Source organism: Lolium rigidum, chromosome 4, assembly GCF_022539505.1.
Source record: "Lolium rigidum isolate FL_2022 chromosome 4, APGP_CSIRO_Lrig_0.1, whole genome shotgun sequence".
Taxonomy (NCBI): Eukaryota; Viridiplantae; Streptophyta; class Magnoliopsida; order Poales; family Poaceae; genus Lolium; species Lolium rigidum.
In genome coordinates, this window is record NC_061511.1 from 88,810,279 (window position 1) to 88,882,367 (window position 72,089).

A 72,089-nucleotide genomic window follows, 5' to 3' on the forward strand; every position below is an offset into this window, starting at 1 on the left:
TTTATCATAATCATGGCAAATCTCGCTCCAGCGAGTGAGTTGAGCCCGCACAAAGTTATGGATGCGGGGAGCATCTCCGAAAACCTCCAATAATTCGGGAAGAGTTTTGGAACCTCGTTTCGCGGAAATAGATTCCTATAGACAAGGGTTAATGTCGCCGTGCAAAAACCGAGAAAATCGCGCACTTGGCAAGCACGATCTTGGAACCTAACAATTTGTTGGGTTCGTCTCGAGAGTGGCCCAGAACAAACACCCATGATTAAGGGAAAGATTGACAAGGAGATTTGTCCTCTCATTCACTCTCTGATCTTCGGCAGCAGAATCAAGAACTGAGCATGTTAAAGCAACAGGGCAAGAAATTGGAAGAAAGGCACAGCAAAATAAAGAGAAGGCGCCTTGAGGTTGCAAAAACGTACCTAACATATCTGTGCTAGCTTCCAGCATTAGCTCAAGCATACTATTTTCTCGGGTTGTGGCTCCTTCGCTTCTAAGACAGCAGCATCCTTGGCAGCCATAGCTTCTTGGGCTTGTTGAAAAGCAAGTTGTTCTCGTTCAGATGCTTTTCGAGATTGTTCCATCATGGCCAAAGTTTGTTTCTTCATAGATTGAAGTTGTTGTCGAAGTTCTTGCAAATCTTCCGACAAATGTCCGCTTGATGAACTCTCGAGGAGATTATGGTCGACTAGTACTTTCTTCGAGAAGGAAGATGCAGGTGAAGCAGCGGCAGAACAAGGAGGGGTCGAGTAATTATCAAATATTAACTGGAAAAGAAAGGCCCAGGATCAATGAAAAGCACGAAGGGAAATTTCATTACTTGCTAGAAAATTTACACAGACATTACAAAAGAAAGTTCTACAGGGGGACTAAGAGGATAATTGTCGCCAAGGCTAAAATGGCGACAAGAGCAAAAGAAACAGAAAAAGAAACAAGGAGGCATGCAACTAGACCTCCGGCCTCGATGAGCTAGGAGTCGAAGATGGCTTGATCCCGAGATATGCCAGGATCTTCTTCGTGTTGGGCTTGGCCGCCTTAATCGTTGACTTCCATCTCGACCGTTCTATTTGATCGGTGTCGCCAACCTTCATCCAGATCAAGAGTCCGTTGGCCGTCAGCAACCGTGAGCAACAGTATTTTCGACACAGCCACCTTCATATTTTCATGACGCATCTTCAGTCCAAGGTCTTCCGATGAATTGAAAAGCTTGGCAAGGGCAAGGAAAGTCGAAGGTTCCTCTTTCTTCGGGAAGAAGTAGGGGAACAACACCGACAAACCTGCACTGGCATTGGCCACGCCTTCACGAATTTCGCGCCCATGAAACTCCAGAAGAGAAAGTGCGTCAAGGAGAGGGTCATCGACGGGATTCTCCAGATCAAAATCTTGGTTTGTTTGGGCTGCCGCACGAGACAAAACATTAGTCGAAAACCAAGAAACAGGAAGTACAATAAAATAGAAGGGATTGATGATATTACTCAGCGTACGTCGACTTTGCGACTTCAAACGCTTGATGATCCCTTGCTCACGTGCAGCTTGTGCAGCTTTCGCTCGTCTAAGGCAGATTCAAGCATCTTTGAGCCTTTTCTGCAGTTCCTCGACACTAGCAGCCTTTGCTTTGGCATCATCAGCCTCAGCTTTAGCTTCGCTAGCGGCAAGTTCGGCTTTCTTGCGAGCCGCCTCACTGTGCTCTAGTTTGTGAGCAAGCGCTTCGGCACGCTTGTTGGCCTCTGCAAGTTTCTCTATCAAGATAAAAAAAGGGAAAGAAAGGTCAAAAAATTGCGACAAACAAAAAGGAGCAAAATTCAGGAAGACCAGTAAATATAAAAGTTATTACCTTCGGCTCTGCTGGCATACTCGCGGTACCCAATAAATTGGGACCCGATGCGGATAAGATCCTTGATCATAGGCTGTCAAAAAGGAAGAACGAAGGGGAAAACATCGGCATTAAAAAAAAAAGAGTAAGGGTCTACAAAAGCAAAATAGAAGAAATATAGACATCGACAAACTTACATCATCCAAGAGCTGCGACGAAGAGCTGCTCAATTGAGGAGGAGGCTCAACGATCATTTCAACCCTTGCCCTTTTTGGCGAAGGGACAAGGGGGCTCGAAGGAGGAGTAGATGTATCAACATTTTGTTGAGGAGGCGACGATTCTTCTCCTTCAACGGGCTTCTCCGAAATAACTAAAGTGTGTGACGTGCTCGTCCGAGGAGCTACGTCACGAGTTGGTACTTCTTCCTCGTCATCACTGCGAGTAAGGATCAATAGCATAAAAAGCAAAGACAAGAAAAAAAAACTTCGACTACAGAAAAAAGAGAAAATCAAGGTAACTTACGAGCTGACGAGGGATGCAACATAAGGATCATAAGTCGCCTTCGGATGAGAAGGAACAACTTCCTCGGCTTTGGATGTGCCGGAATCTTCGACATCGTTCCTCTTCCTTTTCCTTTGGGGGGAACAGCGGGAGGAGGAGATTGGACTCGACGTAGTGTCCTCGGAAGATCCCGCAGATTTTCGAGAATCCACGGGATCATTCACAAAGGATGGAGCTTCTTGATTATCGTCAGTAACAATGCCCATTTCTTCGACTTCTCCATCCTCAGGAAGAGGAGGAAGGGAAGCCATAGTAGGATGATCCTGCAGGAAAATAACGGCAAAGGGAAAAATAGAGGAATATCAATACAATGAGATGCATAGAAAATTCAGAACAAAATAAAAATTCGAGAAGGCAAAATACCTCGGGGAGTGGATTGGTGGAGCTGTATGGCTCCACGCGACAAGAGGAAGGAATAGGATCCTTCTTGCTCAGCGAGGTGATTCTTCGAATAAGTTTCTCCAAGTCCTTCACAGAAAGATCACTGGAGAGCCTATTGGCGTCATTGACACCAGAATACGTCCAAAGGGGATTTTTGCGAGCTCTGAAGAGGCTGCACTCTAATCCTAAGAAAATAGGCAGTGATTTGGACACCAGATAACTCTTTGCCTCGAGTATTTTGGAGCTGATGAATTCGAGACATAAGAGCTTCTGTCGCCTTTTTCTCTTCTTCGGAAGCTTCAGCGTCCCAGGAGTAGCGGCGTTGAATTTTTGCGTTTCCGTCGAAAGGAACTATGTTGTGTTCCACGGAATTGGCACTTTCTTCGTGTATATAGAGCCACCTTTTGCGCCATCCTTGGACGCAGTCGGGAAATTTGACGTCGAAATAATCGACATCGGTTCGGACACAGATAACTACACCACCTATGTTGTAGGTGGCGTTGTGAGCGCCATTGCGGCGAAGGCAGAAAATGCGCTTCCAAAGAGCCCAATTAGGAGAGACTCCAAGAAAGCATTCGCAAAGTGTGATAAAAATAGAAATGTGAAGGATGGAATTGGGGGTCAGCTGGTGCAGCTGAATCCCATAGACAAAGAGAAGACCGCGGAGGAAATCATGGATTGGGGTAGAAAGGCCGCGGATGAGATGATCAACGAAACTAACCCGGTACTCCATTGGAGGCTTGGGGTAGCTTTCTTCGCTGGGAAAACGGATGGCGTCTTCCTTCTTCATCAGGCCAAGCCTCTTCAACACATTGACATCTTGATTGGAGATTTTGGATCTCTCCCACTCAAAATCCTCAGCGGCCATCTTGGATTCCGGAGTGCTGTGGCGGGTGAGTCGCGTACGCGGTGGCATCAACAGCACTGGGAAAGAAGTGTTCGTGCGTGCGGAAGATCAGAAAGAGTTGGGCGCAGGGAAGTTTTTGCAGAGGGGAGCAGATGTGCGGCGCAAGCGAAGGAGTGGACGGAGGTTGAAGAAAGGTTTATATAGGCTTCGGGAGAAGTAATGAACCGTCGGATGAAGAAATCGTGTGGTGAAAAGAGATCCGAGAGATATGAGGGTAAAAAGGTATTTTTACGGAGATGGAATGGAATAGGCGTTACTGAACGTGCGCCAGGAAAAGCGGAGGACATGTGTCCCCCACTTGCACGACGTGTCAACGTGGTGGGAACGATGGACCCACAAGACAGAAAAATCTCGACCATTAATAGAGCTGAAGAGAATTTGACAAGGGAAAATATGTCGACAAGAAAAATAAAAGGAGAATGGCGACAGGATAAGTTATTTGCATACTTCGGGAGCCTTTGGTCAGAAACAAGTTTTTGCCCAAATGCTCGGGGGCTACTTCGATAAAAGTAAAGTTTCGACTATGGCAAATATAGAAATTGTGGGAGCCTACAACCAAGCACAAGTTCTTGGTTGTAGCCTCGAGAGCTACTCCCATCGGGAGCGCTGTTCGCGCACCCGATAGATAAAAAAAGAAGAGAAAGAATATCGGGAGATAATGGCAATATAGTGACAAGGTGGACTAAAATGTTGAGCCTACAACCAAGCACAAGTTCTTGGCTGTAGCCTCGGGGGCTACTCCCATCGGGAACGCTGTTCGCGTGCCCGATGAAATATAAAAAGAAAAAGAAAGAAAGATAGAAAAGTAAGAGAGTATATTTCGAGTTATAATTAACTCTACATATACTCCCATCGGGAGATTAATATAAGTCATATTTGACTCGATAAAATGTGCCATTCCAACAGCCGGAAAAGCACTCGACAATATATTCTCGTAACGCCAAAGTTGCGATCAATTTCTGAATGCCGCAAATTTGCGAAGGTAAGACCCCGGATCCATTCTGCTTGGGCGTGGCATCGCCGAAGACTGCGCTCTCGCTACTTTTATCCGTATCAACGGATACGAAGAAAAATCCTAACGGACGCGTTAGGTACTCAATAAATTTGACTGGGACTCGACAGAATGGTAAGACCTTAAGCGGCACTCGTCGAAGTTTGCACCAGTATCCCGAGATCATGTCCAGGGACGTGATCTTGAAGTAGGTTTTTGCGGATTGCCACTAGAGCAGTTAACTAGTACCTGATCCGTCAGATGAACTAGCCTCAACTACCAATATCCCTGTACAATATAGAAATTTATATAAAGAAATATAGAAAAGTTTAAATTGTTGAATAAGAATAAGCAGTAGAGATTTTCCCTGATTCTACGATTCAAGCAAAATCTCGGGGGCTACTGACATAGGCATCCCAAATGGGCCTGCCAAAGATAGTACCCGGGGTTTAACGAAGGCCTACTACCCGAAGAATAAGAAGGTTCGAGAGCCCAAGATATATTAAGGAAAGTAGAATTGTAATAGGAAGTGTTGTTTGTAAATCGGCGGGATGAGTTAGAAACCGTCCGGACTCACGTAACTTGTACAAAACGAAACCCTCGGCTCCATCTCTTATATAAAGGGGGAGTCGAGGGACGAGGAGATCATCGAATCATTGTCTGCAAACCCTAGTTTTCATAATCGTCGAGTACTTTTCGGCTGAAACCTTCGAGATCTACTTGCCCTCTACTTCTAACTAAACCCTAGCCTACAATCCATAGGCATTGACAAGTTAATCCCTTGTCATCCACCTCCGGATGAAGACCCTTGAACGTCGAGCAGTAGTTGTCCAACTCCGTTACGGCATAGCCGAAGTACTCGGGCAGCGAGGGCTGAGGCTGGCTCAGATAGGGCTGCTTCATCTTCATCTTCTACCACCCTCCCACCTCGATGAGAGGCTCCCCGACTTCCGCCTCCTGCACAATAAAAGAAATGTTATGTGTATCAAGTAGTAATATGAGGGGAAATAAATGCAAGATGTTCCATGTATATATATACCTTGTGTTTCCTGTAGCGCTCAGTGTTGCGGCTTCCCGCACTGTATGTTCCTCCGCTGCCACGGTTTGCCTTGTTGCGCGCGCTCTTGGCGTTGAAGTCGGTGCCTTCGCCAACCCACCTCACTATCAACGCCTCAAATGCGTCTTCCTTATTTTCGCACCACAGGGGCATAACCTGAAAAATAAAAACTCATTTAAAGAACACATACTTGTGACGCCCCAAAACCGGTACCATGAGGATCCCAGCGAATCCGCCGAAATCCGCACGATATCGATTTTAGGAGACGCACCACCAAGCGCCTCGTACACGCCGAAGCATGCACGCGATGCGGGTGGAATCAATCACGAGAGGTAACATTACAACAAGGTTACAATAGAGCCCACAAGAAACAGATATATTACAAGAACGACTCCAACGAGTCAAGATACAAATAGATACATACAAAGATCCAAATCATACAGAAGATCAAATACATCCGAGTACGGACAAGATACAAATTTGGACTAAGAGTCCTGAAGATAACCAGTGGCGTCCATAACCCTGCCCAGGCCAAGCCGGAAGGGTAACCTTGCTAGCGTCGTCTTCATCGAACATATCTTCATACCTGCCCGGTTATGTCCCGTAGAAGCGACAATAAGTACGGGTTCGTACTTAACAAGACTTCAAGACGTATAAGCATTCGTCAACCGGTCGTCCTTTGTACTTGAGGCACGCAGGGGACTTAGAGGACGCAAGAGGAACGTCATAGGCAATATGGTGGGGTTAAGCGGCAGCGCGCAAGCACTAAAAACCTATAGAGACACTCTACAACATTCGTCTAATCAGAGAAGGTGAGAGAGCGCATAAACTAACAGTTCTATACTCTGCAAACATAACACAGCCGATGCGTTCCCCTCTCACAAGGAAGTACTTACAAAGGCACTCACACGGTTGTCAAGTTTTAACCATTTATTATTAGAGTTGTGCTAACTTACTACACCAGTTATTATGATTGAAACAGCAGGTGTAAGTTGTCTATGGTCGAGTCATACAGCTCCAAGTCGTCCATAACCGCGGACGCGGCTTATCGATAAGATTTAACCCTGCAGGGGTGCCCAAATGTGCCCACACGCACGATCAACCCACTTGCGACAGGTGGATATCACGACTCGCACTCTCCTTCACGACAACAATGTCCAGAAAGCCACCTAACCAAGTTGAACCCGTATCGAAGTCCGGCTGAATCTTCGAAGCGGACCTAGCTATTGCGTGCACGGCTTCCGAGGGTCAAAACACACAGGGGCGAATGACCCGCTTCAGCATGCGATAAACGCTCAGGCCGCAAACCTATACGTGCATACCAAAAACAAGGGATACAAGGCACCCAAGGGCTTCCCAAAGTAAATAAGTAACATGCTGGCATGCACGCAAACAACAAAAGGTAGAACAATACGAACTATTTGTGGCCACTGGACAAAGCTGTAGATTCCGGCAGTGGTCGAGGGGAGATCCATAAGCATACCCACGTGTGGTTAGAGCGCTCAGTCTCAGAACAGATAACAAGAACTCGGGGTCCTAGATTTCATGGAAACACAAGTGAGCCGTCATAAAACGAGCAACTGACCCACCGATGTCTCCGCTAACAACTATTAACAAGTAACCATGATACCCTCAACAGATATATCCATAAACCATGTGTCATGTTCCCCAACAGATAACCCGATAAGATAGCAGTAATGGTAACGAGATATAAACATCACTAGCATGCACTACGACTCGCAAGGCAGACCCGATAACCAAACAACTGTTGTAGGAGGTTGGTGGTTGGTGGTGGCAATATGGGCTGCTTGAGGTAACAAGTGGAAGGGACACGTGACAAGAGCGCAACTTAAGGATAACATGAGGGAGAAGGCAAAATAAAATAGGTGAGCGACTTCTGTAGGGGCAGAAGTATAGGGGAAATGCTTGCCTGTTAAAGATTGCCGAGGGACATCCGGAGAACTTGTCTTATCTCACTACACCACTTCGTGATCCTATCCGGTAAGAAGCAAATGTTGGAGCACACAACGGATGCAAATCTTACAACTACGGAGAAGAATCGGCATGCTTATGATATGATATGCATGCATGACATGGCAAACATGATGCGGCGATGGAACTTATATCCAATTTAAACGGAATCAGATTTCCGACAAACAATTATTTGGTTCAAGTTATTTATCTACCCCGCATATTAAATGTTATTAGCATGGCAAGACAAGGCATAGGTGCGCTACACAAATTTAAATGGAACCGGGATAAGAGAGAAACAATCCCGCACAATTCCATATTTAAATTAGGTGATTTGCTATTACCCGAACAACCACGAGGTATGCAATGCACACATGTTGATATGATGAATGTAACAAGTTATAGATGGCACATTTAGAAAATAGGATAGGATTGGCTTAGGGTCGGGGTCTCACGTTATCGGAACAAGGATGATCACCGGGGCGGAGTGGAAGTGGCGGAAGTCGCCGATGTCTTGGGGGGGGGGGGGGGGTCCTCAGGTCCGGGAAGAAGAACTTGAAGATCCATGACGAAGATCTTGTTTCGCAGCATCGCCGGAGTAGCACATTAGCTTCGCAAGAAAGGAACCACAACGCAGCTGTACCGGCAGCAACATCAACATGCGGCATCGCTGGAAACAACACTGGCCAACTGCAAGCTACGAAACAAATGAGCCTCCGCTCTGATTGGCTATGAAACTGCACACGTAGAACGGCCCGAACGGCAGAAGCTCACGGTTGGCAAAAATCGTGTCACGGCATAGACCATGCCAGCAGGGCGACGAGGGACGGCGTGTCGAGGTGGAGGTCGGGGACGAGCAAGAACGCACGCGGAGGAGCTCGAGGTGCGGGGCGACCCTGGTCGATGAGGAGGGGGCCGAGCTGCGACTGGTGGCGAGAAACCCGCCCGCGGCGCGAGGCAGAGGTCGTCGGCGCACCACCGGAGAGAAGCAGATGGGGGCCGCTGCGTTGAGGCGGACGAGCTCGGGCTCATGGCAAGGAGGAGGCAGGGGCGCGCGGCCGGCGATGGAAAATGGCGGCGCGGCTCACAGAACGTGCAGGGACGCGGGGAAGAAGGCGGGGCGAGGCCGGGGAAGGGCCGGCGGCAGCGCCATGGCTCGAGCAGGGAGGGAGAGGCGACGGGGAGCGAGGCCGCGTGGGGCGCTCGGTGACGGGATCGAGGTGGAGCAGCGTGCGCAGCTGCGCTCGTCGCGTGAGGAGGGAAGGAGCGAGCGCGTCGGGGCTCGTTCTCCTGCGGGGCCGAGAGGGAGAGGTGGGAGGACCGGGCTGCGAAAAAGAAAGGCAAAGGGATTTTTCTGCAAAGGGAGCCGGCGGCGGGGGTGTGGGAATAGAAAACTGCCAAGGGGAGGTGGTTTGGCCGGCTAGGGTTTAGAGGGAGTGGGCTGCGGCTTGGTGGGCTGGAAAGGATGCGTGGTGGGCTGCCGGCTGGGCCTGGGTGGCCTGGCCGGTTGGCTGGAGCTTGTCTCCCCTTTTTTTTTACTTAAAACATTTTGCTGTTTTATTTTGCTGTTTTGTTTTAAAAACATTTACAAATAGTTTTTAGACTAGAAATTAAGCAGGGAAAAGAAGACTATTATTTGGAAGAAAAAGGAGGAGAATAGCTTTAGCAATAAAATAGGATTTAATACAAAATAATTTTGGAGTTCAAAAATATGCATGATGCCATGATTATGCATGAAAGAAAAAGCACACATAAAATCTATTAGGGGTATTTTCCTGGGTCGCTACAATAATGCAATCCCAACTATCAGCAACATAGAATCTCATTGACAATTTACTTACCTTCATGTAATCATCCTTCGCCAGTTGAGTATCGTCCATGATATTGTCAGCCTTCTTGACCCTCATGCCATGCTCAGCCTTGAAGTGCCCGATGCAGGTATGCTTCTGATTTTACCACTGCTGCCGTGTCAACCTCTGACAAGCCCTAGTCAGTACCACCTTCTTATGCTCAACCATATCATTAGGCACCTTATAATGGGTCTGCAATCATGCATACAAAAAATTGTGAGAGAGGCTTGAGTTAGCATAGTGGGGTCATCAAATATGAAGTAAACTCGATAAGCATGCTTTACCCAAAACTTGGTGTACACGACGTCAGAAGCTTTCCCAAAGCCCGGGCAGTTCGCTGCCTCATAGTCCGCCCAAGTCTCGGCTAGCTTCTTGTCGCCGCTGGGGACCGGAGTGTAAAAGCCCAGCTAATACATCCTAATAAGAGCTCCAAGCATGCTCGACGACTGGCGAACCCCCTTGTCATATGTCCAATTGCTGCACAATAATCAAAACATTAGTATGCCAATCAGTTATGCACAATAATCAAAACATTAGTACATACCAAAATGAATCTACATGTTCAAAATTAAACTTACTCTTTGTCGTTCGGGATGTTGAGGGCTTTCTCTTCATGGATAGTAGGCTCCCTCCTCTCATCAGGGATTTGCGCTTCACCACGAATGTGCAACTTCTTTGGCGCCATCTCCCTCTCCGCCTCCTCATCCTGCCCCTCCACCTCCATCTCCAACTCCATGTCCCCCTAAGTAGACTGTGTGTGAGCGGACTGGGAAGCCACGTCGCCACAAGCAGAGGGTATGTCACCAAGAAGGAGAGGTCCACCTCGTCCCCCATCTCCACCTCGTCCTCGTCCTCCCCCTCAACCTCGTCCTCCACCTCCACCTCGTCCTCCACCTCCACCTCGTCCTCCAACTCCACCTCCACCTACACCTCCACCTCCAACTCCACCCGCGTCGTCACCCGCGTAGTGCGTGTTGGCATGCGTTGGTCTTCCACTTCTAGTGGTCACGGTAAACTTCTGGCTCCTCATGGTCTTCAGGATGGAGGTCATGGATTCCTTGGTTCCGCTCATATTGATCAATCACCTGCATTGAGAAAGAGTAAACAAGTAAGCATTCATGCCTTAATAAAATGTAGACAGTAAGCAAAAAAAAGCATATTGCGAAGCATGTTGAAAAATAGATACTAAGCAAAAAAAGGCATATTGCAATTAAGAAGCATGTTGAAAAATAAATACTAAGTATAAGAAGCATATTAAAAAATACATACTAAGCATAAAGACATAAAGGACCCTCACCTCAAATCATCACTATCATAATGAGGCATTGGATTCTCATAATGAGGCATTGAGTTCTCATTTTCACTATCACTATCAGTATCATGTGAGTAATGAGGTTGGATGGGAATGTCTGGTGGAGGCTCATCATTGATGTCATTTCCCTCATGTAACTTGGTGAGCATTTGTATGTCCTTTAGATTCACCACTGTTTCACCATGAATTTGTGCCTCGTTCTCGAGGTCCTCAAGACCAATTTGTATTTCAAAATCCCCGAAGTTCTCTTGCTCTTGATAAAAAATTCCCTCGTATGTTACAGGGTCAATGTTGTTGTAATCCTCGTCGGAGGGCATGTGTAGCCTACCATGTGGTGATACCTTGAACACGACTTCCTAGCCTTTGAGTTCCTCCTTTTGACATGGGTAGGGCAAATAATAAACTTGCTTGGCTTGGTGAGCCACAACAAAGACATCAGCTCCGCTATAGCAGGTTGAAGGCCTAACTTCAACTAACCCAATGGAAGGAGTGCTTCTCTGTCCAACTTCTGGGTCGAACCAGTGGCATTTGAACACAACAAGATTGAGTTGTACGTTTGTCATATTGAATGTCAGCTCGTATACATTCTCTAACCTTCTGTAGTATTCTATGTCATCGGCTCCTTTGGTGAAGACCCCAGTATTTATAGTTTTTGGGTTAGGCTGATTCTTCTAGTGATACTCTGTATGGAAGCGATACCCATTATTCACATCATACTTCTCATACATTGAGATTCTACGGTTACAACCCTGGGAAACACATGTCAGCTTATCCGTCATCTCAATGTTGAGATCAGCTCCCTACAAATTCATTTCAAATTGTTTTTTTGCATTAGTTACGTGTAATAAGAAGGACAAGTCATGGATTGCAAAAGTATTGGCTAGAAGGGACTAGTTAGAAATTACTTTTTCGTAGAACCAAGCCAGGAATTATTTCATTCCGGGGCGACTCTCTTTCAGAAGAGTGTCCATCTCCGCATCAGAGGGATCCGTCGATCTCGTCCAATATCCATCCTTATATTGGCTAAAAGGGACACACAATATCCACCCTCCGATGATTGATTTCAGACGACACACAATAACGATACACTTAAGACTTGAGACCCACACACGATACAAAAGATTTAAATAACTAGACCCACACACAAACCAAAGCACTTAAAGAACTAAACCACACACGAACCGAAACACTTAAAGAACTACACCCACACACGAACCAAAACACTTAAAACTACACCCGCACACAAACCAAAACAATTAAAGAACTACACCCACACACGAACAAAGCACTTAACATTGGGTCGTCACATGACCCGCTAGACACACGAACTCGACACACACATACTAATTAGTTGTCGAAATCTTCGTCCTCGCTGGGGGTGTCCTCTGAAGCGGTACTTGAGAGGTTCCACAACCACCGTTCATCATTCTCCCCACATGTCGACATCTCTCCTTTGGCGCACTCCGCTTCATATTCGGCCCTCCTCTGCCGCTTTCCCGCCCTCCTCTCTCTCTTGTACGACTGCTTCTCCTTCCAGAATGCGCGCGTGGCCTGGACGTCTCCGGGATGGTCTCTGCGCCACCGTGTCATGAACTGCTCGTCCGCCTCGGTGGTATCAATCCGCCGCTGGCCATCGCTGTACCGCCGCGCTTCACCCTCTGAGCGAAGTAGCGGCTCAGTAGAGAGACTTTGGGCTTTCGTCAAAGACATGACTTCCGGGAAGTTCATTTCGTGGCGCGACCGGCCAAACCTCCAAGCCGTAACGTCGTATGCGCGGGCAGCAGCCTCCTTCATGTAGAAGGTGCCGAGCACACACGCGCACCACCGGCGGTGATTTCAGTCGCGAAATGGCCCGCAGGCCGCTGGCGAACGCCAATGAAGCCCGTGTTGCTACGGTGACGAGGAGCCATCTCAACGGCAGCTGAGCTCAGAGGATTTTGTGGTGCTGTTGGATGAGAGAAGTGACTAGAAGAGAAATGTTGCTGGTGTTGTTAGTGGAGAAGACATGGCTATATATAGGCCAACGAGGGGCTGAAACGGTGGAAATACTTGGCGGGAGAGAATGAGCGCGAGAAGAATGGGGGGAAATCATGGCGGAAAAAAGGGGCGGGAGAGAAGGAGAGGGAAAAAATGCAGGGTAGCTGTGCCGACGGCAGCTAACCGCCGTTTCCTCCCCCGCTGACGTCGGTGGTCCCACCACCTACTCATGTGCCGACGGCTAGGAGGTGTGCCGACGGTCGCCCTCGGCATAGACGAGCCGTGTGCCGATGGCTAGCCTGTGCCGACGGCTGCCGTCGGCCCAGCTGATCTTGTGCCGACAGCGCACAGTATCAAACACCAAAATTATGGAGTAAGTTCAACACAGTTGAGTAGGTCATTTATCTAATTCTCTTGTGCGGATATGTTATGATCATATATCTTTCACCCTTCAGTATTAAGCATTTAAGCACCGTCGCAGTGCTCGTTGCTTTTTGCCCTGTTCCAAAAAAAAAGTATTAAGCGCCGTCAACTAATTTGGTCGACTTTGTGGCACCCTGTCACACTGGCCGCGTATATGAGCCAATTTCTACGAACTACTCTTAAGAGAACACTCTCAGACGGTGACGCTGAAGTAGTATTGTATTATTCCGCGTAGTCGCAGAAGCCATTGTTGCACTTCTTGTAGCACTGGTTGGAGCAGCTGCCGCAGTTCTTCTTGTCGGAGAGCAGATCCACGCAGTGGCCGCCACAGCATGTCCGGCCGTGCTTGCACGCCTTGTTGCAGCCGCCGCAGTGCTCGGCGCTGGCGACGGTGTCCACGCACTGGCCGCCGCAGCACATCGTCCCGGTGCTCCCCGGCACGAGGCATGCTTCGGCTGACTTCTTGGAGCAGTCGTAAGTTGGAAGAAGAGGGTGGACAGTGCCACCAACGAGCAGGAAACGGCTCCTCCTTGCCGGAGTCGCTGGGCTTGCACTGACGGCGGTGGCGGTGGCCAGCACGGTGATGAGAAGGATGGCAGCGTTCGCCATTGTTGAGAGAAAGAAAAGTAATGCAAGTGTTTGGCTTATTGGCTCTCGAGTCTTGGGTCCTGGCTCTTAGTTAAGGAGCTCGATCGAGTATGTATTTGTGTGGAGGGAATGTCTCTGAAGCATCGCGCTTATATAGAAGAGATCATAGGAAGGAAGTCAGCAGGCCGGGTTAGTTAGCTATGCTCTCGGCAGGTTGAATTTTGATTCATTTTGCAGAAGAGGTTGACTTTTGATGGAAAGGAGACTTCAACACGACGCACTTTTTATCGGGCACATATGTACGCAAGGTTTTCAGCTAGTACAGCGTATGTAGAGAGTGTATTTACCCTTATCTTAAGTTAAACATTCTTAAGTTTGACCAACTTTCTACTCCTAGATAAAATAGTACCAATAACATTTATGAAACTAATTAAATTGGTCAATCAAGCAGTTGTCAGCAATGTTCAGAACCGATAATGTCTACAGTACTCCAGGATTTCGGCAGATAATTAGTGCAAAGATTTAGTGAACCAGATGATGGCCGTCTTCGTGTGCTAGACGTCCTTCGTTATCAGAAACATGTCTGGTGTGCCAGGACTTTAAATAAGGTTAGTACTACTACACTATGCTACTACATCTGTATGTAATGCAGTAATGTTGAAGAGAAAAAAAAGTGAAGCATGAACCTCTTACGTGGCTGGCTCAAAGACAAGGTGGTGCCCTCATATCGCGTAGGACAGGAGGAGATCGTAGAGTTTCAACCACGCCCAGATCTTACGATTCATCGTACTTAGCCGGAAGCGCAAGACAACCCACTAAAACAGACAAACTGTGAGCCAGTCATTCATCCGATGTCTTCGTTATTAAGTTTATAGGTTACGCATTTGTTATTTGAATGCATTGTATCTAGATTGGTTTGGTCTGATGTCTTTGAGGTTTTTGGAGTTTTAATTATTGACTTCATTTCCCTAGCTTCCAAATAGCTATGAACAAAAGATACGTGCAACTTAATGTAGTTTTATTGTTGTATTGTGGAGCATTTCAAATAACAGGAACAACATTATGTTTAAACCGAAAGATTTAGATTAATATCAAACAGGCTTGGCATCTGGTTCTGTCATATCTGAGAAAATGGAGGATTCTCTTCAAAGGTCAGGACCGGGCTCTAGCGGATCAACTCATGGCTCTGATGATCAGAAAGATGACGGTGCTCTTGACGCTAATGTAAGATTGAACTGCACTTCATTTAGCTGGGTTCAACCTGGAAGACCACCTCCTCTTCCCATATGCTAGCCGTGCTACAGAAGCTTACATGAAAGCGCAACCGGAGGAGGCGGATGCGATGCAATTCATGTCATCATTGGCCGATTTTGCAAGAAGAGTGGAACTTGCTGCATTAGTGTCTAGAGCAGGGATCCTGCAGCGTTTGGGTTGAGAAAGAAGCGCTTTTGCTGGAGTTTCGGTATGTAATAGACTTGGCCATGAGCCAGCTTAAAAACTTAGTCTACTTTGTCTTGTTCAGGACATCAGTGCATTTACATAGTTTTTAGGTCTTGCTCTGAATCTTATAACAAGGTGGATAAAAATAATAGAAAAAGCAAAAAACAAAACTATAAAAGAAGTTAAGAACGGAAAAACGATTGGATGCTTCTAAAAGCATCATGTTCCTTGAGTTATAACTGATAGGTTGCCCTATTTATCCCTGCTAGCGAGCGCTAGGAGGGGCTCCCAGCAACAACTATTTTTCTAGCTCGGATTCTTCCAGCCCATTAACTGGTATGCTTTGTTATTTTAATTTTAATCCCTTTTACTTTAATTTTATGATTATAAAAATATTTGGATTTTTAAAGTTAAAGTTTTAAAAAATTATAGATTTAAAAATGTTCATGATATTTAAAAATGTTCAATTTTGAATATTGTCCATGATTTTTTAAAAGCTCAGAGTTTGAAAAAATCAGTAGGTAAAAAAGGTTCAGATTTACAAAAAATCTAGACTTAGAATGATTGCCTTCACATTGTCCCACCTTGGTCCTCACGGTTTTAAAAAATTATTCATGATTTCACATTTTAAAATTTGTTCTGATTTAAAAAAAAATCATGATGTAAAAATATTCAATTTCATCGAGTAAAACAAAAAATCAAAATAGGAAAATACGAAAGAATAAAGAAAAAATAAAAAGCAAAGAAAGGAAACACTAAATGGGCTGGCCCATGCGGGCGAGTCGGTGCCAATGCTTGTTGAGCGATATATAGTGCATGTATACCCAACCCAATAGACGTTATGTAGGATTTGCCGGGACCCACTCTACCGCGAGCATAAAGGAGTTGGGCTGATATCGGCCTCACAAAGGCGCGCTTCGTGCTACCACGTTGAACAAGTGAATAACAACTGTGTAGTGATTAGTGACGCGATGACTTCGGCCTCCTTTCGTCCTTAGGCTCTCTATGCCTAGGCGAGTAGCGACACGAGAACTTATTAGTCAATTGCTAGGCACCAAGCCGCTTGTTCGTCTCCTATGCCTGGCAATCCCGGTCATATCCTTGGCGCGGGTCGTCACTAAATCAGCGACACCTAATATAAAACAGAGGGAGTATAATTTAATTTTAACTACATTATCTTAAAAGGGGTTATAAATGCAAGCAAAATTCATACTGAAGTACATCGTAATTTAGTATAAAGTACTGTGATGCACAATGGCATCGATAGTCCATTAATAATTTAATCTCTATTGCCGATGTGGTAAAGTCATTGTCCATTTCTTGCATGCCTCATCGTCCACATTTTTTTTTATAAATCACACGTTTTTTTTTCACCATGACCAATGATCTGATTTAGTGAAGAATGCTAGCCTTTATAACCCTGATTTTTAGTGATTTAGTCATATTTACCCTTTCATGAAACTTACATAACTAAACATATGCGCTTAACCCCCCTCAATCCCTAGTGTCATGTGCTGGCTCCGTCCCTGCTAGTAGGCACCCAGGTAAAGTATACACAGACGCGGTGCAAAACTAACAGTATATACTGAGTTAAACTGAAATCAGGGGCGGAGCCAGGATTTGGGCATAGGGGGGGCGAAGCGACAACGACCAAAAGAAAAATATAGCATATCAAGATATCAAGCCGGGAAAAATAACATGTTAACATGTACTTGGCAATAACATTAACTAGATGTACTATGTTATTTCAAATATTAACTAAGATAATTACTTACCATGATAGAGGAATGCTCTTAGTTATTATAAGTCTATAACTCTCCAACAATCAGATTTAATATGAGGCAAGATTCGCTAAGAACAATTGATGTGAAAAAGCAATCTACAGTACTTTCTGAGGGAAAATTTCAATCTACATATTATATGCGTTCGCTTGGTCTATTACTAACGAAGGATTATCGAAATTGAAAAGGGGCTAAATCAGAGTACATCCAGTGTATAGTGTACTGCATATACCTGTATAAACAATCCAATCGTGAGTTAACATGACGATGTTGCGGACGTCCAGCAAACGCGTTGCGGTCGCCGTACTTGGTACTGCTTGGCTGCCTTTGATGTACAAGATGTCCAAGATCAGAGGCTTGCAAGCAGGAGCAGCCAGAGGCGGCAGCAACCCTAAGAACGTTCGCAGCAGCAAGATTGATCAATCGATTGGCGAGAAGAGACGGCGCAAACCGGCCGCACGATTGCTGGCCTGAACATGGGTAGTCAGCTAGATGGGCCGCTCTCTATTAGGCTTCAGTTAGCTAGATGATTTGCTACCAGCGATGGGCCCAGGAGCTAGCAATTCCGTCTGCAGTTATCCTGATTGATCAAACGATCTTCAGTTACTACGTGTATATACAGTATACTATACATATTACTTGGTGTAATACATTGGGGGGGACGAACCATTGGGGGGGTCTAGCCCCTGCTCCCCCCCCCCCCCCTCCCTCCGCCCCTGACTGAAATTCTGGACTGGTCCTGGAGTTGGTAAAGTCAGTTTAAATGTGCTTTGAAACGCCATATTTTTTTTTCTTTTTCATAAATTCTTATGATCCAGAAACAGAAATTTTAATGATGCATGGACCGTTCTAGTTCCTGGTTAGCACTTAGCAATCATGGATACATTCATCAATCCAAGATCGGCCCGTGGCTCAGTTCCTTCGTACGGAGTACTATTTTCGTCGTCCGCGCTACACTCCCTCTCCACCTTTCACCACTTCCAGCTGCATGTATGGTCTTGGAGAAACTAACCAAGAACACAGCGTCACTTCCCAAATCCCCAAATAATTAACCAATCCAAATCCCCAAATTGACCTCGGTGGAGCTCGGGCGTGCATCCTGGGTACCTCGCCATGGATGCAACGATCGGAGATCCGACCGTAGCGTCGTCCGTGGAGCGGGTGTTCGAGAGTCAGCTCCTGCCGGGGATATGGGGGCAGGTGACGTTCCGGTCGATGGCCATCTCGGTGGTGCTCGGGACCGTCTTCGGGTTCGTTGGCCTGCGGATCATGATGAAGGCCGGCATCATACAGGCGCTGAACTTGCCCATCAACGTCCTCAGCTTCTTCTTCCTCAAGTGGTTCATCAACCTGCTGCGGGCCTGCGGCTTCACCACGCTGCCCTTCTCACGCCAGGAGAACGTTCTCATCCTCACCACCGTCACCACATGCCTCAACGTAGCAATATCCGGTAAGAATCATACTCATATATCAACAATGCTACACTTACGAACTGTTTTCTATATGATATAAGTTAAGGACGGGTAGACATGGAGATCATGGGAAGATTTTAGTTCCTAAAATCACCGGAGGCAAAAGATTTGCACCAACAGAATTGCTCCACCTCATCCCGTAAATATTTCCCGTAACAGAGTTCCCGAACTCTACCATTATTGTTCATATATACTACATTCTTTCCAAAAATAAGTATTTTAGTTTTATCTACAGATGTATCTAGAACCATTTTAGTTGTAGATTGATCTGCATCTAGATAAAATAATTTTTATCTTCTGTTTTCGTTTTTTTAATGAACCATATATACCTTCATAATTCTGAAAAGGGAAGTGTACATTCTGAAAATGAACCATATAATAATAATACTCGAAACAAGAGTAAAGAAAGGTAGAATCAGACAAAGGACTATAAAGTTGAAATTGAAACAAGTTCCTGCTTATACTCAATCTTCACTTACTCCTTCAGATCAGAAATTACAAATAAGTGAGCTCTGACAATGTATTCGAAAATGTTTTCGGACAGACTTTTACTAGCTCAGCCACCAATATTATGTTAAATATCTACTCCCTCTAATACATATTACTTGTCTCTACTATGAATGTGTGTAGAAGTAAAATGTGTTTAGATACATTCATATTAGCAACAGTTAAAATGGATCGGAGGGAGTAGCTAGATTAGAAATTTGAGTATCATATGTACAGTTTTGACTCAAAAAATTCCAGAATCTTATGATCTTGTAAGTTTCCACTTATATTATAGTATAAATTAGTGCTCAAAGTTTCATGTTGAAACTACCAGTATATAAGACGGCAATTCCTCCATTTCAATACATATTGTGTATTACCTTTTATTAGGACAAGACTTTGACCAAACTCTCCTAACACACTTCCAGCCAACTTTTGAGTTTAATAAAAACCCTCACCGGAGAAACACAGTTCCAGCCAATGATTATGATAGGCACTAATGCTGGCAATTTTATGTTACCTTTCTTTTCTTTTCTAGGTGGCTTTGCGAATTATGTGGTCGGAATGACTTCTCTTGTGGCCAAATCACTTGGAGTAGAAAATCCAGACCCAAGAGATGTTGTTGACAACTTTCCGACGGGACGATGGATGTTGTTCCTTTTCGTTATTAGTATGGTGGGTATAATGACTAGCGTGCCATTGAACAAGGTAATCCATCTTTCATATTTTTATTGTTGAGAATCCACCTTCTATATTGGCGCATTTATGTAATCACATGCACATCATGTGCGACCTAGGCAATTTAATCTAGTTCTCACCAATTGAACAATCTTCAACCACCAAAATAACATCAGTTAGCATTCGGGAAAAAGAAAAGAACTTTCCTCGCATGAAACATGATTTTCAAGCACACTCAATTTCTCAGCTCGAAAGTGGAAATGTTTCAAATTAAGCGTAGAGCTTAAATATAAGGATTTTCCACCACCTCCAGCATCCTCAGCTTGCTGCTTGCTAATAAAACTTCGAAATAGAAAATAGAGGGAGTATGATTGTTGGTGCTGCAATACCACAAATCCGCTCGCTTGCAAGCTTAATATGGTACCAAACGTTGTAGGTGTCACTCCATATCCCCTTGAAAGCAGTGAATTTTAGAGTGATCACAGAAAAACGATATGCCTTGGCGACAGAGAAAGATCCAAGTATCCTTAAGATGGGAACTCTTCATTTTGTCAGTTTGATCATGTAGGAGATGTAATTGCTCATAGGCCTAGGACTAAAGAGGCTAACGCGAGATATAAAATAACCTTTCTTGCTGCATAAAAAATCTGATGGATATTCTTGGGTCATTCAAAAATAATAATAATAGGTGTGAATAGGGGTACTTAAGAGATCCATGAATCCAAGAATCATTTTGTAGCTTAATTGTCTATTTGGAATGTATAGTACATGATGCTAATGTTTTATAGAAATCTGAGGCAATCTCTCCACTAGAAAGAACATTCATTTTGCCTTGCAGGAGGAAGATGAATCTAATAATGAACTTCATAAATTAATTTATCCCATGGGAGATCAACCTCAATAAAATAGAGTATATTTTTTAGACGGGCCAGTTCTGCAACTCAAAATCAATTCAACCAAATCATCCATTTTCCTTTGACCTACAGACCATGCTCCATGCAACAAGTGGGGTATGTTTTATTATAGGGTGTGCCTATGTCTCAGTTGACTGAGATTTTCTTAAGTCTCAGTCAACTCAGAAAAGTGCAACTGCAGTTCAAAGAAAAGTGCAACTCGGTTCAGTTGCACATTCTATCAGAAAAGTGCAATTGCGCTTTTTTAACAGAAAAGTGCAACTCAAAGCACATTTTTGTAAGTGACTTAGACTTAAGAAAATCTAAGTTGACTGAGACATAGCAAAACCGTTTATTATATCTTCCCTAAATTTATTGAGATTCCAATATTATATTTTAGGACCGTTAAGGAGTTCAGACATAATGTGTGCATGGATGGCGGAATCAAATTAACCATTTGAAGTATTTCCCTGTTTAGACAATGAGAACAACTCTAAAGTCCCATCTCAATTTTTTTAACTTGAGTAACAAAGTGTTCCATTCTTGTCTAGTGGGTCTCACTGATTTAAAAGATAAGTGCAAGAGAATATTCCTTGATTACATTGTGAAGTAGAGGTATGAGTGATAATATTGTACTCAGCGAAAAGGTTTGATTTCTGACAATTGACTTCGAGACCATTGATGCGGAAGTTCATCCAAAATATATTTCATATGATGAAAATGATTGATAGCTAGTTGCATTACAGTAAGAGTTTCCTCATCATACTAGATCCACTACAACAGGATCCCTCCTACAGCAACACATTTATCTGTATCTAAATACCAATATAGGCGTTGCTAGCTCCTCTACCAACAGATAAAAATGCGTTGCGTTTTTGGGTGTTGCAAAGGTACAATGCAACGCATATAGGTCTGTTGGTAACAGGGGCGTTGCTAGGCAGCAACATATATAACTAAGGGCGGGCAACGCTTGCATACGTTGGTGCTTATACTGCCCGATTGAATTCATGACACACATAATAATAATTTTATAAATTCAATATTTGCAACGAATAATATTAATTGTATTAATTAATATTTGCAATCCGTAGTATTATTATTTCCGCCATAACATAGCATCTGTAATAGAATTGGGTCCATAACGTGCTTTCAATACATAGGTGAAGTAAGAAAAATCAACACCACTATTTATTACTTATAGAGAAGACAGACATATCATATATTGGATTCAAATCGTAGTATTACAAGAGAAACACCATCCACGTGATACATATATAAATATTTTGTTTACAACATCACTTCCCTCCTACGAGATAACTAAAGATGCAGAGATATAAAGTAGATTATAGCAACGACAACATTGTTCCTCCTTCCATTCAACTAGTCACCCATATCATCATCCATTTATCTTTTGAATCTACAAAAAAAGAAAAAATTGTTAACACAACAGTGGAAGAAATATCACATGATGCAAGTAGCAAGACAGTATAAAAAGTCACGTACAAAGGTTGAAGGCCATGCAATCTTTGTTCCTTCTGCGTTACCAAGAGTAGTGCAATTTTTTCGTTTTCGTACCAGCTCTTCGGTTTTCACAAGTGCGGCAATGACAACGTCCTTACTTCCGCTTGATAGGCTCTTCAAGAATACTTTAGTACCTGCCTATTAGAAAAACAAAAGGCAAGGATTGATTGCTAATGCCCATCATCCGGAAAGAAAACTAGAACAAAATATATTTGTTTCAATATTTCTTAATTAGAATTAGAATAAGGTCAAAAATATTATCATTCACATCAAGTGAAGCTAAATAAAAGGATGAACATTAGCAAATAATTGATATAAGAAAAATTATGTACATGTAATCATGCACACAATAAAGTTGAGCACTCTTACTGCTAGTGAGCCAGCACCCAACCAACTTAGTGAACCACTTTGTTGTTTCTACAAAAGATATAATGTTGAACGTCAGGGCCCAATGCAATTAAATATCAGAAACAACATATTAAGAAGGCATGTGTGTTTACATTAGAAAGCAGAGCTGCATTAGTCTGTTTTGAGTTCTTCTTGTTCTGAAAATCATGATGATAGTCAGAAGTAACATCATTTTAAATAATCATAAGAGTACTAAAGTTTGAATATAGATCCACGTTTGATGATGCAAACATACTTTGTCTGATGTTGATACCGCAATTACTATTTGTTTCTCACTATGTAGGGGGTTTGTTTTCTTGGTCTGAATTGTAATACAACAACAAATTACAAATAAAAATGTGATACATCAAAGTTCTGTAGTAAGTTCCAAATAACAAGAGTGAACTAACATTATGTGCAGCAGCATTTTTCTCCACTTGCCATGCATTGCCATTTTGAACCAAACTTTCTTTATTCTGTGATCAAGCAATACAGAAGTTTTGATTGAATAGAAGTGAGAGATAACACTGCAAAGAATCATGCATAACAGTTTGATCCTCTACAATGCGAGCAAACCTTATCTGCGGGATTGTTTGATGATTGTGAGTCCAGACCAGGGGCACCACTCTGCTTGATCTGCAGTGAAAGGCAAGATCAATAGGCAGCACGGGTGGGGTTAGCATGTATCATATGAATTCCTGGAAATATATGCTGCCGAGTGGAGAAATAATAGAAGTGATGGAGTGAGGGGCAATCATGCGGCAGCGGCGCACAGTACTCAGATGTGAGTTCACAGGAAATTTGCCCGTTCCTTCGTTATCTAATGGATTTTGAGTAGCTATACTAGGCGTTTCAGGTGTATGACAGACAATATGATTATACTCGTGTTAATCATCAACTAAATGACCTTTGACCATGAAAATCCTTAGGGATGCAGACGGACAGAATAGTACTCAAATATTCACAGGGTTAGACATCGGGGATGCAAATCCGATAAGAATTAGGGATCGGGGAGAGGAGAGGAGGTCACTCACCTGACAAATTCGCAGGTTCGCTACCACTGTCGTCCGGTTGTGCCTGCGATCACCGATGGAAATTGAGTTAACATAGAAATGGGAAGCAGAGGCATTGGGAGAGTAGGGCGGCTGATCTGATTGAACTCGTTGGGTGCTGCCCACACGGAGCCTGCTCGTGCCTAGGGAGATCCACGAGGATTGAATTAGAGAAGTGGATCTGGGGTAGGGATCAAGAAAAGAGAATGGATCGGAAGAGAGGCCGCTAACCTGATGAACTCGGAGCGGTAGCTGCTGCCACCGGCGGCCCTGCGCTTGACCCCCTGTGCGAATAATAAGATGGAACCGCTGTTTATGCGGTGAGGTAGCTGATTTTGAGGGATTAGTTTCGTTTAAAGTTTTACCCATGATAATTCCCTGGGTTCCTATGAAAGGTGGGGTCATCCTACAATTAGCGCGCGTAACCAATTTTGGTGGAAAAGAATGGAGGGAAATAAAAAAGAAAGTGGAGGGAAAATATGAAGCGAAAAGATGCAGGATTCCAAAACAATTTGTCTCGGTCGTATGCTAAAAGAAAAAGTAGTAAAAGTATATGGGAAACCGAGACAAAGGGAGTATTATGATGACATGTATGTTTATTTAAAATATTTTCTATGTGTATATTTAATGAAACCTCATAGGCAAATATATTTAAATATAAATTAGAATTTGAGCACATTATATGTCTTTCATTACATATGGCGGCATCTTTCCCCTTCGACAAGAAAATACGCGTCAACCGCCACTTCTCGCTCATTTTGAAAGAGACGTACCATATCGCCGGCGTCTGTGCCGTTGTCGCCTCTGTGCTTGAGCTCGGTATGCTATCCATGAAACATGTTCACCGACGCCCGGATGATGACCCAACGCGTTGATATTGCCTTTTGGCTCATCTTCATTGGCATCGTGCATTATTCCTTGTCGACGAACTTGCCCTCGTCAAACTCTGGATTGATCCTCACCCAGTACTTTCCGTACTTTTGGTTGGCGCCGATGGCCGAGTCGTGCCTCACCGTCGACCACAACTCGCAGATGCACTGATCTTCCAGAACCTTCCACTTGGGGTATCATGAGCCCGAGGCCTTCTTCTTCTTCCTCACGCCGGCCATGTCAACCTCCACAAGTTCCTCTGCATCCTCCGCGGCATAATCCTCCTCATCGTCTTCTTCATCGACATCCTCTTCATCATCCTCGTCTTCCTCCTCCTCGTCCTCCCTGAGCACATCCTCGTACCGGTGCGACAAATTCGGTGTCAGGAACCAGGGATTCTCCTGGTGCCGACCTGCTATGCCCGGTGTAGATCTATCCGACTGAGACAGAGAAGTAGTCAAAAAATTAATAAGAGCGATATCTTTCAGTGATGGATACAAAACATTCTCTAGCCGAGATGGCCGTATGCCTAGGTTACTTTTCTTTCTGCACGTCCCGGGTTCAATATCTGCCCAAGTCATATTCTATTTTTGTAATTTGGTCTCTTGTACAGAACAAACGGACAACTTCATTTAATACTGACTCCTGGCAATGAGCACCATAAAAGCCGCAACGCATATGCCACAACACATGGTATCAGTTGCAGTCTGTATGGTGGATCACAGATATAACCAGCAACGAATATATCCGTATCTATGTAAAAAAACTGCAACACATATTTAGTTCGTTGCAGACTATGTATTGCTAGAGGGTGGGTTTTCTTGTAGTGATCATTGGAAAGTTACTACATGATGTGGGAGGGAAATAACTCTCTGCCAAAAAATCATTCATGGTATTCTTTAGCACACACTGTAGGAGGTCAGCAGCTAGCACAAAAAACAGAGGATAGAGAAGATCCCCTTGTTTGACCCATCTCATGCGCTTAAATGGTTTGATTGGGACTCCATTAACAAGAAATGTTTAACTACTGTAGCTAAACAACTTTTCAATCTAGGAACACAACTTATCTCTCAAGCACTTATGTTTGAGGATGTACAATATTGCTAGGAGCTCAACCTTGTAAAGTCCCTTTTAATAATCAAAGTTTAGGGTGATTATGTACATAGGACAGCGATGGATACCAAATCTTGGTTTTTTGTAGTTTATCAAGCAATATTGCTTATGATGAACAAGTTGAAGAATTGAGATCCAAAGCTCCTTAGTCAGAAGCGTTGTCGACAATTTTAGTGTCATTCAGAAGAGAAATGGGCGGAAAGTCTTTAACTATTATTGCAGAATCCTTCTTAGGATACAAGTGACAAAAGACCCATTAATGATTTGATAGCAAAGATTGCATGGGTGAAACTGATCAAGAACATTCAAATCTTGGTGGATTATATGACAGCACTTTTTTCTGAAGAGATCAACGAGTAAAACCATCTGGTCCAAGATATTTGTTAGCTGGCAGTTTTTGAAATAATCTTTCAACTTCCGGGTGAGTAAAGGAGAGATATAAGACTCGGAATGACGGTGAAGAAGTTAAGACAAATCAAAAAAAAAATCATGGTGTTCTGATGGATCAAAAAAATTAATATGACTATGGGAGAAAGATGGCCTTATTTTCATAATCGGAGAATCAGACTCCTTGCCCAATTTCTAGGCTTGAAATTTGGTTTCTCCTATGTTGATTGTTTGCTAGTGAACAAAAGAATTTGGTGTTCTCATATCCTAACATTACCCATTTAATGTTTCCCCTTAGTTTACGACGAAGCTTTGTCAAGTGCTCCTTGAGGGTAATTATGAAATTATATTATTTAACTAAGTCAACTCTCCCATATAATTCTGTTTAGCAGTCCATTTTTTGGAGAATTTATTAGGGGTTTAAGTTAGGCTGAAATTCCTTCCACACCATCCCCATAATAAGGATTGAGTCCAAACATATTGCGTCGTCGGTAAAAGCTCTCCATATTTCATCCACAAGTTCTCAAAATATAAAGATTGGAGATTACCAAGTATGAATTTTAGTTATACATGGAGTATGACAAGAAGTTGGCATTGCCAAAGATTGCGCAACTATGTATAATAGGTGGGAGTCCACGCATAGGAGGTAAAAATTAGTCTAATCGTTGCAAAAGGGGAATTTTCTATATATTGATCCAAGTGAACTTGCTTTCCTGTAGAGCTATTTCTACCATCGCAAGATTACCGACTCACTAAATAAGGTATATTGAAAATAACGGCATTCCTAGAATGTATCAACCAGACAAGAAGACACATGGTGCAAGACTTGGAGAGTAGACGATGCTCATGAAAGGACAGAAGCTTTTAGTCTCCATGGATAAAAGGAATTGAACAACGGCAGACGAAGTAAGAACCATTGGTGCATCCACCCATTGTAGTATTTTTCCATATTGCCTCCAAGTTTAGGCAGATGAGCTCGGATCAGTTCGCTACTAGATAGCATCCCACAATATGAGTGCAATCAAATTTCCTGAACATTTACCATAAATATTTAAAGTTGGACAAGTTCCAAGATTATTTCAACATAATAATGATATTATAATTTTTTCCATAATAGTACTCCCTCCATTCAGAATCATCTTGCGTTCTAGGTTTAGTCAGAGTCGAAATTTGTAAATTTTAACCAAGAACATACCAAAAAAATATCAACATTCATAATATCAAATGCATACTCCATATGTTCCTTAATATAAGCATATAGTTTTGGGCATGGAAATTAAAGAACTGTTTACTACTGAACAATTGTTGTGAGAAAATAGAGAACTTCGCATAAGATAAATAATTGTAAACTAACCCCTTAAAAAATTGTTGAGACAAGTGGTGCAATGCAATATACTTTATATTCTGGAAAAAACACTTCAAAAAACTATATGGTTTATATTTAGAAACTCAGGGAGTATAATTTAAATTTACTTTATGATGATTTCAGTACAATAAATTCTATATCGTAGGTGTTGATATTTTTTCCTAAGTATTTGGCCAAACTTTACAGAGTATGATTTTGGTAATCCTAAAACATGAGGTAATTATGAATGGAGGAAGTAACAATAATGATCAGAATTGCACAATAACGAATGTGTACTTAAAACCTGCAACGAGTATTGAGAATAGAATTACATGTATCTATGCAGGGCCACATGTGGTCTTTGCCCCAGGTAGATAGCAATATGTTATTTTCTTCTTCATAAACATATGTGAAATGCAAAATATACACTTGAAATTAAATTTAGGAAAAAACACGAAATCGTTTTTCTTTGAAAGCAAAAGTCAAGATGTCTCTCCACTAATGGATTTCTTCCTCGCTATATATAGGTCATGATTGTTGACTACAGGTTACTTTTCCCAACAGGAACTGTCCAAGCTCACCTTATTAATAGTTTTCACACCCCTCAAGGAGCTCACGTAGCAAAGTAAATCAAAGTTCTACCTTTCCTCCATGCAAAACTCGAAACCACAGGTCAACTGTGTTCATCCTGGATTCTTTGAACTAATTTTCGTCATTAATTTAGGTTGCAGGTTTCGACTATATTCAGATTTTTCCTGGGTAGCTTTTCTTGGACTGTATTCTCATGGCTATATAGTGCAGGCGACAACTGTGGATTTGCCAACTTTCCAATGTTTGGACTAGAATTATACAAGCACAGGTATCGTAAAAATAAAAACCAAGGTTTCTACAAGATATTACATATGCTTGGTACAGTTTTTGTCTCAGTATAGTTTATTGTTAAATAATATATACCTCATATATATTCACTAGTATTTTTTAAAAGAAAACTATTTTGAAAGAAAATTGTCATTTATAACACCAATCCTTCTGCGCAAGTACCAAAAAATATTTAATTTTCAGGGGGGACTTTAGTTTCGGAAGTTGTTTGTTCATGATATGGACATCAATATATATGCACAAGCACCTCATATATAGAGAGCAGATATAATAGTAGGCTTATAGCCTGCTTATGTGGCATTTTTGTCTACGTGGAGTAGAGAGACATGAAAACTTAAGGGGAGTGGACTCTAATGGCTATAAGCTGGCTATAGATATATAACAATGACTTATAGCCACTAGTCGACTCTACTATTAAACTTGTTCTGAATGAGTGAGAGCTTCCATTTGTCATTCAAGTTCCAATGGTATTCATCTTAATCTTGTCATAAATTAGTTTTAGCAAGTCGTGGGAGCAACTAATTCCGGGCAACGCTTGTCTGCAGCTTGATCACGGCAAAATGGCACATTAGGAGAAATGATACCGACACCTCTACAATCATGCATGTCATGCTTATTCCGCACTACATTAAACAAAGTTGGGCGGTCATAGGATAATACGCTTCACGCACTAATATATCTTTTGTTGTTCACCGCTTTGTAATAAAATAAAATCTGGCCGGCGTATTGGGTCTACAAATCAATGCATAGTGCCACTATCAAGGCAATCACTGGAAATGAGGATCCTCTTAAGCTTAGGAAGGATCCTAAACAACACACATTCGTCTATTGTTCATTCCGAGGGGCCTTTGAGCCAAAACAAGCGCAAGTATAGAGCACTACTCCTCCATGCCACGTTAAAACTACGACAAGTTTTGTCCGGCTCCGGTGATGGAGGGGTGAGGATGGTGGTGTGCCTTCAGCTCGCGCTAGTGTTTTTAGTCATCGCTAGGTGGTCCAAAGACCTATTTATAATTTTTATGACTTTTAGGGTTGTTTGTACTAAATGACTATTAATAGATCGGTGGAATTTTCGCAAAAAAAATAGAGAATCCTACTACTCAGCAACAAGTTGATTAATAAGGAAGCCTACCACCAATAGAAAATTTATTTCCCAAATTGTTGAGTCTCTTTCCAATTTTCTTCTACCCCTTTTGTGTTATTTTATTTTCAAAAAACGTGTTGAAATTTATATATTGCAGAGTTAGAGTTGTCCCATCTCACAACGAGGCAATTTTGTACACGGGATTGGTGTTTGTTGATCACCAAAGTTTAAAATAAGGTTCACTGATACAACTAATATTCAGTCTAGGGAATTACTTGAAAGCACAAAACAAAAGTTATTGTCCTTTTCAAGACAATATTACATGAAGAGCATAGTATCACTGGCACACTCAAATAAAGAAAACCATGATTTGACCATCTGGCTATGCTCACTAATGAACATGTACAAATCATCCCACTATTATTGGGTTGATCTTATTTTACAGGGTAAAAACCCTCTCTAACGGTTTACCACATCCATGGGATTATTTTTAGACTGAATGCGCACGTGCCCAGGTTTAAATTAATAAAGCCCCTCGGACAACGGTAACAACACACAGCGTCAAGCCGGCTTAAGGTTTTACAGACCCGCCCTAAGGCAACAGTTTAGACAAGTTCACCAAACGGCCCAAGAAACGTACACACAGACTGCACACAACGCTTCCAATTATTACTACCTTACGGGTCAGCATTCTTCGAAGAGGTCTTGATGTAAACGTTCTTAAGGATCGGAGCACCATGACCTTGTCCAGAAGCGGCAACACCTTGGGTTTACAAGGCCTCAACTGCTGCAGCAATAACATAGTTTTATAGATGCAGGTAGCAGGTTGTCTGGAAAATTTAGTCTCGATAGTGAATTTGTTACCCGTAATCCAAAGCACCCAGCTTTGGGCCGCAAATAAAATCCAAAAACATCGTCTAGATTTCCTCCAATAAATAGCGAGGAGATCAGCAAACAGGAGGGGTTCCAAGAAACCTGCAACATAGAACGCGCACCACACCAGACAAACTAGGCTAAAGGTAAGTTAAAGAAAACACATCTTCGGGCTGGCCACACAGCACACCGATATCGTCAGATGGGCCATGGCGCTTATGTATATGATATTTCGATGGTAGGAGGCCCTCCGCCAATGGCCAAAGGAAGATTCTAATATTTAGGGGGTTGTGAGCCCCCGGATATCCTTTGTGTGTGCTATGACCACTTCATGATTTAATTTTCGGTAAAGAGAGTGGGCCGAGAGTACATCCCCGAGGGTTCTAGGTCACAAGAGTTGTCCCGGTCCATGGAAGGGGTCGGGTTCACAATGTCCTGAAGCAAATGGGCCCACTGGGTTGTTTCCTCTTGTCCAAAGTTTCAACAAAACTTAATGTGCCAACTCCCACCCTGGTGAGGATGATTGACATGTATGTCGTCCGAGAAGTTATCAAATAGTCTAGGGAAGCACACATTGAGATGGGCCTCTCTAGTCCACCAATTAATCCAAAAGCGGACACGACTACCGTAGCCTTCTAAAAACGAGCCTCTAGTTTGATACAGTTATTGATTTTGTGAACATTATGCCAAAAGGGAGACCCTCCTAAAGGGTTTGAACTGGAAATGTCATTCGCCATAGGATAGTTGGCTCTGATAATCTCTAACTAGAGTCTCTGGTCAGGTGTCTCCGTAAGCAACCTCCAAATGCACTTAATCAACATGGAAATATTCATCAGTGTAGTGTTCATACTATCAACACCACCCTGGTCTCTTGGTAGGAGAACCTCTGGCCAGTCACCCAGTGGTACTTGTGTTACTTACATGTCCCTTCCATGCCCTGATTCTTTTCAAAGGCAGAGTGAGTACCATTCTCCAACAGGAAGAGGACGCCATCCGATGACTTGTCACTACAACACGACGGACGGATCGCGGCGGCTTTAAACACCGAGACCTGCCTGTAATCGCCTCACTCGCGCTAGCACAGCAAAAAAAAGGGCGCCAGTGATGTCAGGAAAACTATAAACCCGATGCTTCTTTTCGCTTGGCACATCGCGATAGGCTACGCATTCTCGTTCGTAGTGCTAAAATTGAAATGCCTTGGTCCATAAACAGTAGTGGATAATTTAGTGTCGTGGACAGATACAGTGCAGCACAAAAATATGCCTTCTATGGTACATCTTTTACGGCACCTAAATTAATCACAATCATTAATTTATAATCAAATGATCTATTTGTTGGTTGATAATTTCATTATACGATATAAAAATCGATATATAATACAGTGATATTACAATGCAACGGGTTAATTAGAAAATTAATAAAACAAAACAACATATTCATGGTATTCATCTTCTCTATTATGCACGACGTTTTCCGTTCACAGATCCGGAGTAGTAACTCGTCTTTGCGACCGAAGAGTACAACCTTTTCATTTCTTGTTGGATGCAAGCAATCCTTTCAAAGCGCTTTGTGTTGGTGAATGGGTGCTAGATCTAAAAACAACATCTGATTTTGACTAAAGAAAGAACAAGGAAAACACGGCATATTGATGAGATGAAGAACATACCAGGGGTACGGGAAGGGCACCGAGGGACTGTGCCACTGAGACGGAATGGGAGGATTGCACCGCAGGAATGGTGCAACAAGACTCCGGCGTGGCTTCAGGGTGAGGATGATTGACACGTATGTCAGGTCCGAGGAGTTATCAAATAGTCTAGGGAAGCGCACATTGAGATGGGCCTCTCTAGTCTACCAATTAATCCAAAAGCGGACACGACTACCGTATCCTTCTAAAAGCGAGCCTGTAGTTTGATATATTCCTTGATCTTGTCAACATTATGCCAAAAGGAGACCCTCCCAAAGGGTTTGAACTGGAAATGGCATTCACCCCCCAGGATAGCTGGCTCTGATAAACCTTAACTAGAGTTTTTGGTCATGTGTCTCCATAAACAACCTCCAAACGCACTTAAAAAACATGGAAAAATTCATCAGTTTAGTGTTCATAATACCAACACCACCCTGGTCTCTTGGTAGGAAAACCTCTGGCCAGTCACCCGGTGGTACTTGTGTTACTCACATGTCCTTCCCTGCCCTGATGCTTTTCAAAGGCAAAGTGAGTACCATTCTCCAACAGGAACAGGACGCCATCAGATGACTTGTCACTACAACACAACTGGCAGATCGCGGCAGCTTTAAACAGCGAGACCCGCCTGTAATCGCCTTGCTCACGCTAGCACAGCAAAAAAAGCCGCCAGTGATAACTGTGTCGGGAAAACTATAAACCTGATGCTTCTTTTCGCTTGGCACATCATGGTAGGCTACGCATTCTCGTGTACAACGTTAAAATTGAAATGCCTCGGTCCATGAATAGGTAGTGGATAATTTAGTGTCGTGGACAGATACAACAGCACAAAAATATGCCTTCTATGGTACATCTTTTACGACACACCTAAACTAATCACAATCAATAATTTACAATCAAACGATCTATTTGTTGATTCGGAGAGTAATTTCAATTTCATTAAGAGAATTTCCATTTCATTATACGATATAAATATATCTATACAATACATTGTTATTACAATGCAACATGCTAATTAGAAAACTAATAGAACAAAAAAAACATATTCATGATCTTCATCTTCTTTATTTTGCACGACGTTTTCCATGCATAGATCCGGAGTAGCGACTCGACTTTGTGACCGAAGAGTACAACCTTTTGATATCTTGTTAGATGCGAGCAATCCTTTCAAAGCGCTTTGTGTTGGCGAATGGGTGCCGGATCTGAAAACAACATCTGATTTTGATTGAAGAGAAAGAACAAGGAAAACGCGGCATGTTGAACATACCAGCGGTACGGGAAGGGCGCCGGGGGACTGTGCCACTGGGATGGAATGGGAGGATTGCACCGCAGGAATGGTGCACCAAGTCTCCAGCGTGGCTTCAGCGACTACCACATGTTTGGTGACTACACGGCCATCGTGGACAACGTGGAGGTTTTTTCTCTCAGGCCATCTCTTTCGGGTTGAGGGATTAGTGTGGAAGTGTGAGATCTAGGGTTTGCCTTATTTAGTTTGGCCGGATCTAGAGAAGTGAAGAGTGCGGCGAAAGGAGTGCGGAGTGGGGGTTAGGTCAACGGTTTTGTATTATATAGGAAACAGACTGGAAGTGGGATTAGGGTTTGTTTTATGGGCCCTAGAACTAATGTTGCCAACTATGTCGGCCACGATTGCGCATAGGATCCATATGATTGCCCATGAAGGACATGCTCATCTCTATAATTGTGGGCCGCCACTTTGATGATGTAGGTAATGTCTATTTAAAGTTTAAAACTTGCAAAATATAAACAAATCATCCATGTAAATATTATTAGTTCGAACACAAATAACGTTATTATTTATATATAGCTATCAACATGCACGAAACACACAAAGATATTACAAATGTCAGAGACCTACAGCCTCAAAGTGGTGGGTCACACCAGTCAGTGAGACGATGTTGACTAGCCAACACGTTGCTCACGATCCACAGCACGCTACTGTGTGCCTCCTTAATCTACCACGACATAACGTGGTGCCGGGCATTCTTGGCGATGACCACATCGTAATTTTTTGCCGGCATGGCAACATTCGGTGTGCTTTATTTGTCGGGCACCGGCAATGCCCATCCGCCGACAAAAATATTTTTGCAGGCGACTGCTGCTTGTGTTGTCCAAAAAAATCCGCCAGGTATGGTGACTTTTTTGTAGTATACGTCAATAATCATGTGTCCATGGGATATGGGTGGCAAACCAAACTCACGTGTGATATTTTGGTTTGTATTCCTCAATCGGTGATGGACCATCGTGTTGACATGTTGTTTTGGGTAAACTAATCTATATGTTACCACATGATTATAGTGAATATGGCAAATTCCTGATAGTAGCCATATCCCCTGCACACAAATTTGAAATTTCTGAATAAATACCACTAAGTTTTTGCGCGCGCACACACACACATGCACACATGGATAATTCACATCATCATCACATTCATCATTTAACTAATTGTTCGATGTCACAAAAATAATACAATCTTAGAGAGTAGAGAGCGAATAGATTTGTATGCAAAGGACTAATTCCATATGTGAGGTTTGAGATGAGACACCAGCCAAGACATACTTGGGTAAATATCAATCGACAAAGAAATGGACTATCTCACATGTTAGCTAGGTATAATCGAGAAGTTGAGTGGTATTGCATTGCTCGTTATACCTCTAGCACGTATGTTGGGCGTGAACCCACCTGATTGTAACGATAATGCTTCTAACTAATCAACATAAATCATTTAAAACATAAAGATGATATCACTATTATTTTACATTATAATGAAACTATCAACAAAATATGAAACTAAATTGATGAGATAACATGAAGACATCATATACATTGAAAACTTGAGAAAAAATATGGTGTTAGATATTCTATACAACTCTTTTCAATTTCTTCATTACTTTGGTGCCTTCTTTTTGCTCTCTTTATTACAAGGCTACATGTATTCCTAGACCATAGAGTACCTAGCTATATGCCCTACAAGAGGTAAGTGTGACTTGGAGTGTACATGAGTTGTTCACTTGACTGCTCACTTGCCTAAATTGTTGACCACATGAGATGAATAAAATAACATAAACACAAAATAAAAATATCACTTTCAAGATGTTCATTTTTTAGTGATTGCATGGAATTATTGGAGACTTTAGGCGATTCTTCATGACATCGGTGTATTTGTCTACAACTTAATTGTGCTAAGTGTGTACTTGTGACTCTAATGCAATGAAGGAGAATCAACATTCATCCATGGAGTGAGGGGTTTTAGTCACAAAATGAAAGGTCACCTCCCTCTAGTAGAAAGAGTACTCTATGATGATTGCAAGCGCATGGATAAATGTAGCATCTTTCGCCGAAGTATTTTCTAGGTAATAATAAAAATTGGGGAGCTGATTTATTTCCCTCTTTCATTCAATTTCACTTTTCATGGTATTTAGCTTCCCTCACACCCAAACCAAATTTGAAAGTTTACACTACTTTTGTCATCTTCTACCGTGGCATGACACTTTTAAGTAAAGTATAATATAACAAAAACATATAAACAACATTAAACTAAAATTTCGCTCAAGTAATAACATTTTGTAGGTGCAAGGTAAACTATCTAGATTTGGCTAACTAGTTGGATAGAAAAAAAAAGGTGAATCATGTGCTAGGCATGCCACGACACCCTCCTCATCATGCCCCTCAGACAACTAGCATACACATCACCTTTTGTTATCATGAGATGGCAATCAAGGGTTTTTTCATGGTGTGTGGCATAAAGATAATTGGTGTTCATTACTCCCTCTAGCCAACGGTCAATGAGAGAATGGTGGTTTCGGTCAACATAGCATCCCTATTTCCCATGTCATCTACTTGGTATGAATCCAAGATGTTCGTAGGTCGCTAACAATACAAAGTAACGACCTTGTGTAATATCACACAAGATAACAAAATCATAAGATGATCACCTTTGTCCTAGATACTTGGAATTACTCAAGAATGTAAATGTATAGTTGGGTATAAGTTTTTGGAGGGCTAGTTACATTTCATCTTTGGCTCACTCAGACTATTTATAATCTAATAGTAACTTGGTTAAAAAAAAATCTTGTGATTAGAATAAGCTCATCTAGAACTTTATGATCTGATATGTCCATCAAAATAAACATTATATCAGCCTAATGTTTCTAACATAAATCTAACAAAATAAGCATAATGAATCTTAATTATGTAGTTATTCATATGAGAGTTTCTAGGTTTATTTATCAATGTGGAATTTCACCACAATAATTGAATTTGAACACATTGAAACTAAAAAATTAGGTTTAGATGCACTGATATGTAGCGAAGTCAATTAGAATCTATGTCAATTAAGCGTGGATTTTATTCAATTATTTAAAAAAAAATTCATAATTCCTTGGTATATCCATTGTTTGTGTGGAATTTATAGCACCCGTATTTTTGTCTATGTTGTCTGGTGCATGGACATGCACATATACAAAGTAAGTATATTGTTTTCTTGGGTAATCATGTATAGTGTCGTGAAGAGAGATGAGGTTATGATTGGACCATAGTTTACATTATTTTTTTATCCAGTTTCATCCTACTATAAGACATATAATTGGAAATACTTGTTTTTATTGATTGCATGGTACATGTCAAACATACAACGTATCCTTACACACAATGCAACACTAGTTCGTATTTTTGTTCAAAAGTTTCACCATCCAAGTGGATATTCTTAAGATAGCTCTAGAACTTTGTTTTGATTTTGATTTAACTTTGATACGTAGCTACATAATCATTTTTAACAAATATGTTGTATGAAAAAATGTTTATTGGAATCATTTGTTGAATGACTAATATATGATGATGGATGTGTCTACAGATTCAAATTTGATTTCTCTCCAACATTTCTCGGCGTTGGAATGATTTGCCCACATGTTATAAATCTCGCTCTGCTCTTCGGAGGCATCGTATCTTGGGGATTAGTATACCCTTTTCTTGAAACAAAACATGGAGAATGGTATCATACTGAGAGTCCTTCAAGTTTGCAGGGAATGAATGGATACAAGGTATGTACAACAAGTTAATATTGTACTTACTAATTGTAAAATGAAAGAACACATACATTTCTTTCCCTAGCATATTTTATTTTTATTTTTATTTGAAGATATCTTGCAAACAATCAGACCTTTGGCCTAAATAATAAGGGTATAACATAAACTTACATTTTATCATTGTAATATTTGAATTAAATGGGTCCATGTTCCTTGTGTTTAAGTCCCACTAATGAATCTTTACTCCACAACATTACCTATTTGTCTACCTGCAAATGTTAGCTATAAGAAAAATAAATTAGGAAATCCTTCGGATCCAATTAATACATGTTTCACAATTTACCATTGTAATTGTCCCAAAATAAAATTATTATTGAAGAAGACCAATTAGGATAAAATTTAAAGGGATAAATGAATCATACATTCAGCTAGATATATGAAATTTGTCGGCCTATATCCATTTCAACACCACATGGATCATGTATATGAGTACATAACCTTTAGGTCGTATGAACTAATGTAATATAAATAGCATGTTAGTTACTTAAGGTTGATTGTTTGGCATATCAACTAATATCTTTTTTAGATTTCGAATCTCATGAATGAGATTTATTTAACAATATAAGAGAAATATATTTGGTTTCTGATGAAGATTGTTGTTGTGTGAGTAACTAGCTACATCTACATATCGGCCATAACTAGGAAATACTCTATGAAAAACTAGGCTTTTAAGATAAACTAGCTAAAACTCGTGTGTTCTTATGGATCGAAAAATTAAATATTCGCACTTCAAGATATATTTTAACATGATCAGAAACAAAAAAAAACTCTTTAAATAAATTTATCTCATAGAAAATTATTATAAATGATACTTCCTCTGTTCCATTCTATAGTGCCTATAGTTTTTTGTCACGGAAATTTACGCAAGAGTATTTTTTACACAAGACCCCATAGCTGAACGATTTGAGATCAACGTAAAATTTGGGAAATCCATATCTTCCTAACTTACCATAAAATCCCACAAATCTCTCTTATTAATTCTCCATATATGTGCAGCCAAGTTCAATTAAGGAAAATAAAATATTGCTGCCTAATTTTAAGGAATCATTGGCCCATGCATTAGGAATCTCAATTAATTGTTTCCAATTTTGTATGGATTTTTTCTCACGTATGGTGTGTGGAGCTGCGCGGGGGAGAGGGTAATTGAAAAAAAGCCAAGCTACAACCTTATATTCTGAAACAAATTCCAAAAATCTATAGACACTATAGAGAGGAACGGAAGGAGTATGATACATATACATTTAAAATAATTTTTATAATGGAAAACAACTATATTTTGTTGAGTAGATTTACAGTGAAAATTTCATGTGTTGGTCATTACTCCTAGCACCAAAGTAAATAGCTCCTTGCTGGAGACAAGTGTTTGGACTATAGATTAATTCACACAAACTAAGATCCAGTTGCCTAGAATGATCTTAATCTCCCAAAATATAGGACCAACAATACAAGAACCATAAACATGAGAGTTAAATTCAATTGCCAAATTTGGGGCATCCACTTCAATTAGCACCATAGAATTCCCTCTTGTTAATGTCATGAAACATGTTGTGCCCCGCCATAGCTTCAACATACAACGTGTCATGGGGGGTACGCTTGCATATACATGTAGAGGTGAACAAAAAATTCTAGTAGTATTACGCAACATAAAGACACATTCAACACTTGTTGTTGAACCATCACAAGCACCATAAATGTTTATTTTAGAAGGTAGCTCAGCCTAAGAAGGATGACATTGGCTAGGATCATGCACAACCAACTTCAACCATTCTGGCTTCCGAAACATGGTCTCTAACTCTAATTTTGAAGTTTTGCAGGATAAAACGAAATCTCCTCTGTTATGTTCCGTTCATTCACCTTATTCACTGCACCCCATAAATCGGAAATAAAAAGTGGCTATTTAACAAAATGATCAAAACATAGAAATACAAATCTAATTTAAAAAATTAAATTATCCATTAGTTACACCTCCGACATCTCCCCAACTAGGAAATTAGTAAAGTTTACGGAACAAAACACGAAGAGACAATACCACATAAAACAAGAAGTGTAAATAGCAATTTACTGCCTCTTTTTATTCAAAAAAAATCATAGGAATTTTAGATTCATCTTTAGGTATTTTTCTTGTGGTGGATTTTTCATTTTGCAGGATTGAATCCCAAAATGTTTTGTATGGAATACGTTGAACTACATTTCATTTGAGATTCCTCTAATCAAACCTCTTGGATAAAAATATGTTGTTTTCCTATGATGGAATTAAAAAAAAAACTTCATTGTAATAGAATTCATGAAAAATCGGGATAAACATAACACCCTAAAATCAAGTTGTTATGTTATTCCTTTTTTGGAGTCATGTGAATCCAAGGAGCCAAAAACTCCTTCATACACAGCATGTGTCCTAGGTTGAGGTAAAAAAGTAAGTGCGTTTAACTTTACCGGGGAGAACATAACCATGGTATGTGGCCATGAAATTGAACATCAATCAAATTTTCCAAACATATCAAGAAATAAAATGGTTAGAGTTATTTCCAAAATTTGGATGGGACAATAATAAAATTGAGAATGTATCGTACTTCTGAATGATCTTCACATTTGTAGAATACGTGATATAATCCACTTTATTCTATTTCTCGTGGATATTTTGCAAGTGGATATTCGATTAATTTATAAGTGAACCAAGCCGAAAACAATCTAATCTAAGGAAGTACTAGCTCATAAACATGAAATTCAACAATGTAAATTAATGAAAAACTAATGCAAGAAAATATATCAATTGACATTTTTTGAAGGTTTCTCTAGAGAGAAAGGAGCATTGGTTATCCAACAATTCATGATTACCATAAGAAATTTTCATTTGAAGTGCTTTAAACAAAAATATATCAAACAAAAGAGACAAAAAAAAACTAAATCACTCTTCACCCTTGTTCTTGGAGAAGTCCCTTGGTTATAACAAAATTGTGGTTTTCTAGGCGATGACCATCACGCTTTTACCTCTAGCAAATAGTATAACATACTCCCTCCGTTCCTAATTATAAGCTATATAGTTTCTGGCACGGAAATTAAAGAATGCAAATTTCGGAAAAAATACACCATGTTAGGAGGGGATTACCCCTAGGTAATTACCATGAGCTAATAGAAAACTTTGCATAAGATAAGAATACGTAATCAAATTTCTAAAAATATTGTACATATAATTGGCGCAGTTTTATACAACTTATATTCTAGACTTTTCTCAAAAAACTATATAGCTTATATCTAGGAAGGAAGGGAGTAGTATTTATTGTAGATCTAGATGTGTGGCACGAAGGACTTAGGAACCTCGCTGACATAGGTGGTGACACGATGGAGTAGGAAAACATGAGTGGTGGCGCTAGAATCTGATCAGGATCCTAGGGCATTGCCCTTGAAGTGAGTAAAGATGAGAATGGAAGGGGCAATGGTGGTGGAGCACCTTACGCATCGAGGAGGGACGTTAAAAGAGAAATAGTTATTCTTGATGTAATGCTCTATCTTATGAGGATATGTAGGGATGATGGATGAACACTAAGGAAAGGGAGGGTCAGCATTAGGGGGGCATTGTCTTGAGACACCAGAAGAAACAAGCTTAGGAGACAAGACCATGTATGAGTCACCATCATCAACTACTTTTTAATATTAAATATTATGATACTTATAATTTAACGACGTAAAATAATTTGGTAGGAATCATATCTTGCCAAACAATCTTCAGTTCACTAGCTAACTAATGGATGCTTAGGGCCCAGCACATACTTTTTAACTTCCTTGGGTCCATATTAATGGTTATAAAATCAGTGTCAACCTAATGTTGGGTGTCCTCTGTCGATGAGTTTTTTCACAATAATTTCTCTAAATTATCGAGGATGTATATGTTTTAGTCCAATAATATTTTAATAGATCTAGTCCTAGATAATGATTTAAATCGGAGAATTCTTCCATTATGTCCTTAGGTTTTTCAATGGTTTTGAATAAATAAATTTTAGAAATGCGACTTGAGTAGTTAGCTTCATAGCTTGACATTATACATCATTTCTCTAATACATACTTTATTCCATTGAACATATGTTTATATAAATGAAAATAAAGTGGTGATATAAAAGTTGGGATTAAACCGCATGTTACAATTTATGTTTGCTGCTAAGATATTGTGTAAAATACCATTTTCATTTACACCCTGAAAAATAGAAGTTCTTCATGATGGGACTTTGCACAACCTTCTCGTAAACTCAATTTTCTCACTAATGAGATATCTCTCCAATTATCATACCTACGGTAACCAACTATGCTCAACAATAGTTCTTTTATTGGGGTCTGTTAATCTTTATTTATCTCCTTCTACTTTTTCTGATTTTATTTAACTACTCCACCCGTCCAAAAACATGTGTCCCAACTTTTTTTTCTAAATACAGATGTATCTACAAATAAAGTGTGTCTATATACATTGTCACAATGTTTCTAGATACAGATGTATCTACAACTAAAGTATGCCTAGATACAGATCTCGTTTTAATTTTTTTGATTTTATTTAACTACTCCATCCGTCCAAAAATATGTGTCCCAATTTTTTCTGGATACAGATATATCTACAACTAATGTGTGTCTAGATACATTCTCCCAATTTATTCTAGATACACATGTATCTACAATTGAAGTGTATCTAAATATATATGTATCTAGACAAAACTAAGACACTTATTTTTCGGCGGAGGTAGTATAACAATTTCATGAAGTTCACTATTATATATGTTATTTCCTTATGTATCCATACTACTAATGTTTTAGAGGAACCAAAGTTAAAAATCATATAGTTTTCTAAGTTTTGTTCTTCTGTCTTACCCACATATAGTTGTGTTATTTCCCTAAGTCAATGTGTTCTCCATAATTCAAAAATATGATTGTGATTCTATATTTTTGTTGTCACATTATCAATTGGATCATTTAAATTATAAATAGGTGGTTCCTCCCTGAGAGAGATAATTTTTGAACAATATGGGTCATAAGATCAACACTTTGCCTTAATTGCTTCCAAATCTCTTGTAGCATAGTATATCAGAATGGGATAGAGTAATACCATTTTTAATTATTTGATGTCAAGATACTCATCATTCATCCAACATTTTTCACCAATTAAATGAACATGTGCAGAAATAAATAAATCAAAAATGTGTGTTGGTACGGGAGAAGTCGCGACCAAAGTAAAGTAATGAAATGGAAGATCGTATGAAACATTCAATAATCTAAGAGGATGGAATTTGTGAATCACATGCTAGATAACTTAAGAGTAAAAATATATATAGCACATACATGACTCATATGACGTTCTTTTATTTTGATCGTGGAACATAGCGATGTGTTGTAGTATTTGGATGGTTCCCGTAAAATAAATCAGCTTGAGGAATGACAAGATTGACTGGAGAGACATGGGGATAAAATTTATTAGTTTTCCCAATAAACCATATGAGTTTTGGGCTCGTGTTGATTTCCTATATAATTAAGAGCATAGAAATGCATCTTGTATAAACCTCAGTGTTCAATAATATGGCTAGGAGGCCTTGTCAGAAAATTCCTTTTGATTAAACCCTATACAATTCTATGGAAAATCTTAACCTTATAAAGGGTCTTAATTCATCAAGTGGGTGTGAAAAGATGTTGGTGATGGAAAAGATTTTGAGGTATGGTTTTTGTCGGTGTTGTTCATGGGTCGTGAAGAAAACCGGAAGTTTGTGTGTACTCATGGGAACATTTAGGTAGTGATGACTAAAAGATGTGATGATCATGTTATAAATATAAGAATGGCGGCCAAGTCTTGATATATATATTGTAGTTTCAGTAAAGAGGTGTATCTTAAACATAATGGGCACAGTTGAGTTTTAGTCAAAAAATAGTTAGCCATTGGATCTTCAAGTAACATGTCCCCACCTTCAAATCGTTCACCTATTAATTTCCCAGACCCTCCCCCTCCTCATTCCTTATAATCTTTGCCTCAAATGACCTAGTCAATATGATACCTAACCCAAATATGAGCTACAAACTTTTAGAAGTCGTCAAGAAAAGACTTTAACTAGAGAAGTAAGAAAAAGTAGCTAGAATCCAACAAATTTGTATTATGGTTTATTTACCTTCTCAAGCATTTACTTTGAAACAATATTATAATTTCCATTGCATATATCAATTTTATTTTTACGAATCATTTTATAATCAATACTCAATTCTACTAGCTTTTCACGTGTGAGAATGCTTAATCTTCAATGGTTTTTATAATTATAAAAATATAAATTAGGCGAGGCTTACAATAAAACATGGGGCTAACTCTTGTCGATATTATGCAGGTCTTCATTTGCATAACAATTATCATCACGGATGGCTTATTCAACTTCCTTACAATAATTATCACATCATATATTGACCTTAAGCACAAACAGGAAGAAAATGATTCAGGATTGAGTAGCTACATGAAAAGGCATCCTAGCCTTAACTACGATGAATGCAAAAGGGTTGAGGTATTTCTTCAAAATAAAATTCCTCTAACTATATCAGTGGGAGGATACATCGCGAGTGCAACAATCTCTATAATTGTTATCCCATGGCTATTCGATCAGATAAAATTCTATCATGTTGCCACATTGTATATTATTACGCCGGTCATTGCGTTCGCAAATACATATGCAAATGGACTTACAGATTGGTCGGTTGGATACACTTATGGCAAGTTCACAATATTTGTCGTCGCGGCATGGATTGTCAAGGCGGGCGCGGTTGTTGCTGGGCTTGTAGCTTGTGGAATAATGATAGCAGCTCTTCATATTTCTTCACAAGCAACACAAGATATCAAGACAGGTTACATGACACTAACCTCAGAAAGAGCTATGGTAATTGGGCAAATTGTGGGTGTAATCATTGGTTCTATTGTCAACCCATGCATCTTTCTTGCCTTCCAAAAAGGTGAAAAACCCAACGTTTCTATTGGATCTCCAGAATCACACTTCCCATGTCCTTTTGCTGGACTATTTCGTGCCATTGGGGTGATTGGCACTGGAGGAGTGAAAGAGCTCCCTGATTATTGTCTTGCAATGTGCTTTGCTTCATTTTGCATAACAATTGCCACAAATGTGCTTTCATTGGTATCTCAGAGAAAAGGTTGGAGAATACACAAGTATCTTCCTAATATGACGGTGGTTGCATTGCCATTTTTTGCGGGGCCTGACTTCACCATAGATATGTGCCTAGGTAGTGCAGTTTTGTTTATCTGGACTAGAATGAATAGTAGAAGTGCAGATTTGTTGTCCTCAGCTGTTGCAGCAGGCCTTATATGTGGAGAAGGACTATTTGCATTGCCATCAGCGGTACTCGGCATATTCAGCGTGCAGCCACCAATGTGCATGAAGTTCTTTCCTAGTGGAAAAGAAGTTGATGTGGTTGATTCGTTCTTAAATAATTTGGAGACACCTACAAGGACATGAGAAATGTAATTACAGGAAAAATTACATAATTTTCTAGGTTACCAGGGAGATGAACTATGGATACTTATTCTTAGACTAATCCAACAACTAATTCAATTCCATATCTTAAATGGGTCGCAAAAGATGAAAATATATATTGTCTATGGACATCTATGAAATTTTAATCATGGTGCATTCATTTGCATTACGTAGCGAACCATATTTGATAGTAGCTGCATATTTCTGAGATGATTTTTTATGAACTACGTTATGGTATTCCGAGCTGCAAAGTTGGGATATTTATTTTTGGAAGAAACAAGGAGAAGGAGGTGTGCTTGGGGCTATCAGTTGTTACTTGTGGACTGTTTGCATCTAACCACAAATGAGAGTCTTGTCTTCTTCCGGTTCTATCACTTCTATCAGCTTCTTCTTCTTCTCCAACCAAGACCCAAGCAGCACGTGAACGGATCAAATAACGGTTCCGGTATCACACACTCAAAATCATGAATTCCAACCCTAGTAGAAAAAAGTGCTCCCATTATCCCGTAAAAAACATCTTTATATTATGGGATGGAGAGAGTAGATGAGAGTCAATATTTTTTGGACCAATCCTGCTTCTTCTTCCCCCTCCACGTTCGTGCTTCTTGTTCCTCTACCGTACCTCCTCCAAGTCGCTACGTCTTCACTTATAGGTATGGCCAGATTGTTGCCTTTCCCCACAGGGGGGTGTGATAGTGGAGTTTTTATGTGCCTCCCGAGCTTAGAGACATGGCCAAGGTACAACAGAAGTTGTAGAAGTGTGTTGAAATGGGTCTTCACCGAGAGTGGATAAATGGAGACCGAGCTACATGTAGCTCTTTATTTTCAAAAATTCGGAAATAATATTTTCAAATTAAAATTCTGGAAAAAAAATCCTGGATTTAACCAATGATGTAATCTACAAACATGCAAAATCTCAATGTGAAATTCTTAGTACTTTAGGCTACACAAAAATGACAAATATGTAGATCTGAGAATAGTGAATAGTGCACATTTCAAAACTATAAAATCTGTCAAATTTTGTCATTTTTGTGTAGTCTACAATACAAAGAATTTTACATTGAGATTTTGCATGTTTGTAGATTTCAACATTGTCAACATCCAGGATTTTTTCTCAGATTTTTTAAAAACTTAAAACTATGATTTCTAAATTTCTGAAACAAAGGGCTACATATAGCTCGGTCTCCGTTTGCAGTTTTCGGCCTTCACTGATATAGTTTCGAAACAGTGTTTAAAATTTGTGGGTCAAAGAAAATGTTCAATGTGAATATGTGATACACCTCCTTTCCAATTTAATTGTTTGCTAAATTAGAAGCAACTCGTTAAGGTTATACCTGCCTTGCTAAATCTGAGATATCATGGTACTATCTATTAGTTGATAAATCTACTCCGATTCATATTAATTATCTCTAATATGAATATATCTAGATACATTTTAGCACTAGATATATCCATACTAGTGACAAGTAATATGAAGATGTATTGCAATCAGTGTATTTTGAATGTCATGGAATTTATTGATGCTCTTAGTACATCTGAGATGCCATGTTATGTTCTTCACTACGTGTAAGCCAGGAAGTGGGTAATACGATGCGATACTGAATCGAATAGTGCGACGGAAATCATGTAATGAAAATAAAGCAAAGGGAAAATTAGAAGTGCGTATGTTAACAAATAACAAAGTAGGGGGCTATGTATTTTTTGCCATGTATACTTTTTTGGATTTCACCAATTTTGTAGACATGTTATGAGTTAAAAGCATAATAACAGTTTTTCTTTAAAAACTGAAAGTCAAACATGTCCTACATTTTAGGAGGAAGGAATATAAAAAAAAAATACTCCCTCCGATCCATAATAAGTGTCAAGATTTTAGTTTAATTTTTTTTAAAGTAAACTAAAGCCCTGACATAGATCAGAAGAAGTAGTAATTTTACATTTTAGGGGGAGCGGATATTAAATCATTGATTCTTCAAGGAGATCGCCCATCGACTCGTCGACGCCACCCTTCTCTCTCTGGTCCATATTAATTTTTACTATGCTTTGCTCATAATTACTTATGTTTAAATTAACGTCATGAGCATTTCGATGTGTCCGCCTTGAGATCAAACCAGGTATCAAAGAAAATAAAGATTAGATCAAACGGTTGCTAGCACCACGGACAGAGTCATAACCTTTACTCAATCGACTTAGTGCAGATGGAGCATACTAAATTTATAGCAAATATTTAGGATACGGAATTAAGAATATAGTTCTGAACAAAGTCCTAAAACCTAATAAACTATAACATGAAGATTGTTTCCATGGCTACTCTCCTGAAATCGCCACCTGTTTCGACAGAAGTTTCAGCATCTCCTGCGCGCCAGAATTTTCTGCATCCTTTACCCTTGAGAACGGCTCACCTAATGTTACGTAAGTATGGCCTTGGGCCTGTACCTGAACTGAGTAGAGGAACTTCCTATCATGTGCAGGGCCATCTTCCTTCTCTAACCTGAAAAAATTAAATGAAGCAACCGTATAGAGGTGATCCACGTAAAATTTATGCAATGTAACAAGTGGTAAGCATCAAACCCCCAGTACACCACTAGACTGTTGATTATTACAACTTACAACCATAAGTTACTTGGAAAGAAAATCTCTAAAACCACCACCCAAACACACCAAACTGCAACATATGTTTAGTTTTATGAGGATAAGGTCCATTTTTCAAAATTGGACCAAGGCATGAGTCTGTTTTTTTTAGCCTAGAACTCTTTTTCTTTTGAGAGAGAGAGAGAGCATGCCAAAGGCATACCATATTTTTATAGGGAACCAAAATATACAAGCAACCTAGTCGCAAACATCTTAGCTAGCAAGGTTCTCCAAACACGCGCGCTAGGCTTCCTAAAGCCTACTCTCTCGATGCCAGTGTGCTCCCTCCAGCATGAACCAGCTCCCAAAGGCATAGCTCCCCCTTTATGCGCTCGATGAGTGCAACTCCCTGCATTGCTCGTGTGTGTAGTTGAACACCCTTGCATTCTGTTGTTTCCACAACAACCACAATATGAGAACAACTATCGTATCAAATTTGTGCTTGTCTGAATGATGCACTCGTTCCCTAGCCTAGAACTATGAAGTTCGCATAGCCTTGAGGTATCTGTAAAAGGTGTAAGGCCTCGTAGGGATCTTAAACTGAGGTGAGATTCAAAGAGAATTGAGGTGAGATGCAGACAAACAAGAGAGGAAATGAGAGAAGCAGCTTAGGATGCGATTAGAATTCTGTTCATACATGATACCCTCTTCATCAGAGAATGCCACTTGAAATGACACAAGCACTCATGACAACGGGTCCCTCTTGGTGCATACACCAGGGCCACTCGACTCACTCTAGTCCACGCTAGGTGTGCCACTCTCAGTCTGCTGGGTGGGTCCTATGCTGGTCAATGGTAGCACGTGGTAATCCTCCAAGGTTTAGTGATTGGAACACACATGTGTCCACTGAACCCGTATCTCGGAACTGTGACGTTACCCTTCTTCACGAGAAGACACTCTAGTATCTGGTGCGGTTGAGCTGTTGCGTATGTGATGTCTGACGGCCCGAACTACTTGAAGGCGAGCTTGGCGCATGGGCGGTTGACCACCATCATCTGTGCGTACGGCTGTAGCTTCAGGAGAGCGTTATCACTGACTTGGAATTCTCGTTCCGTGATTGTCCGCGTAGAGCCCTGATCAGTGCTTGAGCTCGAAGCAGGGTGCTAGCGCAGTAACTAAAAAACAACACATACTCTGCCATTTCAGCAAGTGTCGGAGTCTGCCACCGCGCCCAGATTTGGTAGAGCAACAAAATTGGGCCCATTCCCCTACAAGGCCTGAAAAGGAGAACAACAAAATGATGTGTGATACGAGGAATTATACCAGAATTCCGCCATTGTGAGCTAGCACTTCCACTTGCTAGGGCACTCATGAGCGGTGCAGCGCAAGTTTTGCTCCAGACATTGATTCACACACTCGGATTGACAATCCTTTTGCGGGTGATAAGCTATGGAGTAGCCCAAGTTGGTTCCCACGGCGGCCAACAATTTGCGACAGAAGTGACTTGTATGACTTGTTGATGTATATGGGTGCCGCAACGGCAGGGAGTGCGCGTATTTGGTAAGGTGATCCATGAAAACCAAGATGACATAAAATCCCTCAAACTTAGGAAAGCCCTCGGTGAAATCCACGGCAATAGCATCCCAAGGACGCTCCACTATACGTCATGAGCACTTGTCTAAGATTTTCAAGATGCATCTGCCAGGAACCAGGAATCACTTGTAAAACTAAGATGACGTCTAGGAAGACAAATGCTGATTTGCAGATGAAGGATTAGAGGACAGTGTTCATCAGGCATTGGAATGTCACAAGCACGTATGGATGAAAATGGAGCGGAAAGTTTCACACTTTTCCGCAGAAATACGGAAACAGAATTTTGCGGAACAGAAACAGAATTCTTTTGGCGAAAATGGAAACGGAAACTGAACAACATGTTTCATGGAACAGACGCGGAAATTCCGTTTCTGCCTAATATGGAATTTCTAATTTAGGATTTGATGTGTATGAGCCAATCCAGCAGGCCCAATATGTGACCTTGTCAGGCTGATCAGCCAAAGTGGCCCGTCCCAAAACAGATGACCACGTAATTCCTTGGTGAGTTAAGGAAGCTTTCACGGTTTGATCCTTTCCTATTCCCCCTTATACCTAGCAGTCGTGCTAGGGTTAGGGATCAAATTGCCAATTTCTTGTGTTTTTTTAGATCTTCATGATTCAAGTGGTCTCGTGGTTCAGCAGATATCCGCTTTGTGTCTGCTTTTAACAATATCTGCTATTGTATTTGTTTCTGGGGATTCTTTACTCGTTTCTGCCTCTGCAAAAAAAAATTATGAAAGCAAATGTGGCACCTCTCAGCTCTGTTTCCGCTCTGTTTTCATCCCTATGAGGGACACTTGTCAAGCCAAATGGCAAGAGGTGGAGTTGCAAATGCTCCAAATGTGTCTTGAATGATGTCTTCCCCTCGCCGCCCTCGCGCATCCAAATCCGATGATAGCCAGCGCGCAAATCGAGCATGGAGAAGAGCTGCGAACCAGCCAACTCGCATACAGGCTCATGGTGGGTACCACAACTCCCACCTTGATCATCTCAGCTATGCTGCTCAATTTAGTCTTTTTTGACGACAAATAGCGGTCCGGGCGAGAGTTGACCGGTGCAGCAGCCGGCTCGAGGGCAATCACATGATCATACCGGCGATGCGGCGGCAGGGCCTTTGGATCATCTAAGACATTCACAAACTCATCTAACAAATTCTGTAAGTCGGGAGGCACTAGTTGACGAGATCACTGACGAAGTGTCTTAATGGGCGGCAGGCAATTGTTTAGAGAAATGCACTACTGCAACGATCCATAAGTCATTTTCCTTGTAAGCTTTATGTACTTAAGCCACCGTATCAAAGCTAGATTGGCATGCTGCTGAGGAAGCACACCATGTTGTCGAACCATTTTGCCCTGGAATGGAACATCCATGAGTTTTAAGATCCAGTCCTCCAGCCAGTCCATGTCAAGCACCGTGCATGTCAGTGCAAACGTATATCTCTGCATCCACCGGGCTAACTGGGAAACTTGTGTATCAGATTGCATAAATTCACAATTGGCCACTTTGACTGAAATTAGATTAGCTGCTGTTGTGGGAAGACGAGCACGTTGAACAAATTTGGCATTGACGGAACTGGTGGAACTGCCTGAATCAACCATAATTAAGCACACCTAATTGCCCACCAGAGTACGAAATTGCATTATACCTGCCCCTTCTGAACCTGCTTTGGCATGAGCTGAGAGCAGCAGATAGCATTCAGGTTGAGCTTGTACTGGTTTTCTCAATGAGCTCAAGAGCCTGCAGTGTATCTTCCGTGAATATTCACCATGTTCTCCCACATGAATCGTCAACTGCAGTGGTTTCTTACATTGGTGATCTTTACTGTATTTTTCACCACAGCGAAAACACAGGCTATTGCCCCGTCTGAAATCCTGTAACTGATGCTCACATGTGCACTCATCATTGCCTTGGGCCAATCCTGTCGCTGAACTCCATGATTTGTGACAGGTGCAGGTGGAGCTGAGGTGGTAGTGTGTTTCCACCCAATTGCCGAGCCCCCGGAGCATGGTTCTCAAGCCCTTCCTCTTGGATGCGAGCGAGGGCCACAACACGCGTCTGGTTGGATCTTGTAACCGAACTGCCGTCCACAGTTCATTGTTCAAACCCAACACAAATTGCGTGACAAAAAAATTGGTGTTCAGACTTTCATCCAGAGACAGCACATGATACACACACTCTTCGAATGCCATGCGATACTCCATGACTGAACCTGTTTAATGCAATTGCAACAGCTTTGCATCTGAGCACCAAACTCCTCAGTGCCAAATTCCAAAGTCACCACTGTGGTAAAGGCTCCCCAATCAACTGTGGCGCATCGTCGCTTGTACACTTGCCACCACAAAGCAGCGTGCCCTTCCAGGTAGAGCAATTGAGGTGAGATTCGGAGAGAATTGGGGTGAGATGCAGACGAACAAGAGAGGGCATGAGAGGAGCAGCTTGGGATGCGATTCAGAATTCTGTTCATCCATCGGAGAATGCCACTCTTAATGACACACGCACTCACTGCCAACGGGTCCCTCTTGGTGCAAACACCAGGGCCACTTGACTCACTCTAGTCCACGCCAGCTGTGCCACTCTGAGTCTGCTGGATGGGTCATGTGCTTATCGATGGTCCAGCCACATGATCCATGTGGACCATCGAATCCATGTTCAGCACAGCCACAGGCTGAGTCATGATAGTATCAAAACCATTAACTTTACGACCATCAAGCAATTCTGGTGCCTTCAACGTTCTGGCTGCCAAGTGTCTGGCTACATCACTATCACGTGTCTGTAACATCATCAAATGTCCAAATACAGCATCTCAAAGGCCCAAATGTCAGTCCTACCCAATCCACTGCACCCCGTGCCCTTGCAAAGATGGAATTCTTGTGGATCACAGGGAAGATTTCTGCTGCGGTTACATGTGATTAATCATGGGTCAATTCTGCACAAGGAGGGAGTATCAAAACTTGCGAACTTGCAAAAAACGTAAGTCTTGTCCTACTAGGATTTGCTCCTGTTGAAGAGAATCCTTGCTGCTTGTTAATAGGGAGAATAACCATCTAGTACTAGTGCTGAACAAGAATCATGAAGGATCGGGCTGCCCCTTAACCAGCAGCCAGGGAGAGCATACCACTACATTAATCTCTCACGAAGCAGACGTTGAGGAGAAATGGTTGGCAACGGAGCGGCAGGCCAAATGTTGTGATGTTATTCTTGAAGAAGAACGAGGCAAGAGCCAAGTGACTGAAGGTGAGAAGATATGCAAAGTCCTCTAAGGCAGGCATTGGCGTCCAGGAAGGAGCACGAAAGCACCGGAGGGAGTGGGACAATGCCAAGAGTTGCGATGAGCTGGTAGACCCCTGCTTTGAGGGGACAAAAGGGAGAAAAAAGTGGCATGTTGGCCCATCAACTTCCCTATTTTTCTGATTGGTTAAGATGTTAACCACCCCGCAAGGAAAAGATGATAGCTGAGTGCAAGGTGGTTCAGCCTTGCGTACAATAACCATGTCCACCTACCTAGTACTTAAGTCAAATCACTTTGTGAAACATAACAAGGCAGGACAATTTATATATACTTCAAGGTAGTGTTTTAGATGGTTTGGGGGTTCTAAGCTGAAAAGACAGACTTGTGCCATAATTCAAAGCTTGCAAATGCACATATTTTCCTCTAGTAATTTCTTGGCACTACAGCGAGATACTATTAATATACCGAGAATTCTAAATTCATTTTACGAGTTCCCAAGGGGGTATATCTAGTGCAAATCACAATTTAGGAGAAATCATGAAAACCATTTTGGTTTGAGCATCAAATCAACATGAAAACTTCTGCAACTAGAACATAGTAATGGAGTATGGCATTATTCTTTACAATTTAAAGTTGGATTTCCAGCGAGTTTGGACTTAGGAGCAAAAATAATAATGAGTTTGATCTGAATACTTACTTTCGCCTTTCCATTTAATTTTAGCTCATGTTTTTCAGAGGCTATCCCTTTTTGATTTCCTAACAGGGCGAGACAAATTGATTCTGAAATTTCAAAACTTATTGTTAATTAAGAACTACACATTCATGTTTTGGGGGGTGGGTGGGTGGTGGGATCTTCATGATGATTTGGTGCTCAAACCAAAGTGGTTTCCATGATTGCATCTAAGTTATGGTTTGGACAAGTCTATTCCAGCCATATGGAAAACAAAGCACTGCTCACTTAGTAAGGTTGTGCGATATAAACACTCCCTATGTTCCTGAAAGAAAGAGTATAAATTTATGTAAGGTCAAATAGTGTAAAGTTTGTTCAAGTTTACAGAAAAAGCTATCAAGATATACAATGACAAATCAATATCATTAGATGCACCATGGAATATGTAGAATATGATATTAATGATATATCTACATATTTCATTATGTATCGAATGATATTGATTTGTCATTATAGATGTCGATAGTTTTTTCTATAAATTTATCGAAACTTTACAGCATTTGTCTTTGGACAAAATTCATACACCTTTTCAGGAAGAGAAGCACTAAGATAAATGGCAAGAAGTGAAGAAATAGAAAAAAAAACAAGATAGTGTATGTGTAGGAAGAGATGTCTGATCTGAGGAGTGTAGCAGGAAAAATTCAAGGAATAAACAGGATATGTAAGTCAACGAATGAAAGGGATATTAAAACTAACAGAGTAGTCAAGAATCTTACTTATATATAGGTTTTGACCAACGCTTCATGATGCACTGCTCATGAAGCTTTTGCTTGCATTCCCTGAGCTCTCCAACCTCAACCCCCGATACATGACCAACCCCAGTTGTCAACACTTGCTGCTTGGCTTCACCAAGAAGCTTGCCTACTGCATCTCGTGCTGCATTGAGCTTAGCAATTACCCTCTGCTCAGAGGAGCCCATCCCAACAAGGGTCCCATCAACAAATACATTTGCAACTGTTGTTCCACCCTTCTGCCATGTCTTGAACTGTGCAACCTTCCCATGCTTCTGGCACAGTTCATGCAACGTAGACACAGGCTGCTCATCTATTGTTTCTGCCGTGATAATTGGCTCAAAGAGGAACCTTGTTACCTACATGATAAACACTGATATCATTATTGCCACCAATTGTTCACAATAACTATTATCCATAAATAAATAAATCTGCCATTTCAGAGAATAGGAAGTCAAACCTTTTTTTAACTTTGACAAGTAATCTTAGATTAGTCATACAACAACAAAGCCTTTTATCCGAAGCAAGTTTGGGTAAGCTAGATATGAAACCCAACATAAACATATGGAAACCAAAAGGTGAAAGAAAGATAAAAAGAAGTAACAAAATACAAGTAAACTACTATTCTGGCACATGGATTGCTGATTTCCTATCTCATCAAGAGCCAAATTTCTAGGTACAGTCCAATCCCGCAAATCACTTTTTGCTGCCTCCTCCAATGTAAGAGCATCTCTGACAGAGCCCGTAAACGGGCCAAAACCGAAAAATAACCGCCAGTTTACGGGTTTGGGCTGAAAATTGGCGCCGATCAGTGACCGTAAAAGGGCCAAAACCGAAAAACTTTTTTTGGGCCGAGACCGAAAACTCAAAACGGCCTGTATTTGTAGGGGTCGATCGAGCGAACCGAACGCTCGATCCCTATCTAGGGCGCGCTGAAATTTCAGCTCACGCAACCGCTCGCTCGCTCCTTCCCCACAGTCCCCGCGCCGCCACCACACTCCGCCGCCGCCCCGCCCGATTCGCCCGAGCCCCGCATCCCGGAGGTAGCGCCGGTCGCCCCGCACCCCGCCCGCTGTTCCTCGCCCAACTCCGGCTGCCGCCCCCACCGCCGCCGCCGCCGCTCCGTCCGAATCGAGGATGAGCTCGGGCGACGAGTTCAATCTGTCGGATTCGTCGAGCTCCGACGATTCCGACCTCAAAGAGCTGCTCCAGGACGACGAGATGGAGGCCACCATGCTCCTCCTCTCCGTCAAGGACCTGGAGGACCGCGCGAAGCTGCTGAATCGGAGGCGCGGCTCCGTGTTCGGCCGGAACCACATCCAGCGGAATCACCTCCTCGGCCACGAGCAGCTGATGGAGGACTACTTCGCCGAGGTACCTACCTATCCTCCCCATCTGTTCCGTAGGAGGTATCGCATGCGGCGTAGCTTGTTCGTCCGAATCGTCAAGGCCTACGAATTGCATTCGAATTACTTCAAGCAACGTAGGAATGCCGCCGGGGTGATGGGTTTCAGCGCTTTCCAAAAGATCTCTGCTGCCATGAGGGTCATCGCGTATGGCATCCCTGCGGATTACACCGATGAGTATCTTCGAATTGGCGAAGATACTACCACGGAGTCAGTCCACAGGTTTGCTCGCCTGATTATCAAGTTGTATGGGCCTACGTATCTCCGAGCTCCCAACGAGGATGACACCAAACGGTTGATGGAGATAAATGAGAAAAGAGGTTGGCCTGGCATGCTTGGTAGTCTTTGATTGTATGCATTGGACATGGAAGAATTGTCCAAAGGCATGGCATGGACAGTACTGTGGCAAGAGCAAAGATGCAACCATTGTACTTGAGGCCGTTGCATCACAAGATTTGTGGATTTGGCACTGTTTTTTTGGTTTGCCGGGGACACTCAATGACATCAACCTCCTGCAAAGGTCTCCTTTGTTTAGCAAATGGGGAAGCACCCACTTGCAACTACAAGGTCATGAACAATGAGTACACAATGGGATATTACCTAGCCGATGGCATCTATCCGGATTGGGCAACTTTTGTTAAGTCTGTCAAGGATCCCCAAGATAGAAAAGAAGCTGAATTTGACAAGGCTCAAGAAGCAGCTCGCAAGGACATTGAGAGAGCTTTTGGTGTTTTGCAAGCAAGGTTTGCTATTGTTCGTGGCCCAGCCCGATTTTGGGACAAGAAAACCCTTGTCATCATCATGACATGTTGTGTGATTCTTCACAACATGATCATCGAGGATGAAAGAGACTTGAGCTTGCCCTGCTTCTATGACAATGTTGGCACCCGAGTGGAACCCCAACACAATCCGGATCGCATTGAAGCTTTCCTTGAAACACATCGGCAGATTGAGAATGCCAATACCCATGCCCAGCTCGTCTATGATCTGAAGATGCACCACTGGCAGCGACATGGCCGTCGCCTTTGATCCTACCATTCCATTCATTTGTTTGTCACATGTATCATTGTTGAGACATTTGTGCATTTGTCCAATTTTCCCGAAGTTGTTGTAATTTGGTTGAGGCATTTTACATTTGTTCAATTTTCCCAAAAGTGTTGTAATAATTTGGTTCAGATAATTATTTATGTGTTGTAATAATTTGGATGATTATTTGATTAATTATGATACATTGTTGTATGTGTTGCATATCAATTTTCCCAAAACCCTGCCTTTTACCGGTTCGGAACCCGCATGCGCAGAACAGAGACCGTAACCGAAACTGAAAAACAGATGTTCTGCGCCTGCCATTTTCCGGCCCGTAAACACGAGTTCGGTGCACTGAACTCGTGTTTTTCGGTTCGCGTTTTTACGGGCTCTGCTAGAGATGCTCTAACATTGGTCGCCCTCTGCCCCTCCTCATATTTCCCCTACCTTTGAGAATCTCACTATTAACCGATGTCCCTGGAGACCTCCGCTAGACATGACTAAACCGCCTTAGTTGGTCTTAGACTAGCTTCTCTTCAATCAGTGCACCCCTACCCAATCATGTATTACCTGATTCCTAATTCAGTCCTTTATTGTATGGCCACACATCGACCCTACCATGTGCACCTCTATGACACTCATTTGTTGGATGTGTTGTCTTTTAGTGAGCTAACATTCTGCTCTATATAGCATTGCAGGTCTGTCGAACTTACCTTTTTGCTTTTGTGGGACCTTCTTATCACATAGGATGCTACATGCTTGCTGACAGTTCATCCACCATGCATTGGCCCTATGGCAAAGATCCTAGCTGATATTACCATTGATTTGCAACATTTTTTTGAGGATTACAGCAGGAGCAGCAGGAGAAACTCCTACTGTTTAATTTTCATTTCAAAAGGGGAGCTGGGTACAAGATGTACACCACAAATTACATTGATTTTGAAGTACAGAGGGCTCACCTAAGTAAATAGGTCCTAAGACCAGGCAGATGTGAGCCCGAGAGTACTTGCTAGACTAGGGTTTTGACTAACTAAGAGACCAAGGCAACAATGTTATTTAAGTGGGCCTTCTGATCCTCTTTGACCCTACACTGGATAATGGTTAGATCCTGGGCAAGCTGCCTTTTCCAGGTGGCGATGTCTGGCTGCACTCCGTCAAAGAACGCGCGGTTCCTGATCTTCCAAATGTTCCACGCACTAACAGTTTTAGTAAAGAGCGATAGGGTCCAGTTATGATCCTCAAGTATCAGAACTTGTTCCTCGTAGGCACTATTTGTCCTTCTAAACTATCATTTCCCTTTTCGCACCCAACACCACTAAAATCACACCCCCTATACTCGATTTTGGTCCTACTAAGTAGAAACCCCTTGGATTCCAAAGTCTGCCTCCATAGCTCTAATGTCCTATTGACGTCGACCATGGTTTCATCTACTAGCACCACATCGTCAGCAAAGAGCATACACCAAGGAATATCTCCTTGTATATCCTTTATGATCTCATTCAGCACTAAGGCAAAAAAAAATGTAAGGGCTCGGGGTTGACCCCTGTTGTAGTCCTATAATGATCGGAAAGGTATCGGTCTCACTATCACCTACGCGAACACTTGTAACAGTACATCTACGTATCTCTTATATGAGGGTAATGTACTTTGTTGGGACTTTATGTTTCCCTAGAGCCTACCGCATGACCGTCATTGGTATCTTTTCGTAAGCCTTCTCCAAGTCGATGAAACCATATGTAGGTCCATCTTTTGCTCCCTATCTCTCCATAAGTTGACGAAGCAAGAATCTCCCGATCATGAAACCAAATTGGTTTTTAGTGACATTTGTCACTCTCCTCAAGAAACACTCTCTCCCAAACCTTCATAGCCCCAGGAATGGCTGGTTTTTTATGTTGGCTCGCCAAGCCTATCACAGGCATCCTACTTTGCCCGGGCTTGGGACCGAACTATTCCTAGGATGAATGGATGTTTACCAGTATATAATGACTGAAATTAATAGTTAAGTTATTTTATGGAGACCTGAAAATCAACATAAAATGAATGGAGAATTACATGAGAAAGCGATAAAAACCTGCCAGAGCTTGACAAGATTAAATGTGCAATCCACATAGACAGCAGCAGCAATGGCCTCGACTATGTCAGCAAGAACCTTGGGGGCCTTAACAACGCTGCCACCATAGGGTGCAGTGCCAAGGTCGTCCTCTAACTCTTGTTTCACTGATTCGGTAAACTGTCCTACCTGCATAATTAAAATTGTAACCAGTAAGAAGAGAGTTACAGAGCAATTCTGATTTGCCAAGTCTATGACTCCAGGAGATCGAGGGGTAGGCTGAAGCGCATACCATGAGATCGAGGCGAGGACAGTTGCGGCGGAGCAGCGGGTAGAAATCGTGGCGCACGGCGACGCGCGCTAGCTTCTCGGTGGAGATATTGGCAGCCCGGAGCGAGGAGAGAGCGCCGGGGCCGAGGGTAGGGTTGGTGAGGTAGAGGAAGTTGGAGAAGGCGAGGCCGAGCACGGCGTCCCCGACGAACTCGAGGCGCTGGTAGGAGGCGGCGGCGTCGGCGAACGACTGGTGCGTGAGCGCCTCCTCGAGCAGGGAGCGGTCGTGGAACTGGTACTGGAGAAGGCGCTCGACGCGGGCCGCCGCCTCCGACCGGTCCGCCACGAAACCCGGCAGCGCCAGCGTGACGGGGACGGGATCCGGCTGCGGCGAGGCGCGCTTGCGAGAGCCGGGCTTCATCCCTGGTTCTGCGCGTGGCCGTTTCAGGTCCTCCTTGGAGGGGTTTAGGGGAGTGGTGGCAATCGGGGACATGGAAGAATTTTGGGGGAGGATGGCGGCGCAGGATGTTTTTTGGATGTGCCGGCGCTGTCGAAGAAACGGAAAGCCGCCGCGCCAGCTGCCGCTACCGGCTAGGGTCACCTAACAATTGTGAGACGAAACAAAGTCATGCGCGCACGTGCTATAAAAGACTGCTTTCACTATTATTTTAATTCATATAAAATATAAAATACGAATCTAATGGTATAAATTTTGTAAATGTATAATATATATTTTATGGACTAAATTAGTAGTCAAATTTTGTTTTAAACTGCATCTGCATGTTAAATCGATCCGGAGGGAGCAGTGTGTACTGGACACCTTCTGTATACTAAGCAGACAATAAAGAGACCAATTATCATTAGCTCTAAATGTATAATAAGCAAATATAATGGTATCTTTAGGGGCTTGACGTAAACGGACGAAACGAGTTGGTTTCGGTCCGTGCAAATAGAAAAGGGATAAATTCTAGCCCAATGGTCCGGCGCAAAGTAGTCGGCGTGTCCATACCGACGCATTTTCAGTTCAAATTTGGGCTGGAAATGTGTCGGCGTGGACACAAGGTGCGTTCGTGCGTGTCCCCCTCAACTAACCTAAGGCCCGCCATGGACACCGAACGTAATACCCACCAAATGGCGTTCCTCCCTCCTCTTGCAACCCTAGAGTGATGCCGCCGCCTGCCCTACCCCTCACCATTGTCGACATCGGCTAGTCAGGACGTAGATCGTCGGAAGCCGCGTTTGGTTCCAGAGTCCTAGAGTGCACTTGTCGGCATCGTTCCAGGGGCCCTACGTCAGATGCAAGCATGATGCCACTAGTAAGTTAGGCTTCACCTCTTACTATAAGTGTTCTACAACTATTCGTATGATTGAATATGGAGTGGCAGGTGATCTCATCGATGAGTATTTACGAATGAGCGAGACCACATGTCTTGACGCGTTGTACAAGTTATGTTGAGCCGTGATTACGGTGTTTGGCGAGGTTTACTTTAGATAGCCAATTGATGCAGACACTGCTCGGCTGTTGTCAATCAATAAGTCAAGATGGTTTTCGGGGAGGAACAACTGTCCATTTGAATGCCTGATACGTCTCCGACGTATCGATAATTTCTTATGTTCCATGCCACATTATTGGTGATATCTACATGTTTTATGCATACTTTATGTCATATTTATGCATTTTCCGGCACTAACCTATTGACGAGATGCCGAAGGGCCAGTTGCTGTTTTCTGTTGTTTTTGGTTCCAGAAATCCTAGTAAGGAAATATTCTCGGAATCGGACGAAATCAATGCCCAGCATCCTATTTTTCCACGAAGCTTCCAGAACACCCGAGAGCCACCGGAGGGGAGCCCTGGTGGGCCCAGATGATAGGGCGGCGCGGCCAGGCTAGGGCCCGCGCCCCCCTATTGTGACACCACCTCGTCAGCCCTCCGACTCCGCCTCTTCGCCTATTTAAAGGTCCCTGACCTAAAACCTCGACACGATACGGGAAAAGCCACGGTACGAGAAACCTTCCAGAGCCGCCGCCATCGCGAAGCCAAGATCTGGGGGACAGGGAGTCTCCGCTCCGGCACGCCGCCGGGACGGGGAAGTGCCCCCGGAAGGCTCCTCCATCGACACCACCGCCATCTCCATCAACGCTGCTGTCTCCCATGAGGAGGGAGTAGTTCTCCATCGAGGCTCGGGGCTGTACCGGTAGCTATGTGGTTAATCTCTCTCCTATGTGCTTCAATACAATAATCTCATGAGCTGCCTTACATGATTGAGATTCATATGATGATGCTTGTAATCTAGATGTCATTATGCTAGTCAAGTGGGTTTTACTTATGTGATCTCCGCAGACTCCTTGTCCCACGTGTGTAAAGGTGACAGTGTGTGCACCATGTGGGTCTTTTAGGCTATATTTCACAAAATACTTATTCACTGTTATGAATGGCATAGTGAAGTGCTTATTTATATCCCTTTATGATTGCAATGTGTTTTGTATCACAATATATTTGCGTGCTACTCTAGTGATGTTATTAAAGTAGTTGATTCCTCCTGCACGGTGTAATGGTGACAGTGTGTGCATCGTGTAGTACTTGGCGTAGGCTATGATTGTGATCTCTTGTAGATTATGAAGTTAACTATTGCTATGATAGTATTGATGTGATCTATTCCTCCTTTCGTAGTGTGAAGGTGACAGTGTGCATGCTATGTTAGTACTTGGTTTGGTTATGTTGATCTGTTATGCACTCTAAGATTATTTAAATATGAACATTGAATATTGTGGAGCTTGTTAACTCCGGCATTGAGGGTTCGTGTAATCTTACACAGTTAGTGGTGTTCATCATCCAACAAGAGGGTGTAGAGTCTAGCATCTATCTATTTATTCCGTTATGTGATCAATGTTGAGAGTGTCCACTAGTGAAAGTATGATACCTAGGCCTTGTTCCTAAATATCGCTATCGCTGCTTGTTTACTCGTTTTACTGCATCTTTACTTCCTGCAATATTACTACCATCAACCGCACGCCTGGACAAGCACTTTTCCAGGTGCCGTTACTACTGCTCATATTCATTCATACCACTTGTATTTCACTATCTCTTCGCCGAACTAGTGCACCTATTAGGTGTGTTGAGGACATAAGAGACTTCTTGCTTTGTGGTTGCAGGGTTGCATGAGAGGGATATCTTTGACCTCTTCCTCCCTGAGTTCGATAAACCTTGGGTGATCCACTTAAGGGAAATTTGCTGCTGTTCTACAAACCTCTGCTCTTGGAGGCCCAACATTGTCTACAAGAATAGAAGCACCCGTAGACATCAAGCACTTTTCTGGCGCCGTTGCCGGGGAGGAAAGGTAAAAGGCACTCATACTCCGGTCCCAGGTAAAGTACTTTTCTGTTGCCGTTGTGTGTGTGCTCGAAGCTATTTCCTTTAGATCCTGCAATTGCATCTTTTTGTTTCTTGTTTACACTAGTTAGGCATAATGGACAACAATGAGCTTCTTATTCTATTTCATGATTTAAGACATGGATGGTTTGATGCGAAAATTAAAAAACCTATGGAACATATTAGTATGAACACTTTGAACACCATTGTTGCTAATGATATGGAAAATTCTAAGCTTGGGGAAGCTGGCTTTGATGAGCATGATATTTTTAGTCCCCCAAGCATTGAGGAGAAAATTTACTTTGATGATACTTTGCCTCCTATTTATGATGATTATAATAATATTGGTCTTTTAGTACCGCCTTGTTATGGAGGATAAATTTGATTATGATTACAATATGCCTCCTATATTTGATGATGAGAATAATAATGATAGCTACTTTGTTGAATTTGCTCCCACTATTACCAATAAAATTGACTATGCTTATGTGGAGGGTAATGATACTTTTATGCATGTGAATAAAGATGTTTTATGTGATACTTATATTGTTGAGTTTGCTCATGATGCTACTGGATATTATTATGAGAGAGGAAAATATGGTTGTAGAAATTTTCATGTTACTAAAACACCTCTGTATATGCTGAAATTTTTGAAGTTACACTTGTTTTATCTTTCTATGCTTCATGCTTGTTGCATCATGCTTCATGAATTTGTTTATTTACAAGATTCCTATGCATAGGAAGCATGTTAGACTTAAATTTGTTTTGAATTTGCCTCTTGATGCTCTCTTTTGCTTCAACTACTATTTCTTGTGAGTGCATCATTAAAACTGCTGAGCCCATCTTAATGGCTATAAAGAAAGAACTTCTTGGGAGATAACCCATGTGTTTATTTTACTACAGTACTTTTGTTTTATATTTGAGTCTTGGAAGTTGTTACTACTGTAGGAACCTCTCCTTATCTTATTTTATTGCATTGTTGTGCCAAGTAAAGTCTTTGATAGTAAAGTCAATACTAGATTTGGATTGCTGCGCAGAAACAGATTTCTTGCTGTCACGAATTTCAATATGCCTCTCTGTAGGTAACTCAGAAAAATCTGCCAATTTACGTGCGTGATCCTCAGATATGTACGCAACTTTAATTCAATTTGAGCATTTTCATTTGAGCAAGTCTGGTGCCTCAATAAAATTCGTCTTTACGGACTGTTCTGTTTTGACAGATTCTGCCTTTTATTTCGCATTGCTTCTTTTGCTATGTTGGATGGATTTCTTTGTTTCATTAACTTCCAGTAGCTTTGGGCAATGTTCAGAAGTGTTAAGAATGATTGTGTCACCTCTGAACATGTGAATTTTTGATTATGCACTAACCCTCTAATGAGTTTGTTTCGAGTTTGGTGTGGAGGAAGTTTTCAAGGGTCAAGAGAGGAGGATGATATACTATGATCAAGAAGAGTGAAGAGTCTAAGCTTGGGGATGCCCCCATGGTTCATCCCTGCATATTTCAAGAAGACTCAAGCATCTAAGCTTGAGGATGCCCAAGGCATCCCCTTCTTCATCGACAAATTATCAGGTTTCTTCTCTTGAAACTATATTTTTATTCGGTCACATCTTATGTGCTTTACTTGGAGCGTCTGTGTGCTTTTATTTTCGTTTGTTATTTTCATTCTATGAATAAATGCTTGTGTGGGAGAGAGACACGCTTCGATGGTTCGTATGAACACATGTGTTCTTAGCTTTTAATGTTCATGGCGAAGGTTGAAACTGCTTCGTTTATTGTTATATGATTGGAAACGGAAAATGCTACATGTAGTAATTGGTAAAATGTCTTGGATAATGTGATACTTGGCAATTGTTGTGCTCATGTTTAAGCTCTTGCATCATATACTTTGCACCTATTAATGAAGAAATACATAGAGCTTGCTAAAATTTGGTTTGCATAATTGGTCTCTCTAAGGTCTAGATAATTTCTAGTAAAGAGTTTGAACAACAAGGAAGACGGTGTAGAGTCTTATAATGTTTACAATATGTCTTTTATGTGATTTTTGCTGCACCGGTTCATCCTTGTGTTTGTTTCAAATAGCCTTGCTAGCCTAAGCCTTGTATCGAGAGGGAATACTTCTCATGCATCCAAAATCCTTGAGCCAAACACTATGTCATTTGTGTCCACCATACCTACCTACTACATGGTATTTCTCTGCCATTCCAAGTAAATACTTCATGTGCTACCTTTAAACCTTCAAAATGCTTCTCAATTTGTGTCAATGTTTTATAGCTCATGAGGAAGTATGTGGTGTTTATCTTTCAACCTTGTCATTTACTCTTGACAGACTTTCATAATGGACTAGTGGCACATCCGCTTATCCAATAATTTTGCAAAAAGAGATGGCAATGGGGTTCCCAGCCCCGATTAATCAAACTTCATTAATAATTCTCTTCACATGTTTTGCTCTGATTCATCAGTAAGCAACTTAATTTTGCAAATAGACACTCCTCCATGGTATGAGATTGATGGAAGGCACCCGAGGATTCGGTTAGCCATGGCTTGTGTAAGAAAAGGTTGGGGGGAGTGTCACCCATAATAAAACTAAAGTACATGTGTAAACAAAAGAGAAGAGGGATGATCTACCTTGCTGGTAGAGATAACGTCCTTCATGGGAGCCGCTCTTGAAAGTCTGGTTGGCGAGGTAGTTGGAGTACCCACTACCATTCGTTGACAACAACAAACACCTCTCAAAACTTTACTTTTATGCTCTCTTATTGTTTTCAAAATAAAAGCTCTAGCACATGATTTAATCACTGCTTTCCTCTGCGAAGGGTCATTCTTCTACTTTTATGTTGAGTCAGTTTACCTATTTCCTTCCATCTTAGAAGCAAACACTTGTGTGAACTGTGCATTGATTACTATATATAAAAGACAATCAGTTTGCCACATTTCATAGCAATTTGGTAACTGTAGATGGGCTAATTTCTCTCACTTTCCTTTCACCCTTGGGTGACACGTAGGCTTCTCCACGTTGGTTTTCTTATCTCTTCCAGTAACTGCAAGTTTATACATTTTTTTTGCTGTTTATTCCTTCCGGTGATATCCGGTTACCGGTCATCCCGAACGGTCCACACGAGAGAAGAGAAAGACAGAATTTTATTCTTGCCTGGAGACCTCCCTCGAAAACTCTCGTGCTCCTCTCTGTCTTCTTGAATTCCACCACCGCTTTTTCTCGAGCACCTCTCCTTCTTCCTCCCGTGCTAGGTCACAAGTCTTAGAGCCTCATGTCGGAGAGGAGACGGTGCAGAGGTGGCATGGGCTCCAGAGCCGCGACAACCGAGGAGTGAGGGAGCGGTATCGAGCGGAGGACGGTGGCGTGGGTTGGGTTCTCCTCCGACGTCCCAGCCGTTGCCGACGCGCTCTGGTTCCCTCATGTTGATTTGGACGCCGCGCGATATTGGGAGGGGCTTGGGGTCAAGGCGACGCGGTTGGCATGGAGGCGGGACGGCGAGCAGGGAGAGGCGTCCCCTACGTGTGCGTCGGCGACCATCGGCGTCAGTGGCAAAAAGGTAAGTAGCCGGCTGTTGAGTCTGTGCCTTTTCCTCTCCTCTCTCTTCCTCCTCTGAGCCCCCTATTTCTCTTCTTTCAACAGCGACCAACACAAGGACGGGAGGATCTGGTGCTTTCCCAATGCGGGACGAAGAGCGCGGCCAAACCACCCCCATCCCAGGTTCACCTCAGCGCCCTTTGTCTCTGTCAGCCGTCGGAAGCGACAAAGCATGAGGAGCTCGACCTCAGTAGCGACCTCCACCCGCCGTGGCGCCGTCTGGTTCACCGTGTGGCCTGTCGACGAACACCACTATCGTTGCCTGTTAGGGATCTGGGAATATGACGACTGGAAACCACCGCCTCCCTGCCGACGGCCAGGGCCCATCTACTCTGCCTCTGCTACATCTCACCATCAGCCGTTCCTTAATTTGTGCGGAGCCCCTGCTCATTCTCTCTCAAATTTGGGCTTGCTTTTGATGCCTGATGCGTATAGCCATATACGATTGGTCACTATTATGATGGGAATTTCACACATGACAAATGCTCCTTTCAAAAGTACACGCACGGCAATATGAATTCTGAAATGCGTACATAAGCAATGCAGGTATGTCGGTACAGCTTTATTGTTGGTTATTTTGGCAAATTGCTTCACGAGGCTACCTTTGGTGATGCTTTACATAATTGGGTCACCGCCAAGTGTCCACAAGATAATTCTGATTATGGTTTTACGTTCAGAGTGATAATTGTTGTTCCTTTGGTAATGACAGTCCATGTGTTTCAGTAATATTGGATATCATTTGGCTGATTTGTCAACCAGGTGAACTGTCAAGGATAGTCGACAACCTAATAGGCAGGCGTAGAGTTTATAATCTCAGAGTAGTGTATGTAGTAAACAACATAATAGGTTCACTCTTAATCAATATATGTACAAAACGAAGTTCATGTCCTGTATGATTTTTGGGCAAAAATTGTAGAAACTGAATACCAACATTTCGTCTTCCTTATGTTCTATATCCTTGAAGATCTGAAAGAACAAAGTGATTCTGATGTTGCATAGTTATGTTAAATGAGTTTACTTGGACAAAAAATGTAGAAACTGAGTACTAACATTTGACCTTCCTTCTGCCGTTGATATCAAAGAACAGAGTGGGTCTTATGTTGTAAGGTTAAGTAATATAAGTTTATTGGTAATGTTGTCACTACCATTAGATTAAAATGTTTTTCATGTTACAAATTTATCAGGGTTCAGCCACCGAGCTGAAGTGTCATGGTTTCGCCATTCCAGGGTCCCAAGCCAGCATGTGTTCTCCAGAAGCCAGAATTTGCTTATGTATACAGCTCGGGTGATGTCGGTATGCCATGCAGTTTGCATTACCGCGACCTCTGTGCGGACTCCTGGTGTGCACAAAGATCGCTCATCTGTCTCTCAAGTATTTGTTGGTAATTTTTCATCTCAACATTGAGTTTGATCTACGCGAAATTGGATAGGCCGCAGACAAACAGTGTATACTTATCTGCTGACAGAATATGGTATGTGGTTTACTTGAACTAAATCGGAAGATTCACAAAAAACATTGGTTCATCCTGAAGTTACACTCATAGTTACAGCTTTTGCAAGTAACAGAAGTTCACAAAAATTGTTGTTTATTATGACGTTCAGAAATCTCTAGCAATTAGTTGATCACGATTAATATCACAGTATATGTTCATCCTGAAATTACTCTTCAATCTTATGGTACTATGCTCAGCTGATATTCAGGTAATTTGCTTCATCCGTGTACTATGGTATTATTTTTCCTTGACTGCAGATCTCAGTGGTGGTGACGTTACGTAAGACATGAAGGTGCATGAGGCTCTACCAGAGCCTTATGACATTCATCTGGTGGCATATAGTGCACAGCCCTTGAGCGTCTTACAAACACGAGCATGAGACATCAAGCTTCTGTCAGGAGACTTGCGCTTTTTTTCTTAATGATCTTACCATTCTTTTGAGACCGCATATATTTTAATGGCGTGTTTTCATTATAAGTGGAAATCTCTTTATCGTTACTCTGTTGGATGAGCATGCAGAGAACTTTGATGAGGACTCTGTCTGTGCAAGTTCATCGCAGGGCAGTGTCGGCATATTATTTGTAGGCATGGCTGTTGCTTACTACCCAGGTTTGTTATTCTGTACATGCAACAACACACTGCTCATAAGGCAACTCCATTTACCATTCCCTGACAAACTGCTTGCTCCGGTGCAGCAAACTGTGCTTCAAAAGCACATCTCTAGCCAGTTGGTACATAAACATTCCCATTCCGGAGGTATTTGATACATGCCAGCTATAACACACCAACTCATCAAATTGATATCTACCTTCACTATATACATGCTTAGCACACAAATGGCCACTTATTACAGATATGGGAACAGCCATATGAAGTAGAATGGCACGGATCAGATGCAAGGGCTGACCCTGTTGAGATAACATTGCATGCTTTGTGCAAAGAAGAAAGAGATTTCACTATGGTAACCTTTTAAAATTATTGATAAAATAAAACATGGAAATAGCAAAGATAACGTTGTTGCCTGCTTATCCATAAACATATCAGTTGCATTGATAATATGCAGGGAAAGTACTATAAGATGACATTTATTGTCACAGAGGTCAAGAATTCTGATGGCTGCTGTTCAGGACCTGCAAGGTATGCTGGAAAATATCCCTAATGGAAATGCTTACAGATGCACCTACAACTGCTTCTGCAAAGAAGATACGCATGGGTAAGAAACTAGGTTGTGTACACTGATGAAACCGTCCCTGCTCATATAAACAAGAAAAATAAAGAGGCCAACGTTGCCATCAGCAAGAAACACAAAAACTGCGTTGTCTACAGAAAAATCTTCCATGGCTTCTCCATCTGGCGAATCACCAAATACAACAGCAGATAGGCGCCACACCAAGCAAAGACATCATAGATGTAAGTACAAACTGGATTTGTCCATTCTCTCAGTTCCAGCTGCATAAGCTTAAAAGGGACACATATATGCCACAATGTAGATCGAATAACAACATTTTTTTCTACCGAAGGATGTCAGCTCTGTGTCTGAAAGGAAGAGAGGAAGGCCACTGCCTCAGATTCTGCATTGGCTAAGAAATAGGTCAGCAAGGCGTTCTTCCCACGCCAATAAAGACGATGTCACTTGCCAGTAAGAATAAACCTCAAAACAATGGTTATCCAGAAGCAATGCAGTTGTAAGAAAATACTCAACTTTACCTTTCTCTTCGCTTTCGCACCCACACATATCCTCACTTCCAAGAAAAGGTCAATACAGAGTGAGAATAGAAAGATTGGTTAAGGGCAGATTTCATAGACTACTACTGATCTTCTATGTGTAATATTATGGAGCTACCAACTACTCTAGACAATATGTGCTTTTGATGCATTGTGGTATGACGGAGTAGCTATGACCCATCTGTGTGTAATAACATAAGATGTAATCCAATGTTCCACAATAGCACGAAGTTATCTACCGCTCCAGCAGCAACAAGCCCTTCTGCTATGTCTTCAGTTCAGACCCATCACTTAGATGTTTCGTCACGGGCGCGGCGTGCCGCCGCGCCAATGCCTCCTAGTTGATTACTACATACTTGCATATTGCACTTGTTATATTACTTTACATTGAAAATATCCATGAGATATACATGTTATAAGTTGAAAGCAACCGCTGAAACTTAATCTTCCTTTGTGTTGCTTCAATACCTTTACTTTGATTTATTGCTTTATGAGTTAACTCTTATGCAAGACTTATTGATGCTTGTCTTGAAAGTACTATTCATGAAAAGTCTTTGTTTTATGATTCATTTGTTTACTCATGTCATTACCATTGTTTTGATCACTGCATTCATTACATGTGCTTACAATAGTATGATCAAGGTTATGATGGCATGTCACTCCAGAAATTATCTTTGTTATCGAGCAGGAACTAAGCTTGGGGATGCTGATACGTCTCCGACGTATCGATAATTTCTTATGTTCCATGCCACATTATTGGTGATATCTACATGTTTTATGCATACTTTATGTCATATTTATGCATTTTCCGGCACTAACCTATTGACGAGATGCCGAAGGGCCGATTCTCTGTTTTCTGCTGTTTTTGGTTCCGAAATCCTAGTAAGGAAATATTCTCGGAATCGGACGAAATCAATGCCTAGCATCCTATTTTTCCACGAAGCTTCCGAACACCCGAGAGCCACCGGAGGGGAGCCCCGGTGGGCCCGGATGATAGGGTGGCGCGGCCGAGCTAGGGCCCGCGCCCCCTATTGTGACACCACCTCGTCAGCCCTCCGACTCCGCCTCTTCGCCTATTTAAAGGTCCCTGACCTAAAACCTCGACACGATACGGGAAAAGCCACGGTACGAGAAACCTTCCAGAGCCGCCGCCATCGCGAAGCCAAGATCTGGGGGACAGGAGTCTCTGTTCCGGCACGCCGCCGGGACGGGGAAGTGCCCCCGAAGGCTCCTCCATCGACACCACCGCCATCTCCATCAACGCTGCTCGTCTCCCATGAGGAGGGAGTAGTTCTCCATCGAGGCTCGGGGCTGTACCGGTAGCTATGTGGTTAATCTCTCTCCTATGTGCTTCAATACAATAATCTCATGAGCTGCCTTACATGATTGAGATTCATATGATGATGCTTGTAATCTAGATGTCATTATGCTAGTCAAGTGGGTTTTACTTATGTGATCTCCGCAGACTCCTTGTCCCACGTGTGTAAAGGTGACAAGTGTGTGCACCGTGTGGGTCTCTTAGGCTATATTTCACATAATACTTATTCACTCGTTATGAATGGCATAGTGAAGTGCTTATTTATATCCCTTTATGATTGCAATGTGTTTTGTATCACAATATATCTGCGTGCTACTCTAGTGATGTTATTAAAGTAGTTTATTCCTCCCGCACGGTGTAATGGTGACAAGTGTGTGCATCGTGTAGTACTTGGCGTAGGCTATGATTGTGATCTCTTGTAGATTATGAAGTTAACTATTGCTATGATAGTATTGATGTGATCTATTCCTCCTTTCGTAGTGTGAAGGTGACAAGTGTGCATGCTATGTTAGTACTTGCTTTGGTTATGTTGATCTGTTATGCACTCTAAGGTTATTTAAATATGAACATTGAATATTGTGGAGCTTGTTAACTCCGGCATTGAGGGTTTGTGTAATCCTACACAGTTAGTGGTGTTCATCATCCAACAAGAGGGTGTAGAGTCTAGCATCTATCTATTTATTCTGTTATGTGATCAATGTTGAGAGTGTCCACTAGTGAAAGTATGATCCCTAGGCCTTGTTCCTAAATATCGCTATCGCTGCTTGTTTACTCGTTTTACCGCATCTTTACTTCCCGCAATATTACTACCATCAACCGCACGCCAGCAAGCACTTTTCCGGCGCCGTTACTACTTGCTCATATTCATTCATACCACTTGTATTTCACTATCTCTTCGCCGAACTAGTGCACCTATTAGGTGTGTTGGGGACATAAGAGACTTCTTGCTTTGTGGTTGCGGTGGTTGCATGAGAGGGATATCTTTGACCTCTTCCTCCCTGAGTTCGATAAACCTTGGGTGATCCACTTAAGGGAAACTTGCTGCTGTTCTACAAACCTCTGCTCTTGGAGGCCCAACACTGTCTACAAGAATAGAAGCACCCGTAGACATCAATGCCACGGGCAGTATAGCGGGAATGTAGAGGGATGCATTGTCAGTCTTGAGGCAGTTGCATCAAAGGATCTGAGGATTTGGCATTCTTTCTTTGGCATGAATGGTTCCTACAATGACATCAACATGCTCCATCACTCTCATGTATTCTCCAGGCTTGTTGAAGGCAATGCTAGCTCCAATGGTTCACTATGAGATCAATGGCAATGCATATGATAAGACATATATTATCTAGCTGATGGCATCTATCCAAACTGAGCCACACTAGTGACGATGACTCGTGATCCTCAACTGGAGAAAACGAAGAGGTTTGCCAAGCACCAAGAGATACATGTAGTATAGATGTGGAGCGGGCATTTGGTGTGCTTCAAATTCGGTGGCTATTGTTCGTCACCGTACTAGAACATGGAACCTTCAGACCATGTGGGAGGTGATGACATGTCATGTGATCATGCACAACATGATCGTTGAGCAAGAGAGTGATGAGAGTCTCCATGGCCAAGGATGGCAATTTCACGGCGACTTTGGTTGAGTCGCAGCCTGGGGCATTCATCGTTCCATGAGTTCCTCCCTATATATGTCGAGCTCTGTGATATCCATATTCACGAAGACCTTCAAACGGACATTGTTAAGCATTAATGGGCAATGGCAGGCCATGAGACGAATGAGGAGTATTTTTATATTTTAATTATGAGCTATGTTCTTTATTTTCCTGCACTACATTGCATGTGAACTATGTCGTTTATTTGGATGTAAGAAGGCTATTTAAGTTTATCTGATTGAAACGTTTGAGGAGATTGTGTTGAAAATGGGGTGAAATAAATCAAAATGGTCCGGCTATACCAAAATGTGTCGGGCCACTTGGGTTACCCCCTCCCGACCCAAACAGGCGAACATGACCGGACGCCATTCTGGTGTTTGTGGGCCGACCTGAACGGACAATAAAAGATACATTAGGTGTTCGCAATTCGTCGAGCCGCTCGAGAGGTGCGCGTTTGGTTGTTTCGCGGATGTTTCCCGTATTTACTTGGGAAAACAGGACATTTGGTTACCCACGGAAAATTGTTTCTCTACATCGCATGCTTCTTCAATCAGCCAGAGGTTGTATCTCAGATCGGGCATTCTAGTGAGCCAACTTGTTTTTGTGTTAGGTGTGGAAATGTTGCCTCGAGCTCGTGCAAGGGGGGATGGCGGGAGGTCACGCGTGTCCATGGAAAAATGGCGAGAGAAGTTCGATCACCTACCGCTGATTCACACCACCTATTTACACTATTGTGCCTCACCGCCAAATCTCGCGCCACCATTGTTCCTCATTCGAGCTCTTCTTTCACGGAAGCTTCCTTACCGACGAGCAGGTAAGAGACACCATCTAGTCTAGCCGGTGGAGCTCCCCTGCGGCAAGTTTTCTTCCTCCACTTCCCCGTGATGTCATCTTCCTCATCTGATGGTCTAAGTGTTGTGAGTAGCATCGAACCCTAGCTCTGGTGCCTTAGATCTATGAGCATACGGTAGTTAAG

The 72,089-nt window shown here is 42.0% G+C and overlaps 2 protein-coding genes and 1 long non-coding RNA gene across 4 annotated transcripts; 2 read left to right on the forward strand and 1 right to left on the reverse strand.

Annotated features, from left to right (window-relative positions):
- Positions 1–18,159: 18,159 nt before the first annotated feature.
- On the forward strand, positions 18,160–44,344 carry LOC124706566 (probable metal-nicotianamine transporter YSL3). The gene is made up of 7 exons (XM_047238227.1): positions 18,160–18,496; positions 19,543–19,712; positions 27,778–27,875; positions 27,975–28,109; positions 36,638–36,824; positions 38,912–38,913; positions 43,345–44,344. The coding sequence occupies exons 1-7, from the start codon at positions 18,160–18,162 to the stop codon at positions 44,342–44,344; spliced, it is 1,929 nt and encodes a 642-aa protein (XP_047094183.1).
- A 2,224-nt stretch (positions 44,345–46,568) lies between these two features.
- Positions 46,569–58,507, reverse strand: LOC124649708 (ribonuclease 3-like protein 2). The gene is made up of 4 exons (XM_047189293.1): positions 57,988–58,507; positions 57,717–57,884; positions 53,199–53,572; positions 46,569–46,850 (listed from the first exon to the last, which is right to left on the reverse strand). Exons 1-4 carry the CDS (start codon positions 58,456–58,458, stop codon positions 46,667–46,669), a joined length of 1,197 nt encoding a protein of 398 aa, XP_047045249.1. The 5' UTR covers positions 58,459–58,507; the 3' UTR covers positions 46,569–46,666.
- A 7,800-nt stretch (positions 58,508–66,307) lies between these two features.
- On the forward strand, positions 66,308–68,399 carry LOC124650493. 2 transcript variants are annotated; one of them, XR_006987020.1, is made up of 5 exons: positions 66,308–67,027; positions 67,114–67,174; positions 67,272–67,379; positions 67,482–67,828; positions 67,939–68,399. It is a non-coding gene; the product is annotated as an uncharacterized LOC124650493 (long non-coding RNA). The 2 variants fall into 2 exon arrangements; XR_006987019.1 differs by having other exon boundaries at positions 67,114–67,379.
- Positions 68,400–72,089: the final 3,690 nt, after the last annotated feature.

Excerpts from the sequence above, each read along its gene's own strand:
- LOC124706566 (XM_047238227.1), top strand. The coding sequence starts at position 18,160 with ATGGATGCAACGATCGGAGATCCGACCGTAGCGTCGTCCGTGGAGCGG. Across the intron at positions 18,497-19,542 it reads CCTCAACGTAGCAATATCCG|GTGGCTTTGCGAATTATGTG; the intron begins GTAAGAATCATA and ends TTTCTTTTCTAG. Across the intron at positions 19,713-27,777 it reads CTAGCGTGCCATTGAACAAG|GTCATGATTGTTGACTACAG; the intron begins GTAATCCATCTT and ends CGCTATATATAG.
- LOC124649708 (XM_047189293.1), bottom strand. The coding sequence starts at position 58,458 with ATGTCCCCGATTGCCACCACTCCCCTAAACCCCTCCAAGGAGGACCTG. Across the intron at positions 57,885-57,987 it reads GTCCTCGCCTCGATCTCATG|GTAGGACAGTTTACCGAATC; the intron begins GTATGCGCTTCA and ends TTAATTATGCAG. Across the intron at positions 46,851-53,198 it reads TGGTCAAAACCTATATATAA|GTTAGAGAAGGAAGATGGCC; the intron begins GTAAGATTCTTG and ends TAATTTTTTCAG.